We start from the raw sequence: 72089 nt of genomic DNA on the forward strand, positions 1-72089 counted from the left end.
AGGTGAAACTTTTTATAATCTGCCTTCAAACTATCCAACTCCTCATCAACCTTGTTTTTCCTTTTTCTTAATTTCTCAGTTTCAAGCTTTTGAACATATATGTCTAATCTTAAGTTCACCTTCTCTTCCTCCATTTGTTCTATCTTCTTTTCTAACTCCACATTTCTTCTTTCAAAATCTTGTCTTATGATTTCCAACTCAGAAGGGACGACCCGCAAATATTCCTCTATTGATTGATTGTTTTCCTGACTTATCTTGGGTATATTGTCGTTGATTCTCCTAACCCACCATTCATTATACTCAGGAGTTGTCATCAGACCCACAGCTAACCTCTTCATTCGGCGAGTCTGCTTCCATGCATTAGACATCTCTTGAATCTTCTTTCTATAACCATCATCTCTGTACGAAAATTCACAATCAGCTATCCCTTGGGTCGCAGGTATAAATTGCCTTGACCTATACTACCTTAGCACTAACAATGGGGCATATCCAACAGCTCCCCAAATTCCAAGCAGTGGAACCCAATCAAAATTACCACACCTGTACAGGATCTCATCTAGAAGCAACCAAGGGGCTCCCCACTCGATGTCCTCTTCTTGAAGATTCTGAAGAATTGCCATCCACTTCTCCTCCGAAATGTTGTCTCTCCTCAATGTGGCTACAATCTCTTTTAGATGCGAATAATTTTCAGAGAAAACCCGATACGAAACCCTATCAACCTTCCAAAAATGACTGTGAAACCATGCGAGTAGGAGCTGTACACATCCAATGAATCTACCCTCTCTCGTTTTTCGGCATGCACTCAATGTCCTGAAGGTTACTGCCAAAATTGCCGAAATTTGTGTAACCCTCTTATCAAGCTGGTCAAATAAATCGGTGACTGCTTTATCAACATGCCCCAAAGCTTTGGGGAAGACAACTAAGCCATTTATACTCAAAGAAAAGACGTCTAACCTCTTCCACACATCTGGGTGTGTTATAATTAAATCTTTCAAACTCTTCCAAGGAATGTACTTGCTATCCCCCTTTTACTTAATCCGTGCAGCAACCCACTGCTCACTCATCCCCGTTACATTCATCAGCTTCTTTGAAAAGGTTGGCACATTTACAGCTCTCATGTAGACTTTATCTGCTTGAAACTTTGAACATCGAAGTAAAGCCACATATTCTTCTATCGTAGGCACCAAATCGACCTTCCCAAATGCAAAGCAGCTGTAAGCAGGATTGCAAAACTGGGCGAGGGCTCGAAACAAGTGCTTGTCTACCTTCACATCAAGCAAATAAGGCAAATCACCATAATTATTATAAAATAGTTGTCTGACCTCGTCATTCCACTAATCCCAGATTTCCTTCAATTCTTGCAAATTGTTTTGAGTTACACTGATGCGCGTAAAGTCCCATAATTCTGATACATATCCATCAGCCAAACTATCGCCTTTCTCTTACTGCGTTGTTTCAGACCAAGTTCGGACAGCTGCATTATCCTCCACTTTATCAAGAAACCCTTTTTTCATGATAAGCTTTCTATCTAGCAACTGAATATGAACCGACGCCTTTTATAATGAAATGAAATGCCATGCAATCAAAATAAAACACGAAAAGTCAGTATCATATATACACATTGAAAGTAATCAAGCAATAGTAAAAACACCTATTCAGGTATCTACTAGGGTTTAGTGTAGCTCTACCTATGGTTGATTCCTAAGGTTCATTATATGAGGTTCGGCTTCTAGGGCAAAGGTACCCGAACTAGTAGATTCCTCAATCTTCACCTATTATAGGCTCATATAGATCAAGTTCGGTTCAGGGGAATACATTTTCCCTATGACTATACGGAGATGGAAATCTCACGAAGGCATAGGTACATATGTATCCTGAAAGAGATCCGCTATCCTATACGGAGGTGAAAACCTCACGAAGGAATAATTTCTCACTCTCACTTAGAAGGGTAAAATTATTCAACTCATGTAATGTATAATCCAAAGATCAATTAAGTACGAAAATAATGAATGCAAAAGGATCTTATGAATTTAAAATTTATTTTCTCGACGTTAAGACAGAAATTAATCAACTTTGTGGCTTGACTCTGTTATTTTTTTAAAAAAAAAGGTCCCCAGCGGAGTCGCCAAGCTATCGAAACCGTTTTTATTTTTGAAAAAAAACAAAAATTTAGTTGTCCATTTAAAAAAATGAAAAATTGGGAGTCGCCACCAATCTTTTATTGAGGTGTGATTGGATCACCTAAAAATGGCTTTAGTCTACGAGTTTTAGAAAAACGGATCCGGGAGTCGGTTACGTACGAGGAAGGATTAGCACCCTCGTTGCACCCAAAAATTCGTACCTAGTTGATTTATTAGTGTCTTAATGTCGAGAGTTAAAAAAAATATGATCCTTAGTAGAAACTTTAAAAATGCAGTTACTTATTTAGACTTTTCTCATTTCGAAAAAAGAAAATGTCACACCCAATGTGTTAGGGCACGACATTCTACTTCTCCAAAAATGAGTTTGTCCAAAATACTCGTGTAATAAAATTTAAAAGAATATTCATTTGTTTAAGATTTATAAAGAAATCGCGGCCCAATACATTAGGGCACAATTTCTCAAAATTCTAAGCATTGACTAATTCCTTTATTATTTTTTAGAAAAATCTTTATCTCGAGAAATCAACGCGTCACATCCAATATGTTAGGACACAATATGTTGAATTCCCGATGATAAGCTTTATTTTGTTTGATTAAAGAGCAATTCTCGATTGTTAGATTTTACGAAGAAATTTGGAACCCAATACGTTAGGGCTCAATTTTCTTGAAAATCCTAAATACGAGTATTATCTCTATTTAAAAAATTTTCTATTTCTAAATTTGAGTAAAAGATGATGTAATGTTATATTGTATGTATAAATGTCGCAATAACAAATACAAGAATAATAAATACAACAATGGCATAGGAATAATATAAACAAATAAATAAACGAAACTAATATACATAAGAAAAAAAATAATCAATGACATGCAAAGTATCAAATAAATGACCAAGATAAAAAATAATAATATAAATGAAAACACAAATTAATAAAAAAATGAAAGAAATAAACAAAAAATATTTTAAAGAAAAAAATACAAAATATATATATTGAAATTATGAAGAATAAAAGACGTAAACATAACTTACACATAAAATTTTGGGTTATAAAACTTATATATATAAAATACATAATGCCTTTATGAAAACAAAGAAAAAATATAAATATATACATATATACATAAATTATAAAATATGTGTTAAAAATATAAGTAGGTAGTTAAACATTTTCGAAAAAAAAATATAGATATATATGTATACATATATAAATATAATAGAATATTCATTAGAAAAAAAATAAATAAATATGTATACATGTACATATAAAATATATTAAAAATGATTAAATAATATCTACATTATCAAAATTAATTAATTTTTTTAAAAATAAATATGTATATATATACGTGTATGTTTTTTTAAGGAAACATAATACAAATGTATAAGTATAAATATTATTAAAATGTATGCGCATAGGTATATATGCATAATTATAAAAAATATATGTATTAAAAATATAGGTAGGTATGTATATATTTTAGCGTTATAAAAAATATATGTAAGAATATTAAAATATACATAAATGAATATATAATAACAATAATACTTAATAAAAATAAAATAAAATTTAATAAAAATAAATAATAAAATAATAAATAAAAAAAGACTAAATCGAGCTTTGACATAAATTCTGGGCCTAAATCCGCAAATAAATGAAGTCGAAAGGACCCTATTGAACACGCCAATAATGTAGAGGGGCTGGAAAGAAAATTATCCCTTCTCCTCTAAAACGACGTCGTTCAAATAGGACTAAATTGAAAACGAAAATAAATTAAAGGGATAAATTTAAAAATAAAGAAAAACCCAATTGAATGAACATTAAGAGGCGGAGGGGCTAAAAACGCAATTTACCCCATCGCATAAAAACACGCGAATCCTAGGCCGGGTTGGGTCGGTTTCGGGCCGATCTATGCTTAAACGACGCCGTTTTTAATATTTCAGACCGCTCCCAAAACGGTATAATTTAGTACTGCTATTTAAATAAATTTTTTCCCAAAAAAATCATTTGCAGCAAAAAAAAAACTTGATATTCCTCTGCTAGGATTTCAGCCCTAGCTTCTATGCCGCCGTGCCTCTGCCACGATCCCACCGTGAAAGGTGGTCAGATCCGTACCGCAAAGAGGCTTTTTGGCTCATTTCGATCAGATTTAAAGGCGTCTCCAGGTATTTTCCTGTTCTTTCTTTTTACTTTCCGTATAACAAATAAATAAATCGAATCGAAGGAAAAGAAAACAAAGAAAACAAATCACTACCTTTAATCTCTATTTTGTTTTCTATGCTTGATATTGTGAAAATACTCGTTTTTTTATTGATTTCCAAAAGAAAAATCCTCTTTACAGTATATTATGGCCTTTTTATAGCCATATTAATAATAAAAAAATAAAGAAACAAATCATGTTTGATATCTTCTTGATCTTTGACTTTGTTTCCTTCTTTGTGTTTATTTCTTGCAAGTGAGGGCGTGCGGCTCATGCGGGGGCTTGGATGCGGTGCAAAAGTTTACCCCAGAAACCCTAGGGGTTTCTAACAATGTTTTGGGCCACTGGGTTGGTATTTTGGGACTCTGTATTCCGAGTTTGAGCCATATAGGCCTGTTGTAGTTTGGGCCTTTTAGACCTGGGCCAAAATCAGGTATTACACTTTGTATAATTGTCCTCAATGGTTTTTGCATATAAGGTAAAATGTATAAGTAAATCTTGACTCGTTAATTACTTAATGTTTAACTAGCTCATCCGATTTTCTAGTTACTTTGCACATTTTCTTTATGAAATTCACTAGCACACCTTGATTGTAAGTTAGTTGATCTTTATCAGGTTACCTTTTATGCCTTCCACAAGGAACACATTTGGGAGTAGTGGCACTCTTTCTATGTTGAGGACCCTCTTCCAAGTATTATTCCTTTTTTATCATCACTAAAGGTCACCCTATTTCCATGGTTTTCTTGAAACTCCTTGAGGCAACTTCTATTCCTAGTCATGTGTAACCTCCCCAACTCGACCTAAATGTTAAGCTCGAATTCGGAAGATTACATTTGTCACATCCCAAAAAATTGAGTTAGTGAATCGAGAATGGTCATACCTTGATTTTCAAGGTTAACTTTGCGCATTTGTCAATAAATGAGTTACTAGTCTAATGGTTAAGTGATAGTGAATTTGTCCGTGAAACCCAAGTTTGCATCCTTTTTCTCACATCATTTTTATTTTGTGCAAATTTTACTTCAAACCCTAATAAGCGTTACGCCCTGTTTTAAAAATAAATGTTGTAAGAGTTTAAACAATAATGTGTTCTGGCCTAGTGGTTAAAAAGTAGTCTAGCTTCCTTTGAGACCAAAGTTTAATTCCTCTCTCATGCATAATTTTTTTATTGTATTTTTTCCCAAAAACCCTAGTGTGTCATCCCTACCTAGTAAACCTAGCTATAAATGTTATTTTTTCACCTTTTTGTCAATTTTTTCTCATTACGTTGCCTCTCTGCCATCCCCTTCTTTTTCCTCTCTGTTTCTTTCAATTTTCTCTCTTTTCTTCTTCTCTATGCTGCCTTTAAAACACAAAATTCTGCTATAGTGCCACCCCATTATTCATTTTCTCCTCTTTTTTTCTATTTTTTACTCATCTTTTGTCCTATCTCTTTGGCCGAATTTTCGTTGCTGATTTTTCTGTCATTGCCACACCTTATTGCCCACTTTTCTTCCATTTTTGTTGTTGAATCAATCTGCTGTCTTGGCCGACTGAATTGTTCATCCATTTTCTATTGAATCATTATTTTAAATCTAGAGATCGGGAAGTGTAAGTTGCCTAGATCTGACCCAATTTTGTTATTATTTTCTTTTTCACTATGGTGGCCGAATATTTTAGCGACCATGGTTTAATCTCACAAGTTCTTTTATTTTTGTGTTTGATTGATTCAAGATCCATATCCAAGCCTTACGGATCAGCCATAACATTGGGAAATCTGTTGGCAACTCCGTCGTAAGCCTAATAGAGTAAGTGTTAATTTTCAACTTTGGATCTAAAATTTTTGGTTAACATCACTGCTTTGGCCAAACTCTATATGGCTTTTAAAGGGCTATTTTTTAACATTCAATCTTTGTTGAGTACAGATCTGAGTTAGATCTGATCTAAAGTGTAGGAGTTGCAGAAAAATGATAGTGTTCGGATTAGCGTAATCAGGTGTGGGTCCTAACTATTGTTTGTTTGTTGTGGTGTTTACTGTAAATTGTTTGTTTGTTGTGGTGTTTACTGTAAATTGTTTGATTGTTTGCTAGGAATAGTCAAATGTTATAGGGCTTTAAAATGAGGTAACCGATTGTGTAAGTATTTTACATATGGGTTGATTGTGTTTTTGATCAATCAGATGGCTATAGGCATGCCATTTTATGACTAGTACCGTTAAGTAAGCTATTCGTCATTGTTACCGGTTACATGTAAGTATGTCTACTGTAATGTATGTTGATTGCATGTACGCAAGCCATTGAATGTTACTGTTTTCACTAAATGCATGAAAAGCATGCCATAGATACTGTTTACTGGATGTATGCAAAGCATACGATTGGCATTAATTCATGGAATGCATGTATTGCATGCCATAGTAATGAAATTGTTACCAATAAAGCATGATGTGCTACATGGTTACATGACATATTGCATGCATGGGTTTTTGGATTTGATGGTGCTGAAGGAGTTTCGTGGAGTTTCGTCGATTTATTTGCAATTTACTGGCAGCTTGTCTACAATTTAATGGTGACTTATCGCAATTTACTGGCAGCTTGTCTGCAATCCATTGGTAGTTTTACTGCATATTATTATTGGTGGTTTATCCACAATGAGCTTCGACTCTTACTATTTTTGTGGTCGAATGACGGGTTCTGGGGAAACTCATGGTGTGTAGTGGATGGATGGGTAGGACCTTTGCACTGTTTTGCATTTGAACATGCCCATGCATATGCACTGGTTACTAAACTACCGCGATCTAATATGGAATTGATATTGTTGCTATTTGCCCTACTGTGATTGTTTAATTGATTGCAAATCTACAGTTTGATCTTTTAAGACTCACACTGAGCTTTTCAAGCTCACTCTCTTTAGTTTACTTTGTTACAGATAACCAGTGAGGTTAAGATTCAGATTCAGCAATTGGAGGTCCATCTCGGATATTTTCAATAAAAAGTATTTTAACTTAATTTATGGTTCTTGATTTGGGACTGTAATAATTTATACAGATTGTGGCATGGGTTCGATATTTTGGGTTATTTTGGTATTTGTATGCATTATCGTTAAAACTGGTTAAGTTAAATAATTGGATGAATCTACACTTTGGTGTTTATAAGCATGTAAAAATGTTTTTATTTAACAAACTATAACTAAGGTCATTGTATTTTTCACTGAATAAAACTAAGATAAGCCCACTACAGTTTTTTTCAAAAAATAAGCGAATGTTATAAAAATGAAGTTTCTGAGAATCTGATCATTTTTTTACTGGGTCATTCCGGTGCCTAATGTAACCTTCAGGATTCGACCACAACATCTGGGCCAGATTTAGGACGTTACAACATTGGCCATCGAAATGGCCTAGTAGAACTAATGAAGTTTATAAAACAATCATTTAAAGCATTTGCTTTATTTTTGAAGAAAAACTTAGCGTGTTATCTTCTTTTCACTAAAAGATATAATTTTTCAAAAATCGATATATTTTAAATTTTACTTAGAAAAAGTTGATTTCTAATTTATTTACTTTTCAAAATCTTATTTACGTGAAATCGCAGCAGAAAAGTGATACTCAAATGAGTTTTAGTTGAGAAAAACTGGAAGTTTATGCATGATAATTCAAAATCCATATTTCAATATTCTAATATCAAATTAAATGTTATGCATGCCAAATAAACCCAAAACTTAAGTCCCATGCCACAATTGAAATAAATCAATACAGTTCCAAATAAAGAAAATTATAATTTAAAGTCTAAAATACTTTTAATAAAAAAAACTATCGGGGCCGAGCTCTCTGGACTTCGTAGGACGGTAATAGTATTACCACTCATAGTTTATTAGTATCATAGTAATAGTACGCATGTACCATTCACATCTCATGCAACATAACAATAGCAATTTAGTCTTCAAATAACATATTCTCGAATAAACACAATATTAGGGACTCAATTAGGTGAATAAAAAACTCTAAAAATAATTCAGAGGATATACAAGGACTAAATTGAACATATCATAAATTTCTAGGTAAAAATGTAAAGTAGGGGTCACACAGCTCTGTGGCTAGGTCTGTGAGGGTCTCATGGCTGTGTTGAAAGGTTACATGGTCGTGTGTCCAGGCCGTGTAATAGTTTGATGCCATGTGGAAAACCATAAATTACCTACAAGAGAGACACGGTTGTGTGGCTGGCCGTGTAACAGACTGAGGTCGTGTGGTTCATGAAGTTCCTAAAATATATAGGTGCACATGGTCATGTACTACATGGTGTGTGTGGGAGATCGTGTGGCCCTAATCTTACACACTATCACCACCGAATCACCTGGAAAAGACACACACCTTTCTCTACGGGTCCGGTTGACGTTCCTTACATTCGAGTTTGGTATGATTCACCTAAATCTAGTCCTTCAAACGACATTTAGAACGAATTAACAATTGGTGTCTAGTTTTCGACAAGATTATCAAAGATTTGGCAAGAACCGTAAAAGATTGATTAATCAAATTGTAATGTCCCAAAAGTATATGGACCTCTGTTTGTTAACTTTGCCACAATTAAGGGTCCATTTCAGTGGTTAACTGTTTGAGTTGTGCGTTTGAGGTCTTGGGTTTGGGTTTTGGGTTTGAGTCCTTGCGTGAGTAATTTAAAGTATTTTTGTTGGGCTTTCGTCAGCTATTCAAATTGGTGGTCCTGGGTTGGGAATTAAATATTGGGTGGTTATTAGGTTGTGGGATTAGATTTGTTAAGGGAGTTTATTTTATTTATTTTGTTTTGAGAAAATCCTCCCCAAATTACTCTTTTTCAACTGCCCATTATTTCATTTTTTTTCAAAAATATTTTTTCTTTTTCACATTTTGTTGTTTTAATTTGGGGGTTCTGTTCTTTTTGTTTTTTTTCTCTTTATTCTTTCTTTTGTTTTCAAGTCTTTCTTCAATTCTTCTTCTGTTCATTTTGTAAGTGATCTTGTTTTGAGTTCCTTTCTTGCTACGTGAAGTGGTTGGGTAGGTGTTTATGATTTTTGGATTATTATTAGTAGTTTTGGAAGTGGGGGTGTTTTGAATTAATTGTTTAGTGTTCTGATAGGAGAGATTGTTGCGGGGAACAACTTCTTACCAGCAAATTAGGCTTTTTTAGGGCTGCTAACATCGTTTGGGTAAGTGATCGAACGCCCGAAGGGTTAATTTTCAGCACTTTTTTAGTGTGTTTATGGGCGACTGGGAACTATTGTGTTATCTATATTTTAGTAAATCATTAATGAAATTAATCATTTTGATGGTTTTTGTAGCAAGAATTAATGGTTGTGAATTTGTTTATTTAGGTGAGAATATCGAGTTTAACGTTCCTTCGACGAATTAATCCTTGTAGGAAAGTGTTGTTCGTTCAAGGGTAAGTGATTCTGTCAATTTGGTATAGTTGTGGTTGTTGAATTTTTGACTCATTAGGAAGCCGACGAACTTTAGTTTCATAATTGGAGTGTTCGTAAGGATTAATTCATTAAGTTTGTGATGTTTTTAGGTATTGGTTATCTTGTGGGTGCGTTCGTATCGAAACTAGACCAGGTGTGTAACAAGAAACCTGAAAATCAACGAATGGTGAAAGCCAAAAAAACTATTGACGCCACACGATCGTGTGTAGGACTGTGTGTGACATACGATCTGGGCTATTTGGGCCGTGTGGGCCACATGGGCGTGTGGGCCACACGAGCGTGTGTGAGGCCGTGTGGGCCACACAGGCTGGCTATTTGGGCTGTGTGGGCCCAAAATTTAAAATTTTTTCCCTAGGGCCTTACACGTTGTCCTGATCGACCATGGGCCTTCCATAGGGTCGGTATGTGATTAAATATACTATAAAACCTGAAATTTGGTCATCTATCAGTATAATTTCTGATATCTGCAAGTGTATTTGAGATGTCATATGATAAATGAAACTGAGAGTAATGTTATATATATGAATTGTATCAGATATGTTATGTATGATTTATGCTCTAATTATATCTGATTCTAGGATGGGATATATATTATATGGAGGAAGTGTTTCTGTGAGAGCGACATCTTTCCCACTATACTGGCAGCACAACTGCAAATATTCTGTAAATGTCTTAATGACACTAAATGGTGTGTAGGGTTGGATGGGTGTTTCAAACCCCATATGGTGTGTTGGGATGGTCGGAGATAGTGTGTAGCAAATGGGGGTAGGAAATATATATTTGAATCTGAACTGTACTGTAAAGATTCTGTACTGTTAAATTTGTCTGTAAATAATTGTTTGTTTGAGTTTTTGTTGCACACTGAGTTTGAAAAACTCATATTCTGTTTGACTGTTATTTTCAGGTAATACTCGGACTTAGACGGATCTGTGCAAGGAGGAGCTCGGTTAATATCGTATTTTCTTAAATTTGACTTATTCAAAATTTTGGTTTGTGAGTTTTGTAAATTTTGGACTCTCTGGACATTTGGGACTATTTTGGGTTTTGGACTTTATTTTCCGTTTCCGTATAATATGGTTCAAACGTTTTATCGACAATGATTATTTTCTACAAAAACAATGGGTTTTCAATTAAAAAACTGTGTTTTCAAAAATGCATCTTTCTAAGGGTATCGCTGCAAAGTAACTGAATTTTAGAAAATGCAATTGAACATGGTTTCAACTAAAAAGCTAATTAAGAATAATTTCTACTAAATCGGAGTTTTCTTTAGTAATAGAAATTATGCTATTTTTCAATGTTCTAGAAAGCTAAATTTTCAACCATTTTACGTAATCACTCCAGATTCGGTCATAACGTCTAGACCGGGTTTGGGGTGTTACACAAACGAAAGATTAGCGTAGGATAGTAATATTATGGAAATACATGATCTAATCATCGGAAAGAGGTGTACTTACAGTTTCTTGGCAAGGTTACGGATTTTATTGATGGAAATTACAAAACCGATAGAAAAATGAGTGAACGGGGGATGATTTGATTCGAAAAAGCAAAATAATCACCAACACAAAGATGAAAAATATGTTGCAAAGAACAGGAAAAGAAAAAAAAAGAAAAAAAAAGATGAAGGGAAATTTTACTAGATTTTGAAAAGAGGCAAACCTAATCCAAATAGCAGAAGAATGATTAAAGAGCTAACGTTTGAAGACCCTAGGGGCGGCACAACCTAATCCAAATAGTGGAAGGAGTGACTCGAACCTAAAACCTCTAAAAAGGATAATTAACTCTTAACTATTTGGCATATTACCCATTTCTTATTTAATTTTATTTTTTTATTGTATATATTTTGGGTGTGTCTTTACCCTAGGTTGTTGAAAATAAAATGGGAGAAAGGGAGCTCAAACTTGGGTCTCTGGGAGGACTCTCTAACACTTAGCCATTAAGCCATCAATTTTTGCTTAACCATTTTAATTAACCCCTTATATTTTGGGGTGTGACATCATGTATTTGGAACACCCAGTATCGAAATATCATATATGTTCAGTATAAACCTTCAAGGATAAGTGAGAAACAATGACAAACCTTTTATCTTTCTTTCTCTAGACAAACTTTTTCTTTTACCTTCTATTAGTTGTAATTTGAGTTGCTATTGGAGATGCAACTGACTACCTTATCCTAAGATCTTTTAGAAACTTGTAACACTTATTCTTGATATGACCTAGTATACCATAATAAGGGCACACAATTTTGTTTTTGTACTTGTAGTGACTTTTACTATGATTAATCTCAGACTTCTTGGAGCATTCAACTTGATCTACAACACACTTGCTTTTGACAAAATTGTTGGATTCATAGCCTTGTCACATTTTTAAACATATCCTAGTCCACCTTTGCCTATCTCTCTTCTTCATATGGCAATTTTTTCACTTCTTGATCCTAGCCTCTTCAAGATAGACTAAGTAACTTCTAATTCCTTCAAGGTTGCATCAAGTTTGACACTTTTTTTTTCTTTTGTAGTTTTCCAATATATTCACTAGAGCAATTCAGTGACTAATCCTCCAGTTTTCTTGCTTCAATCTGAAATTTTCATCAATTAATCTCTTATTGATTTTGCAAACAAGATCCCACTTATTTAGCATTGTTTTGTAGTTATCCACGAAATCTTCCATGGATTCAACATGACTATAACTGTAATTGTCTAAGTCAATTGTAACTGCATTCACAACTTTGGACGTGAAAATCAGATAATTACTCGGGTGTTCCTCATCATGTTTTGGCTCACAAGAAGAACCATCATCACTCCATGCTATACAAAGAGATTCCTTATTCTTATTGAGTATACTGGCACACTCAACTTGGTTGTGTCCATATCCCACGCACTCGTGACATCGAATGTCTTTCTTTTTCTTTGGAACTTTTTTCACTGGTTACAACAACCTCCCCCTTTCGTTTCGCTGAAACTCTGATCCCTTCAAATTTTTTTCTTTTAACTGTCTTTTGAATACCTATTGAATTTTTTTGTTGGAAAGGTTGGTTGCTCTTGCAAATCCTGTATGATAGTTTCATCTCCAATTGCAATTAATGACAATCTGCAAAACAATGTTTTTTTTTTCTGACTTTTCCTCACCACTTTTGAACTCTTTAACACTCATCTAATAAGATAGTAGCAATTAATTTTATATTATCTTAAAATGATTAAAAAATGGTTGTTTATTTATTCTTAAAAATATGTTTTTTTTAAATACTGAATATTGAAGAATTACATTGGACTTGTTAGTTGATTTGGCAAAATTTCCAATGAAAAAAATTTCGCTTATTAACAGATATATACTTTTTCTATTTGTTTTATGAAAAGGATCCTTACATTTATTATTTACCCTACTATGAATCCAGATATATCACATGGCAAAGTTGATTAATTAAATCAACTTTAACTGATTAAGAAACAATTGTTTTTAATTTTCTAGAAAAAAAGAGGAAGATATAAAGGCTAGACAGACACCTCTGGCAACAATGTAAGGTTTACAAAAGCCAACCATTATTTTATTACCAAATCAATATTTTTGGACACAATCATGTATCTCTTCTGTATTTCTATTTGTTTATGATTTAGTATAGATTTAATTAATTACAAGTTCCATACAACTTTTCTCTTACCTCCTACTCCCATTATTTTTTAATTTTCATAAATACTTTTTCTTCATATAGCCCCACTCAGCCCCCCCCCCCGTATATATAAACTAATGAATTGTTCTTGGAAATATATGTTTGATGATATCTTGTGAGTTTAATTTTGCTTATGTTTAGCCTTTTTATGTTTTCCTCTTATGGTTTTCTACTTTTTGTCCAATACATTAATGTACGATTAAAAAAATAATTAATTAAATAAATGAAATTTGGTGCAATTTGATGAAGAGGCAACTTGCTTCTTATTAAATATTTATGAAAATATTCGTTGATAATGGATTTTTTATTAAAAAAATATAGAGTTCAATTTTTAATATGTTCATAGATCAATATTGTATTTAAATTATTTTTATATTATATAATATTTTAATTGTCTTTATATTAGGTCCAAAACTATATTAAAATTAATTTTTAAGAATTTTATAGCACCTTAAGAAAATAAGCTTAAACCCTAGAGAATAAGAGGCCCAACGGGTCCAAACTCAAGACACGTTAGACTGTAAATTATTGAAGCTAACCCAACCTATGCAACCACCTAAGGGCTAAGCCTTACAAGCCAAGCACAAGGGAAAAAAGAAGAGGTCTCTCATCTCCATCTTCTCGTATTATATATTCATTATCTTCAACCTTATCCATTACTTTCTCTATTACAAAGCATTAAGTCTGACTTGAGCTGTTAAGCATCGAAGAAGACCTTGGAGCACAAGCTCCAGTGCTCATTAGCTTACCATTGCCTTGCACGAAGTCGGAAACGTTCAAGTCCATCTCCAAAATAACCCATTACAAAAATTTGTAAACATTTGGCATCATCTATGTAAAACGATCACAACATCTATAGCTCAACCCCTAAAAGCACTTTTATGTTGCTTTTTTGGGTTCCATCTCCCTCATTTTTATGTTGGAGTTTCTTCCTATGCAGTTGTTTTAGCTCCATATCTCATTTATTTTTGAATATTGGTCCATCTTATGTTGGCGTCTTTTATAAAAATGTTTCTAAAATTTTGAATAATTATAAAAATGATTCTTTTTTTTTATCATGCAAGTAAATGACCTGACATGAATAGTGAAAGTTTGTGAAACCAAAAAGATTGGCACACCAACATGTCACTTCAGTTATTAGAATTAAAAGAAAATCAATTGTTTTTTTGAGGAGCCATAGAGAATAACGCCACGTGTATAAATATCTGAGAAATATTGATAATTCTCAATAACTGGGGGGGCTAAAATATAAATAATGGTGGTGGAGTAATAGAGAATGGCGCTACCACTTTAATGTGCAGTGCTTTTTTAGATTTTTTTAAATTTAAAAATAAAAATGATATTTTATTTTGTGGAGCTATAGAGAATGGCGCCACTAGTGCCATGTGTTAGCTTTTTTATTTAATTTAAAATTAAAATTGATATTTTATTTGACGAATTCATTCTCTTTGGCGTGATCAAATGACTATATATAACCCCAATGGCAGTTCACTCTAAGTTGAATAATTTTTTTTAAAATTATATTATGTTAGAGGATGAATGAGAGAGAGATGAGGAGTGCTTTTCTTTATGTTTTTGTGTTTCTGTTTATTTAGTAAATTTTATAATTTGAAGGTATGTTTTGTTCAACGATAATTCGGTGGAGCTTTGACATCGACAAATTAAATGGTTAGTTTCGATGACAATTTCAAGTAAAATGAAGGGTCTCAATTGCCAGTGATTTATTCGGTAACAAGTTCAAATTGGTTATGTCAGTCTTTCCGTTGGTTGTGGTAGGATGATAATGGGTTCAAATTGGTTATGCAGCCAACTGGTGGATTAATTGGGGGTTCTCTGGATCGACGAGATGTTTGAAGGTTTTAAGGAATCCCAATCAAACAGCATGGGTGAGATCATGAATATCAACAGCATTCGAGCTGCAAGATAATAACACAGAGAAACTTGCTTGAACAACTTGCTCATGTTGTAGTTAAACATTGTATTTTTCAATTTGTAAGACGCAATGTTATTGGTCTTGAACAAAATCGTTTAATTATGTTTTATTTGTAAGAAAGAATGTTGTTGGTCTTGAACAAAATCGTTTAATTATGTATTATTTGTAAGACACAATTTTGTTGGTCTTGAACAAAATCGTTTACTTTTTTTTAGTATTGAGAAAGTTGCTCGTGTTGTAAAATTATATATTGTAAGTTAAGTGAAATCATTTTGGAATGCTCCAAATGTAAAATTATATTTTGTAAAATATAATTTGTGAATTATGTAAATTGAAAGTTATTTGAAATGTTGACAATGTAAAATAATTTTCATTTAAATTATTTATGTAATGTGAATTAATCATTTGATAAGGGACATTTTTAAAAGAAACTAAGAATTAGAGGACCAAAAAAATAAAGAAAGTTTGGGAAAAAATGAGAAAGGAAGAAAAGAAAGTGGGAGAAGGAGTTGGCTTCAAAACATAATGAGAAAGGGTTGATTTGTAAAAAATATATACTGGGGCATTTTTAAAAGAAATAAAAAATAAAAGAACCAAAAAATAAATATGAAAATGCTTATTGATCGGTCACATCGCGTTAGCTGTGTCAGTAATGTTACTAGTCAGGGGGATCTGCTTCTTTCTTTCCAACGTAAGAAAAAACCTTTATGTTGTTGAGGTCAGCTGCCTCTTGTAAAAGGGAGGGTGGGGCTCTATTTTGGTTCCCCCTTAGAGTTTTGAAATAAAAGAGAAGAGAAAAACAAAAGGAGTTTAACCAACCTATTATATTATATTGTGCAGTTCCTATGGATGCTGTATTTTGCACCGAACGTTGTGGCCCTTATGTAACACCCCAAACCCTACAGTCGAATCTGGTAATGTTACGATGAAGGATTTTGAAAATTGAGTCGTTTCAATAAACCGTTCAAGTTCAAAACCTCATATTCATTGTATCTATTTTTGAAAACATTATTTAGTTAATTTATTTTCCCAAACGTAACTTACAGTGGAAGTCTTAGTTAATCGTTATATTTTGAAAAGTCCAGTTCATGTTTTCAGAAAATCTTTATTTTAGTAAAAACTATGGTTTTAGTCAACCATCGCAAAAAAAGAACCAAAATAAAAATCCAAAATCATAATAAAAACCAAACAGTCCGAAGAGTCCATTAATGATAAAACTCCCAAAAATAATCCTTAATTAAATAAAAACTTTATTTAAAGCCAGTTCATAGACTAGTGGTCACTACGAGACTCCGCTACACCGATCCGCCTACGTCTGTGGATTACCTGAACAGAACAGACAACAGAAGTGAGTTTTCGTAAACTCAGTGTGTAATCAAACAGAAATAGACATGCTATACAAAAAAACCCCACATATACGGTCAGATTCAGATTCAGACTTATGTCCATTTCAGATATAGATAACACAATCAGATAAGCAGTGTAGATATGCAAAATCCTACCCCATCCTCTACACACCATCTCCGACCATCCCATCACACCATGTGGGGTTAAAAACACCCACCTGTCCCTCCACACCATATAGTGTCAAAACGACACGTTACAGATATTATGCAGTCAAGCTTCTAGGGTATAGGCGAAGTGTTGCCGTACAAATCACTTCCTCAACATATACAAACCCACCTCAGTCACAGATACAGAAATAACAGATACGGTATTATCATGCATAACATGCTCACAAACAGATGTTATATATATACTTAATTAGAACATATATACTTATCAATATCCAACACAAGGCAATCTATCAGAATATCAAATCACATAATTTAGGGATAAGTTAGCCCTTACCGACCCTATAGTAGACCCACAGTCGAGCGAAACGAGCCATGTGACCTTAAGGAAAATTTTAGAATTATGGGCCCACATGCCCGTGTGGACTCACATGCCCAGATTGGCCTGGCCCAAATCTCACACGCCCTAATTGGCCTTGGCCGTGTGGCCCACACAGCTACACACACACATTGTCAGACGTTGTGTCTAGCGCACGGCTGCACTTTCGTCAGACACACGGCCATGTCTCACACACAGCCAACCACATGGCCAGGCACACACCCATGTGGCATCGACAGAAAGCTTTTTCAGCTTTCGACGAATCTTATTTTTCTGTATTTTGAGTATACACCTAGTACAATTTTCATGCGAAACCACTCCCGAGCCTTCCAAAACTTAAAAAAAAGTACCCAACACCTTTTAGCAACCAATTTACAAGTCTAACATGATTACCCAATGACAAAAAAATCGACTTATCGCTTTCCAAAAATGACCACAACCTCAAATCAAGCTGTTGAAGTGAAAATTGATGCTTCACCGCCTTCACCTAAGCAACAAAATTCATCGATTACTCACCAACTATCGGCTATCATTAACATTGCCCACAACTCAAAACCCAACGTTAACAATAAACAAAACTTCACTTACTAAGCCGATTAAAGAAACCAAAAATGTAGTAGCAACAATTTGAATAAGGAAAACGTCAATTGTTTGAAGAAAAAATGGAATTTGAAAGTGGGAAAATAAGGGTGGAGAGAGAAACGTCAGAAAAGAAAAAAAGATATTTTTGGGAAAAAGAAACAAAAATTAAAAATTTAGAGGTCTGATATTCCCCCTAATTTTTCTCCTACTAACCCACTAACTCACAACCACATCAGAATTCTAGCTCTACCGAAAGTCTATTAGTCAATCGAGGCAAAAATTAACATCTATGCTTGCGTAAGGATTCGAACACAGAACCTCTAACACACTAACTCCCTTACAATTCGAACCAATAGGCTTATTCTGATATAGATTAACAGACAATTTTATAGAAGCCCACTCAACAACGGTACAGCTAGGATTAGAAAATAACAAAATTTGGCAAAAGAGAGATTTGAGCCCAAGACCTCATACACACACCCAGAACATTTAACCACTGAAGCAGATGCACAATTGTGTTAGATATTTACAGAAACATAAATAAATTATTCAGGGTGTTACAACTCTACCCCTAAAAGAAATTTCGACCTTGAAGTTTACCTGGTCAAAACAGATGAGGGTACTGCTGACGCATCGAGTCTTCAGGTTCGCACATGGCTTCCTCAGTTGCATGATTCCACCACAAAACCTTTACTAACGGAATGAACTTCCTCCTCAAAACCTTAACATCTCGATCAAAAATCTGAATCGGCTCCTCTTCAAAAGTTAAATCCAGTCTAACCTCGATCTCCTCAACAGAGACAATGTGAGATGGATTAGACCGATACCGCCTCAACATCGAGATGTGAAACACATTGTGGATACGGTCTAACTCTGGAGGTAGCTCAAACTGATAAGCGACCGGTCCCATACGCTTCGGAATCCGATACGGCCCAATGAACCTAGGGCTCAACTTGCCCTTATGACCGAATCTTAGAACTTTCTTCCATAGAGAAACCTTAAGAAAAACGAAATCACCTACAGAGTACTCAATATCTCTCATTTTCAAATTTGCATAAGACTTCTGTCTATCAAAAGCTGCCTTCAGACGGTCCCAAATTAGTCTAACCTTATCTTTGGTCTCAAAAACCAACTCAAGGCCCAAAATCTATCGCTCACCCAACATAGCGAAGTACGACACTTACGACCATACAAAGCCTCGTAAGGTGCCATCTGAATGCTAGACTAGAAACTGATATTGTAGACGAACTCAACCAATGGTAGAAAATCCTTCTAACTACCTCGAAATCTATCACACAACTCCGAAACGTATTCTCCAGTATCTGAATCACCCTCTCAGATTGACCATCAGTCTGAGGATGGAACGCAGTACTGAAGTCCAATCTCGAACCCAGAGCCTTATGTAGTTTCTTTCAAAATCGAGAAGTGAAACAAGAATCTCTATCAGAAATTATCGAAATAGGAACCCCATGCAGTCTTACAATATCTGAGATATAGAGTTTTGCTGACTTCTGCAGAGAGTAGTCCGTCTAAACCGGAAAAAAATGAGCGGACTTGGTCAATCGATCCACGATGACCCAAACAGAATCCTTTTTAGTGGGTGTCAAGGGCAACCCACTAATAAAGTCCACCGTCACTTGTTCGCATTTTTATAAGGGAATCTTAACAGGTTGTAACAGACCCAAAGGAACCTGGTGTTCAACTTTAACTTGTTAGCACGTTAGATAAAGAACAACAAAATTCATAACCTCACATTTCCAACCGGCCACCAGTACAACTCACAAAGATCGCGGTACATTTTATTACCACCGGGATGCATACATAAGGGCTACTATACGCCTCTCTCAGAATCGACTGCCTCAGATCAAAATCATTCGGTACGCAAACCCGTCTTCAAAAACATAAAACCCCATCTTTATTCAACCCAAAATCAAAAGTACTGCCATTCCCAACCTGACGGACTCGCAAAACCAAAGACTCATCCTTTAACAACTTTTCTTGACTCTGATCAATTCAAGTCGGCTTAACTTGCAACTCGGCCAATAAACTCCCATCATCAAATAGACTAAGACGACCAAACATCACTCTCAAATCAGTCATCACTCTACGACTGAGAGCATCAACCACCACATTGGATTTACCAGGATGATACTCTATCGTGCAATCATAATCTTTGAGCAGCTCAATCCACCGACATTCCTAAGATTCAACTCCTTCTGAGTAAGGAGGTACTTGAGGCTCTTGTGATCAGTGTAAATAATACACCTCTCACCATACAGATAATGCCTCCAAATCTTTAATGCAAATACCACAGCAGCCAACTCAAGATCATACATCACATAATTCCCCTCGTGTATCTTAAGTTGACGGGACACATAAGCCACAACCTTACCATCTTGTATCAGTACACATCCCAAACTGACGTGCAATGTATCACTGTACACCACAAACTCTTTACCAGATTCAGGCTGTATCAAAACAAGAGCCTAAGTTAGAACAAACTTGAGCTTCTCGAAGCTCGATTGTTATGCATCAGTCCAATCAAAAGAAACTCACTTATGCAGAAGCTTAGTCAATGAAGCTACAATCAGAGAGAACCCCTTGATAAACTGCCGATAGTATCCCGTAAGACCCATAAAACTACGAATCTTAAATACATTCTTAGGCTGTTTCCAATCAAGCACAACCTCAATTTTCCTAGGATCAACTCAGATCCCCTCAGCAAAAACCACGTGCCCTAAAAAATTTACCTCACGCAACCAGAACTCACAGTTGCTCAACTTAGCGTAGAGTTGTTTCTCTCGAAGTATTTGAAGCACTACTCTAAGATGCTCATCATGCTTATCCCCGGTCTTAGAGTAAACCAAAATATCATTGATGAAGACTACGAAGAACTGATCTAGATACGGCTGGAAGACTCGATTCATCAAATCCATGAATGCAGTCGGAGCATTCGTCAAACCAAAATGCATAACTAGGAACTCGTAGTGCCCATAACGAGTCCTAAATGCAGTCTTATGAACATCAACTTCCTTAACTCTAAGCTGATGATACTTAGAATGGAAATCTATTTTCGAGAACACTGAAGCCTCTCAAAGCTGATCAAACAAATCGTCGATCCTCTAAAATGGATACTTATTCTTCACAGTTAGCTTATTCAACTGCCGGTAGTCGATGCACATCCTCATGGTACCATCTTTTTTCTTTATGAGCAGAATCGGTGCCCCTCACGGAGACACACTAGGACGGATGAAACCACGATTCAGAAGCTCTTAAAGTTGAGTCTTAAGCTCTACAAGCTCCTTTGGTGCCATACGATATGGAATAATGGACACCGGAACTGTACCTAATAGAAACTCAATGCTGAACTCAACTTATTGGTTCGGAGGTCAACCCAGTAACTTCTCAGGAAAGATATCTAGAAATTCCCTCACTGTTTTGATATCCCCGACAAAAGAGTCCCTAGAAACTGAAACATTGATGAAATCCATAAACGCCTCACACCCTTTCCGAACCAATTTCTCAGCCACAAGAGTAGAGATCACATTAGATAGATAATATTGATGCTCACCGATCACAACCACTTCTTTATCTTCTAAAGTCCTTAGAATGATCCTCTTAGTCGTGCAATCCAAACTAGCTTGGTGCTTAACTAACCAATCCATACCCAGAATTAAGTCGAACTCCCAAAACGGTAGCTCTATCAAATTTTCCAGAAATACAGCCCATTGTACTTCTAATGAAACATTCTTATAAAGTCTATTAACCTGAATAGACTGCCCCAATGGACTCAGTATAGTGATCTCACTAGAAATACTTTCAACAAAAATCCCCAGATTTTTAGAAATAGTACTAGCTACATAGGAGTGTGTAGAACCTATGTCTATCAGAGTAGTATAAGGTACATAAAAAATAAACAACGTATCGGTGATAACATCAAGAGTATCTCTATCCTCTCGACGTCATGCAACATAAACTAGTGTTGGCTGCCTCACCTCAGTCTGATTAGCATCTCTGCTTGGTGCTCTCTGTCCTCGAACCATACCATTACCACCCCTAGTCGGTCCACAACCCTTAGGTAGTTGTTGAACTGCTCTTTGAGGCTGTACAGAACCCGGTCCTGAAGCTTGCATCTGATCAGCCCACTGTGGACACTCTCTTATAAGGTGCTCCAAAGATCCACACCTCAGACAAGCCCCTAACCTCTTCCAACACTCGCCCGGATGGTGCCTACCACAATTCTCACATGGCTGAATACTAGTAGGAGCAATAGAAACCCCCACTCTAACCGGCCCATTAGGTCTGTCCCACTTATTAAGCCTTTGAACAGAACTAGAGAGCTTAAAATCCTTCTTATTCTTGCCTCTCTCACGATCCCTATTTTGGCACTCTACGCGCTTAACCTCCTCGGCGATCTTCGCCTTATTTACCAGAACTGCAAACTCTCGCTCCCTCTATGGAGCAATCAATACCCTCAGATTATTCCTCAAGCCATCCTCAAAGCAGACGCATTTCTCATACTAAGACGGCATTATGCCTCGAACGTAGCAGCTCAACCTCAAAAATTCAGCCTCATATTTGGCCACAGATCTATCACCTTGCGTGAGATTCATGAACTCACGCCTACGAGCATCCACATAGCTCGCTGCCGCATACTTCCCCTAGAAAGAAGTGTTAAAGAAATCCCAGTTCAGACGATCCGGCTGAGTACCCTCCTTAACCGATAACCACCATTGATATGCCTCATCGCGAAGCAAAGAGATTGCACCCTTAAGTTTTTGCTCAGGAGTACAGTCAATGTCATTTATGATCCTTTCGGTGGCCTCCAGCTAATACTCGGTGATAGTAGGGGTGACTTTAGTGACACCCCTAAATAGCTCAACTCCATTGCGCTAGAGTTGTTTAGTTACTGATCCACGGCTTCCAGATCCAGTCTTGGGATAGTGTATCATCCCTAATTGAACAACTTTGAGACCCAGTCTCAGTAGCAAGTGAAACCAGTGTCTCACTCGCCTCAAAATTTGGCATATTACCCAAAAAGAAAGACTTAGCTCGAGCCTCTCTGCAGCCTCTATCGCGCCCACGAATACCATGACCGTAAGTTCCACGAGCACTCATCGTAAATTTCAAATTTTATCTACATTATAAAATTTTATGTATCAGTTCAAGTATTTATTAGCAGATATGTTATGTGTAAATTGTCAAAAGTTTCAGAAGTTTTTCAAAGATTTTAGTCTCTAACTAGCTCAGTATAGTTTTCAGAAAGTACTAACTATAGTGTTTCTAGAGTATTCTATCTAAATTCAGAAATACTTACAGGATCGGTGCCAGAGACTTGGTATATCACATACTTTCTCAAATTATCCAGATTATTTGAAAATTAATTCTTTTTTAAAATAATTTTGGAACCCAAAATTCATAGCCTGAGTTTTGTAGTCTGGCTCTGATACCACTAAATGTAACACCCCAAACCTGGCTTAGACATTACGGTCAAATCTAGTAATGTTACGATGAAGGGTTTTGAAAACTGAGTAGTTTCGATAAACCTTTCAAGTTCAAAATCTCATATGTCTATTTTTGAAAATGTTATTTAGTTAATTTATTTGCCCAAACATAACTTACAGCAGAAGTGTTAGTCAATCGTGTATATTTTGAAAACTTCAGTTCGTGTTGTCAAAAAATCTTTATTTTAGTAAAAAACTATATTTTTAGTCAACCATCATAGAAAAAAAACCAAAAAGAAAATCCAAAATCATAATAAAAACCAAAAATAATCCTTAATTAAATAAAACCTTTATTTAAACTAGTGGTCAACGCGAGACTCTGCTCAACCGATCCGCCTACGTTTGTGGATTACCTGAACAGAACAGACAATAGATTCAGGCTTATGTCCATTTCAGATACAGATAACAGAATCAGATAAGCAGTACAGATATGCAAAATCCTACCCCCATCCTCTACACACCATCTCCGGCCAACCCATCACACCAGGTGGGGTTAAAAACACCCACTCATCCTTATACACCATATAGTGTGAAAACGACACGTTACAGATATTATGCAGTCAAGCTGTCAGAGTATAGGCTAAGTGTTGTTGTACAAATCACTTCCTGCACATATACAAACCCACCCTAGTCATAGATACATAAATAACAGATACGATATTAACATGTATAACATGCTCATAAACAGATGTTATATATATACTTATTCAAAAACAAATATACTTATCAATATCCAACACAAAGCAGTCTATAAGAATATCAAATCACATAGTTTAGGGTTTGGTTAGCATTTACCGACCCTACAGTAGGCCCATAGTCGAGCTAAATGAACCGTTCGACCCTAGAGAAAATTTTAAAATTATGGGCCCACACGCCCAGATTGGCATTGCTCGTGTGGCCCACACGGCCTGGCCCAAAACTAACACGCTCATATGGCATGACCGTGTGGGCCCACATACCTGTGTGGCCCACACGACCACACACACAATGTCGCACGGCCGCACCTTCATCAAACACGGTCGTGCCTCGCACATGGCCACGCACACGGTCAATCACGTGGCCAGGCATATGCCCGTGTGGCATCGATAAAAGGCTTTTTTAACTTTCACTGAAGCTCATTTTTCTATGTTTTGAGTACACACTTGGTACGATTTTGATGCGAAACCATTCTCGAGACTTTCGAAACCTAAAAATAGAGTACCCGACACCTTTTAGAAACCAATTTACAATTCTAACACGATTACCCAATTATGCAAAAATCGACTTACCGCTTTTCAAAAATGATCACAACCTCGAATCAAGTCGTTGAAGTGAAAATCTATGCTTCACCGTCTTTACCTAAGCAACAAAATTCATCAATTACTCACCAACTTGTTGGATCGCCGACACCCCTACGGCGCAGCAGAAAAATTTAAAAATCGGTGACCCTAACCACATATCCATGTGTGAGGAACGAATCAAGGTGAAAAAGGTTACAAAATTACCTAATGTTTATTCTGAGTAGACAACAACTTCTCTACAACGTGTAGTCTGATATACAGTCGAACCAAGCCGCAATCTATCGAGACTCTGACCTCTACGTAATCCACCCAGTTGACTACGAACGGAAGAAATCCCCAAAATAGTTTTTAAAGTGATTTTTCTTTGATGGTTGTTAGACCCAAAAACAAAGAAAAACGGGATTCCTATATATCCTTTTATTTTAGGGTTTTTAGGAATTAAATAAATATAATAATATTTTAAACTGAAAATTATAATTACATTAATTATAATATAATTTCGGTAAACCATATATTTATTTGAATTCATATGCTAACCAAATTCATGTCCTCATTATGCGTACAACAACCTTGTACATAATGTGTTGGAAATTTGATTACCGACACCCAAAAACAATAGCAACTATGGTTTATTCCGTTCATTTCAACTATAGGGTGTGACCCTGTAGGTTCCTATAACGTTAACAGTAATACTAGAACGATTCCAATGTTACAAACAATGAGTGGAGTCTAGCAATGCATCATTGCTACCCAAGTCACAAGAGATCGTGATTCGATATAACCTTTTTATGATTAACCTTTTATGCAATAATCCTTAAGTTCTTTATCTCTGGATTGGACACAAGTCATGGAATAGTCACACTTGTATAATGCAATCCATGTTCCTTGATATCTTAAGCAGACTATGATATACAAATAAGTATGACATCTCATATCAACTTATTTGAGCATGGCCATGCATTTCTAGTCTCACTTAATCAAGTGGCCTAAGATATTACTCCCATTATGTAGGAGAGACTTATTCTATATCAACCAACTATATCCCTCTGCATCGATTGTGGTATATCCAACATCAGCCTTTATAGAACAACCAGTTACGGTGTACGTTTGACTGTATCAAAATATACTACTCACGATGTTTGGGATTATGATGATCTCAAGTCTGAGGATCATATACATATTAATCACTATGAGTAATGTCATGACAATTACATAATAATCCAAGAAACATACTCATAATGGGTCAGTCCAATATGTTGTTCTCTAACACACATATTCATGCATCGATTCTGACATTCCATATCAATGACAACTCTTTATCATCAATCAACTACATGTTAGTCTTAATGCATTATCGTTGTCCTATCCAACAATAATACTTGACTAAGGATCTTTTAAGAATAATCATATTATTCTTAGGACATTATTATAAAGCAGTTTATTTATACACACAGAAAAGAAACTGAAATAATAATGGTAACGCCTTATATTAATAAACATGATAAATCAAGTATGTTATTACAACCATCTTATGATTGATCTTTGGGCATACTCTAACACAACTATCGGCTATCATTAACATTGCCAACAACTGAAAACCCACCATTAACAATAAACAAAACTTCACATACCAAGCCGATTAAAGAAACAAAAAATGCAGTAGCAACAATTTGAACGAGGAAAACGACAACAATTCAAAGAAAAAAATAGAATTTAAAAGTGAGAAAAATAAGGGAGGAGAGAAAAAAGTCAGAAAAGAAAAAAAAAGCTTTTGGGAAAAAGAAAAAAAATTAAAAATTTAGAAATATAATATTCCCCATAATTTTCTCCTCCTAACCCACTAACTCACAACCACCTCATAATTCTAGCTCTACCAAAACTCTATTAGTCAATCGAGGCAGAAATTAACATCCATGCTGCGTAGGGATTCGAACACAAGACCTCCAACACACTAACTCCCTTACCACTCAAACCAATAAGCTCATTCTGGTATTGATTAACAGACAATTTTATATAAGCCCACTCAACAAGGGTAAGGCTAGGATTAGAAAAATAACAAAATTTGGCAAAAGGGAGACTTGAACCCAATACCTCATACACACACTAAGAACACTTAACCACTGAAGCAGATACATAGTTGTGTCAAATATTTACAGAAAAAGAAATAAATTATTTAGGGATTTACACCTTATTTCATAGTGGGTTCACATAAAAACAAATGTGAGGTGCATTAACGCGCTGGTGTTGAACTTTTCAACTGTTGAGTGGTACAACACTAATCGGGTTATGTGACAGTTTGGATGCAAAAAAAATTGTGTCAAATGTTCCACACCGATATGATTATGTCCACGGAAAGATTAAGAGGGGAAAAGATGGAACGGATTGGGCCGTGGAACATCAGTGTTATATAGCACTATGGAATACCTAGTATGAGAGGCGGCTTGAGATGCACTCCTGTATATTTGACTTCACTGCTTCGAAGGAATACATACAATGGTACTTGGCTTGAGGGCGTCTTTTTTATATGGTGAGCAACTCATGGTAGTATAAAATCATGGCTGCAGATAAGAAAGTCAACTTGTAGTGGAGCCCGATTTGGAGGACCAACCTTTGAACACACACACACTTCACCAGACTAATAGGTTGACACTTTTGGGGAGGGGTCCTAGAGCAAAGCATATTACTGGAGATGGATGGTTGTAGTTCAACTTACCAGTAACCGCAATCCCCAATAATGTTGGATATGTTTGGATCGATACCTATCGATGATAACATGACACCCGATCCTCCTGATGTGTACAATACACCCCAACACATCGTCAACGAAGGCCCGTAAACTACTACACCCTGAATGACGATACCACTCCCGATTCATTCCAATTTTAATACTAGTAAATTTAAAGTGTTGTATCATATTTGTTTAATTGATTTATAACTCCACAAATTATGTATTTTTTGTATAACTTATAATATAATTTTAAAGTATTAAAATTTTTATATGTGTTTATAATTAATTAAAAATATAAGTTAATTTTAAATAAAAACATAACACTAAAGAATTTAGCTAAATTAAGCACTAATGGTTTTGAATTAAACTTAAAAGAACATTTCATTTTCAAAGTATCAAGCATGATTACAAATTTCATTTCTATAAAACCATAAAAAAACACCGATAGTTGAAACCTCAAAAATACTTTCTTCTTATAAAACTACGGTTGCCTTCATTAATTTTGGAAAATGTTCATTTAATTAATGCAACCATTATTAAGACGAGATAGCGAATTAGGTGTTATTTTTCGAAAAACTCAATGCACATCATTGCCTTTAAAAAATATTTTGTTTATCTTGGTTACAGAGGAAAATATACCATACTATCCCAATTATTAACTTATCCAAATAACATGCATAGTTTAATTTCTATATATATAAATCTGAAAATCCATCCTAAGAATGAAAATCATGCATGCATGAAAATCCCCAAAACGAAAACAGTTCCAAACCATAATTTCAAATAATTTTATAGTCCAAAAATCGAATAATACTAGAAAAGAAAGCTAAATAAATAAAATCATAATGGTGTTTTGAGTCCCGAGTCTGAAGCCCGTCGTATGTCTGCATGCCAATTTCGATCCTAAGTTTGTTCATTACCTGAGAAGGTGAAGTAATGGGATGAGCATAACAAGCTCAGTGTGAGTCTAAGCAATCAAACATATTGCATACATTCAAGTATTTTCTCATAGAACCACAATCAACATCAATAATAACATTCCTATGCAACATGATCATGACATAATGCACATATGAGTCCTACCCATACCATCCGTTACACACCATGGTTTCCCCAGAACCTGTCTGCCAAACTCTAATGCATGTGAGGAAAGCTCGATGTGGTAGAAACCACCGTATAACATAAATGCAGAAAATCTACCGAATAACATATAATGCAATAAAATCATCAATCTCCTCGATACTCCAGGTGTAGTGCACTGACTACGTATAAATGTGGACTTAATATGCCACTAGTACTCCTCGGAACTCCTTCGTCAACAATAAAGAACCCACCCCAATGCAGATGCAATATGTCACACAATCTTATACATAGCCATAAATCATACTTTAACATTTTATTGAAAATTTTAATATATGCCCTCAATTATCAAATACTATTAGCGAATGGAAATAATATTCCAACTTTTAATTTACCAATAAAATGGTATCATTCAACAAATCACAATTTCATTTTCATTTATAACTTTTCTTTGTGTGCATTTATAGTAGTCTTTCGAACATATCATAACAAATCACTTGTACAAATATATCATGCATAAGATTTATTTCATTCATAATCATGCCATACATACAACCCAAACATATATCAAACTAACCAAACATTCATCACAATGTCAATCAATCAATCATTCAGTCAAACTAGAAAGAATGCTACCATGCCAAATAGTTAGGGCCCGTAACGTACCTGGTTCGACCACTTACAAATTTAATTACATAGCTATTAAGCCAAGCCCAATCAGCAAACTAAATAATCTATTCAATCATTATAAATATAATTACCAATTAAGTTTTTATAGTTTAGGTCCCACACCTTATTGACGCTCTTTTGTAGCACACTAGTGAATCTTGTGGTTTCTTTAATAAAATTTAAAATGGACCTAAGTTAAATTAAAAAAAATCAGTTAATCAATCCAATTGTGACAATTACCATTATTTTTTGAATCCAAACTAGTTAGATTTCTTACACTATTTTGATGCGAGTCGTACGCATGAACATTTTTCGGCTTTACTATTGATTTGGTGCATTCGGGTCAGCAAATAGCACATTTAAATACTAGAAAATAATTAGCTAATCTTGATTAAAATCCTTGAGTTAATCAATCCATAACCTTTTCCAAAAATCTATGTCGAAACAACTAACTAGTTTATGATTACCCACACTTACGCTTCCCAATATGTCAGATCCGATTTGCCTATTGGTGAAGAATGATTTTTCATAATTAAAAAATGTTTCAAAGATGATTAGGAGGGGTTCAAGAACCCAAAATAATTCTAAAAAAATATTTGAAAGAATTAAAGAAAAACAACGCCCTTTCTTGCCTATAGGCACACACACCACCACTCGTAGTAGCCAATTTTGGGGTTGATCTAAAACAACTTTAGGAATTGATAAAAAAGATGGAAAAATACCCATTAAATCTTTAAAAATTCCTAAAATTTCATATCTAGAAATTTATATTTTTATTTATTAAGATTTAACAAGAAAACGAGAGAAATATATTTTACACAAGCTAGATGCTAGGGGCGGCAATGACACTTCTTGGCAACGTTAGGAATCGATCATGGAGACTCAAGATTTCAGATTTGGAGTGGATTTAATTAGAGAAAAATGACAACAATATGATGGAGGAGATGATGCAAAATCTTGTGGCAAAAAAAAAGATAATAAAACTAGGTGTTATGGCGACGACAACAATGGATGAAGAAAGAAAAATTGAAGATCAAGGAAGAGAGGGGAGGGGATGGATGGCTAGGGTGAGAGAAAAAGAAATAAATACAGACTATTTTGTGTAAAATTAACATTTATATGAAATGTTACAAGGCTATGAATTGCACACACATTAAAAACAAGAGATTTTTGCAAAATGTAATTATTTTGTAGGGGAAAGGATTTGAATTTGGGACCTCAAATTAAATTATATGCTTTCACATTTAACAATAACCACTTAGCTAACTCCTTATTTTTGATATAATTCTACATTATCATTAAGCTAAATTTTAGGATGTTATAACAACCCTATTCCATTCATATGAAATGACTATTCCATTACAACTCTATTCCATTCTAGTGAACCAAAAGCTATATGAAAAAATATATTTTTTAATTGATTTAGGACCTAATTGGGAATGGGAAGAATTATGACTAACCAAAAGGACAAATTGCCCAATTTTTTGTAAATTGGTTTTCTATGTGCAACCAGTCACGTCATCCCTTCTTTCAAAACCCTAAATCATTTAAAAATTTCCCAGAAACTAAAATTAAAGGGTTCTTTCAAAATCAATTTATCCCTTCAAATTTATTAACTTCCCAAACACCAAAACAATCCCCAATTTCAAACAAAATTACGTTTTCTTCCCTAAATTCATCATTATTTTTCTTGAGTTCAAATCCCAAATTAGAGTTGTAGATTATCATTTTCATTAAATTAAGGTAATATTTTGACTTTTTTTGGTTAAATAAAGAGTGATGTTAATTCAAATCGAGTTTTAAATGAGAATATTTAGATTTGATGTCTTTAAAGCATATTTGGATTCGAAAATGATAGATACCGAAATATTGAGTAAACTTGTGTTTTCAAAGTTATTTTTGATTTATTTTAACATAATTAGAAAGTATTTCACTTCAATTTTATAGTTCATAATCAAATTTTTAAGAATAAAACTTTTCCCCTTTTTTCGTGTTATTGAACGCTTCAATTTTCTGAAAAATTTAGGACCATGAATTTGGGTTAAAGTAATGGTTTAGATATGAAATTATATGTTATTTAGGATTTTTGGAATCAAAGTGGAGGATTATAAACAAGATTACGATGTCGAAACTTCAATTTCAACAAAATTAGCTAGTTTTCGGTAGTGATAAAGGAGAGGCTTGAATTGTTTTTTTTTTGCTGTTTGGTTGTGTTCAAGACTGTTTTTGATGAGTTTTGAATTTTTTTGTTATGTGTGTTAAGTGTCGGATCAATCAGGAGCCACTACGAGAAAGTTTAAAGGTAAGAAAAAGTATGTTTGAGCTTTCGGCTAGTAAGTGGAAGTGTGATTGGTGTGTGTTCGGAGTTGCTGCTGGTTTGCACAATTCATAATGTCAATAAGGAGTTTAGGAATAGCCAAAACCCCTATCCTATGTTCTGAGTGTAAGCCTTTCTTATATTTTTTGTCTTGATATAGAATTATGCCTAATATATGTCGACTAGTGGAATGTGATGTTATTATGACAAGTAATGTGTGTGGAAACTTGTAAATGATATGTGATAAACTGAGTTTTAATGCACTCATATGTGATCGGATATGTAATGGCTCAATGAGCATAGTTGTGGAACTTAAAGTGCAATTAAATGTGAATCCGATAAGCATGCATTGTGTACAAGTTTATAATGTGAATTGATGATTATCAATAGAAATTATATGCATTAATAAAATAATTAAATGTGTGTAATTGTTGATATTTTGGCCTTGTGGTCTATTGAAATTGTTGGATGTAGTTAGAATGCCATAGGATTGTGAGTAATCACCTTTGTGTTTTGTGATTTGGGTATTGAGGGCCCCGGGATATATGAGAGAGATACAGGAATGTCGAGCTAAGATCCATTCATCGGGACTTATTAGTGTGTTGGAGAGTGTTTAGCTTTATTCTAAACTTATGGGATCTGTTAGACTCTTTGAACCATTAGTGTGATGGAGATCCGTTTATCCAATGTGTGGTGATAGAGTCCACTTTTATGTTTCATGTTCTCAAGTTGCAAAATTATTATTAATTGATTAATATATGTAATATGTTGTGTGTGAATGCGTGTGAGTATATAAGCTAGATTTGTGAGATAATGAAGCATGAATACATTACTTTGTCTTGACAGAAATATGGTTGTGAATGAGCTTTAGTATACTATTGCTTAACTAGTGATGTTGTGTGTATGCTTGCAGTAGTTCCAAACATTAACTGAGCTTATTTAAGCTCACACACTCCACATTAACATCTTACAGATAAGTAGCTCTTTCAGTGTGAGTGGAGCGGCCAAGGAAGTGATCTTAGCAAGGCAATAAAATTTCGAATAGGTGGTTTTATAGTGTTTGGATATATTGAATAAAGGAAATGTGAGTTAGAGTTTTAGTTTTGATTATTAACATTATTTTATTAATTCTATCTTGGTATTGGATTGAAGGAATGTAGATGTTGTTTTGAGCATGAAAAACATTTTAACTTGTTAAATTTTAGCATTCTGGATAAAAGTAACTATACTCGAGACCAAAATATCGATACATGCTTGTTTAGTATTGATACTTTTGCTGTTTTTCAAAAAATTAAAAATAGTCCTTATTACGGATAAATATATTTCTATTGTCGATTAAATGTTTAATTAGTCATGAACTCATCATTAAATGTTAATTGTAGTAGTTTGCATGTGTATAAGTCCCGATAGTTCTTGTAGCATCTTGTTACTCAGGTCTGACGACCGAACCAGGTGAGGGGTGTTAGAAGGTAAGCTTGATTAGCTTTATTTTATTATTTTTATTTAATTTGGAATTTTTAAATTAAGTGGAGTAAAATGAAATTATCACCGACACATCAAACTAGAAAAATTATCTTTTCATCCTTAATACGTTTATAAAGAGATGATTCAAACATTTTCACTCATATCATAATAAAATCTTTGATTGCTTAATATGAACTTAAGTACTTTGCAAACTTTATGTTGGTTTACCTTATCTATATATCTGGTAGGTAGCAACATGTAGATGCTTTATTGAAGATAGCCACTAGACCAAAACAGGTTTTTAGCGGTGTGTTTTTTTGACCTTTAGCGGCGCTTTTTAGAGCCGCTAATAGTGAAAGCGCCACAAAAAAATGCCGCTGCTGACAACGTCGCTAACATTTGCGGTGTTTTTAGAAATAAACACCGCTAAAGGTCATGACTTTTAGCAGCGCTTTAATAAAAATGCCGCTAAAAGTCAAGACCTTTAGCGGCACTTTTCCCACAAACGCCGCTAAAGGCCAGGACCTTTAGCGGCGCTTTTACCACAAATGCTGCTAAAGATCATGACCTTTTACGGCGCTTCTACCACAAACGCCACTATGAAGAATGACCTTTAGCGACATTTTTTCACAAATGCCGCTAAAAACATGACTTTTAAAAAAAATTAATTAAATAATATTTATTTCTATCATAAATATTATATTATGTTTTATTTTTGAAATTTAAACTTTAAACTATATACTTTTAAGGATAATAAATATTAAATTAAAATTTCTATTAAAATTTTAACTTAAAGCTAAATATAAAAATTAATGAATTTAAATTAAGAAAGTTAAAACAAGATACATTCTATATTAGAATTACATAAGAAAATTGTTTACATTCTATATTAGAATTACATAAGTTTTGTGACCGCATTTAGTATAGTTCCTTAATCTTAAAGATATTTCAAAAGACAACAATTTTGCAAAAAAGGGTACAAGATTTAATATAAGTGCAACAACAAGCACATTATTTATCATAACCTTCTCCAGGCTCTATACATCCTCCAAGCTGGAAATCCATCTCAATTCTGAAATCTTAAACGTCAAAACTAGTCCTCAGCATGCAAACAACGTGGCTGTATAACTTTAGCAATAAGTTATGCTGTCATCAAACTATGCCTCAAATCAAAGATATAGGTTACCCATCCACATAGAGAGATGCATGTATCTCATTCTGCCAAATACATTAGACAATTTGTGGTGAGGGGAAACCAAAAAATATCATAAATTGTAAGAACAGATTATGCCTGGACTATATGCTTCTATGCCACCTTAACTAGAAACTATTTCACAGGATTAATTGCCAAATACTCAAGCATACACTTAGACATCAAGTTTTGAACCAAAAAAATTAGAGCCAAGAGAATAGGAACAATAAATCTTCTCATAATCAGCATATGGTGATTTCGTTATGTTTCTGCTTACTATTTTCCATACACACTTCTTCTCTTTGCTTCAAATTCCAAATTCCAAACACACTATAAGGATTTAGAAGATGTTTTCACCAAACCCTTATTTCTTAATTTTTTTTAAACTGAATTCTTTTTTTTTTCCACCCATTTGTTTCAAGTATGAAATGATATAATTTCTTTAGTATCTATCACAATAACCTTTACTAAGAATTGAAACTAAATTTCTAAATTTTGAACAAAACTGAAAGTTCAATTAAATGATACCTTGGTGGATCGCTAAATCTTTCAATTCATTGCCCTTATATCTAGTTCCCTTAAGTTGATGACTAAATCTTCCCCTTGTATGTGCATACTAAAAAAAACCAAGAAAAATTAGCAATCATAAGTATTGTCTAAAATTTAGTAACTGACATTGTCTAAAATTCAGCAGATGCAGAAAATTTTAGACAAGATAATTGAGTACTAGTCTCATATGATGATTCATAGTTCAGCTCCACATTGTCCCATTGCTATATCATCATGCTTTATTTTCTATTACAGAACTCCTTTAAATATGGTCAAGGAAAGGTTGAATCTTCCGTTACCTCCATGAATGTTGACGAAATCATCGTCCGAATCAGATTCAAGAATACTAACTGAATTAAACCAAAGATCCTCTTGGCAAGCTACAGCAAAAAAGAAACTTCTTTTGGTCAACTTTGATTTCCATTACTGGTATATACTAAAATCTAGTGCGCAAGAACCAAAAGACACAATCCTCTTAGTAGGAATCTTTTTTTGGAAAAAGGAAAGGAAATTTAGAACCAAAAACACCATGGAATCATGACAAAAACCTAGTTTTTAAGACAGTTCATTGCACAGAATGAAAAGTTCACTAGAAAGTATAAGGAGACCAACAATGTTACTTCAACTATTCTTTTTTCTTCAAATACACATGGTTGAAAAATATTTGGACATGTGTAAGTAGGCATGATCCTCCACATATATGGAAAAAATTTTAATTTTTGAGCGTACCTGTATTGTACATATACTTGTAGAAATAACATAGAGTACCAAAATGCTTATTGTATACTATCATTTACGTTAGTTCCTTTTTAACAAAGTATTTATCACAGAACATGATCGGAAGTTATAGCAATTCTGAAGATATAAGTCCCTTCGATTTTGGAAAATAATTTATACCCTTTCTTCATAAGTTTTTGGTAACCTACTATATTCTTCAGCAAAGATTATTGACATTGATGAAAAGAAATGATATACCATTTGTATCAATTTGACTAAGATACCATTGAAATTGAGTGAAATTGAATGTTGAGCTCGAAACCTCCGATCTTCTACGAGTAGTGGTTGCATCATTCTCCATATGCAAATATTCACTAACACCTATATCTATTACACGAGCATCACTATTCCTGTTCTTGGTTCCATCTGTGATGAAACGGGAAACCTTCCTGCGGTGTTTTCGGAACCGACGACGGGGCCTTCTCAAATTCTTGATTCTTTCAGCAGGTGCTGATACACAACTCCCTATTAAGACTGCTTAACTGCGGAACCCTGGTTTGACCCTAAATTTTTGTTAAGAAAGAGAGTAATTTTGTGATATATGTGTCTTTTGCATAATGTGATATAAGTGTGTGCACAAGTCCAAGTAAAAAAGAAACCTGAGTCAAGAGCTGAAAAAATTTATTTGGTGTCATTGAAAAATCTTAGGAGGATGGTGATATATGAAGCAATATTTCTCCCTCTAACTCACAAAAATTTCAGAAGCATAAGAGCAAATAGAAAAGCCAATAATACATGCCTACGTTTGAGTGTGAGGAGAGGAATGGCAACTTCAAATGAGTTAAAAGTGAACAAATATCAATTGGATGTAGAAACTAGTAGTTAATGGAATAAGCAGATTACCATGTCAACATTGAATCGTTCAATCCCAGCCAGAATCTGTGGTGCTAGAAACAGATCTGCCTGCAAACAAAGTCAACAGGCCATATTTATGTATTATTCAGAACATTTAAAAATAAATAGTTTCAGATATTTCTTATTCTACAGTACATTAGGAGTGAACTTCTAAAAGGGTTTCATAACAAGCAACAGAAGATGATATTAGCTAAGTCAAACAGAACTTAGATCTATGGCTAACTCATTTCATCTGAAATCCAAAGGCATATATAGTTCAGGGGCAGAATGGCATCTAGATGATGTCTGATTTACATTTTCTTAATCACATATTGCTGCAGGAAGCACCCCCCTAAAAAAATAAAAATAAAACTAAAAATAAAATAAAATAAAATCAATCCACATTAATTCAAAGGCATGTATAAACAGGAGAGAATGAAACTAACCATGGAAACTTCATCCCCAGTGACATATTTTCCAGCATGATCTTTTAACTGCTTATCAAGCGCTGAAACAAAGAAGCATTAATCAAATCGATATGCTAGATCTATTAGAGGAAACAATAATCCTGATGGCATTTAATCTTAGTAAAAGTGTAAAAGTAGAAAACTATGAGACCCAAGAATAACTTGAAAATTGTAGAACAAAACAAAAAGAAAACAAAAAAGAAAAATGAGGAAAACAAAAAAGAAAAATGAGGAAAATAACATTCTTTCAGGCGACCTCTTCTTCGTTGCTCCCTCTTGAATTAGGCGACCTCTTCTTGTTCTCCACGATGAACGGAGAGTTTCCTGTGAACAAATTCCCATTCCCACTTCTTTTACTCTCACCAAAATTCAATATCTCTCCGCATTCAGCTTTCAACAAATAAGAAGATGAATTCCCATTCCTCACACTGCCACTCTCATCAAAGAAGATGAATCGTCTTTGGTGCCTCCTTTTAGGGGGAAATTTGGGATTTTTTCGTTTTTGGGTTTTAGGGGAGAAATTTGGGGAAAAATCAGCGCCAATTTTTTTAAGTAAAATGAAATTTGTGGCGTTTTTATAAAAAAACGCCACTATTGCTTACCTTTTGCGGTATTTTTATGAAAAGTGTCGCAAAAAATTATTTCATTTGGAATAAAACGACACTGTTTCGCTATGCTAAAATTTTTTTATTTTGTCTGCTAAAAATTATTAGTTCAGTATTTTTATAAAACATTTATTATTACTATTTTTTATAAATTGATTTTTTATAAAATAAAAAAACTAAGTACTCTCAAAATAAATATTTTATATTTTAATAAGAAAACAAATGATAAAATGACTGTAATTAATTATTAAGTTAGAATTATCCAATATAAGCAATCAATCTCTCACATATCAAATTTCTATTAAAGATTGAGACGTTAATCATGATTTTAAATTATTCTTTTTCGATCTAATCTCCATTTTATTAGAGATATTTTTTTCTAACTAAAATATAATTACTATTATCTTGCTTTTATTTATTTATTTATCAATAAATAGTTACCTATCCATATCAATCTGTTGCTTTTATTTATTTATCAAAATTTTTAAATCTAATATTTAAATATATAAATTAAAAAACACCAATTAATCTAACCACTAACCCCTATATCCTAAACCCTAAATCATAAAACATAAACCCTAAACCCCTAACCCTTAACCCTTAACCTCTAACCCCTAACCCCTCTTTTACAATTATATAAGAACTTAATTTATATATAAATTAAAAAATACTAATTAATCTAAACCTTAAACCTTAACCCGATCTTGAATCTCTAAACCCTAAATCAGTAACTCTTAACCTCTAACCTCTAACCTCTAAACATTATTTAATATAAATTAAAATACACTAATTAATCTAAACCCTAAACCCTAACCTGACATTAAATCCATAAACCCTAAATTAATCCCTAACTCTTAATCTCTAACCCCTACCCCCTACTCCCTAAATCACAACCCTTAAACCAGAATCCCTAATCCATAATCCCTAATTCCATAATCTATAAACCTTAAAATTGTAACTCCTAAATCGGCCTTAAATTCTAAGTTAACCATATACCCTAAACCATATATATTAAACCCTAAACTATAATGATAATTAATTAAATATTTTGAAATTAATACTATTGTATCTTTTACAATTATATATGAAATTATTTAATATATAAATTAAAAATCAATCAGTCATGTACCCAAAAAAATTAAAATTATTTTAAATAATAGTATTTTAAAATTTCCATTTTTAACAAATATTTTTCTATGTTTTTTATAAATAAACAATTTATTTCTACGTGTCATTATTTCAAATTTATCGATTTTTAACAAATATTCAATTAAAAATAAATTGAATTTTAATTAAAATAAATAAACAAATTAAATAGTAAATAGACAGATAAAATGTTTTTGCGGCGCTTTTTCAAAAACGCCGCTAAATCCCGAGCATTAGCGGCGCTTTTTCAAAAAATGCCGCTAAAGCTCTGAGCATTAGCGGCGCTTTTCCAAAAACGCCGCTAAAGCCACGAAAGGTCAAAAAACGATGTTGTTGGGCTTAGGTTTTTTGCGGCGCTTTTTAAGAAAGCCGCTAATGCTCATTTTTAACGGCGTTTTTTGAAAAGCGCTGCTAATGCTCGATCTTTAGCGGCGTTTTTTATCCAAACGCCGCTAAAAATGCTGCTAAAAGCCTATTTTGGTGTAGTGAGCCGTTTAAAAAAATTGTGTTGATATCTATTTGTCAGATCTCATACGAGAGTTGTTGTAATGGATAACAAAATGCGAATTCACTTGAGCATAACTACTGAAGAAAATATTCCTTCGTAATCAATAGATTCTTTCTGTGGAATTTAGTCAAGTTAAAGTTTTTTAAAAAAATGTTCAATTAAGATATTGTTAACAATCTAGAGTTATATTTAAAAACTCTTTCAAAGTAAAATAAGAGAAAAATAAAATATTCCATACAATTTATTTGGTAATTTACTTGTTTAGGCTCTTAAAGTTTAACGTTTTTATATATTTTTAGAATTTTTAAATTGTTTAGAAATGTTTCAAATTTTTTTAAAAAAATTAAAATTTTTATAAATTTTTGGAATTTTCAAAAATATTTTGAATTTTAAAAAAATTATTTTGAATTTTTAAATAATTTTTGTCGAGAGGAATTAATTTGCTCATTTTCGAGACATAAGAGACCTTACCTCGAGACACATCATCTAGTATCTCAAGATATATTGACATCAAAGCAAAAATGCCTAAAATAAAATGAGGCTTGTCTCGAGACAAGAAGTCCTCTGTCTCGAGACACCATATAGAAATTTGATAGTTGAATTTGGATTCGAGTTTTGACTCTAAATGTAACTATGTGTAACCCTGTAATATGATGAATTGAATCTTAAACACTATGAATGCAAATGTGTGGGTATGATTGATGATTAAATTGATTTGAATATTAATTATGATTTAAATGTCATAATTATGTAAAAAAGATAGGTTGAGTTGCTTCAGTAACATAATGTGACATCACGCATTTGTATCTGACGATTGAGTTGGATGTGGGGTGTTATAAGATAACTAGATGAGCTAATTTCATTAGTTTGAGCATTTTAATTTTTTTTAGTTTTTGTGTCCTATATATGCATTCCATCAAAACTTCATTCTAAAATATCCCAGAAGGCTACTAATAAAGCATTTCTTTTTAACATTCTTGTTAGTTTCTTTTGTCCTAAGATAAGCTCGGGAAAGAAAAGTAGGGAAGATAGAAGATTGATACGAAAATCATTGAAAATGAGTATGATAGGTTGTCGGTTGGTCACGTTCTCGAAGTGTCGATCGATAATCTACAAGCAAATAAGTGAACTAAGCACTCTATGTAGTGCTGAGATTGGTTTTATTTGCTTCTCGTCAGCTGGTAAGCCATTTTCATTTAGAGACCCCTCTATTGAATATATTTCTAATCGCTTTCTCAATCAAAATCAACCTCTTAATGACAACACTCACTCTCTTGTCCTATCGAAAGATAAGAATCAATCAGCTAGCCCATATTATAATAAGGTCCTTATTCAACTGGATGGATCGAAAGAGAAAGAAAACGAGCTTGCTCGACAAACGAGTTGGAGAACAACTCATGGTTGGTAGGAAGCTCCCCCTGTTGAACTTAACCTGAGGGAGCTTGAAGAACAATACTCAAGGTTCGTAGAGATTCTCAACAATCTCTATATTAATACGAGTGAGAAGAGTGTCGCTGTCACTCCCTCAATGCTTGCTCCAAAAGATCTTCTCAGTTCACCAGTCCATTTACTACCAATGCGAATGAGGATGTACCTCATGCATTTCGTTCAGGCTACGGCGGTGGTCGCCAGTACTTTTGAACAACTTATACTTTCTTTAATAATAGTAAAGTCAACATTATCAGTTGTTATTTATCGTGTATTTTTTTGTTAGGCTTGTGATTCTTTAGATCCTCCGAGACATGTAGCCAAGCCAAGTTTATGATATGTTACAACATCCGAGAGTATTAACTGCATGTCAGTTTCAGTTCTGTATACCAGTATCTAATTATCTTCTTTCAATAAATTGGCGAGTCTTGAATCCATTCTATCATTTTTACTACTGCATTTATAAACATTTCAACTCAAGCTTGAGCACTTTCTTACATTATACCGATATGGAATTAATGGCACTTTCTCAACAGACAGAACCTATATTTAAGAAACTAAATATACTGTTACTGAATTAATGGAAGGGGATAATATTACTTTTATAAATCTTCACACTTCATATGAATCATTAATAAGATTGCATAAAAATAGATTACATTTTTACAAATTTATAGATATCTTAATATCACATTCTCTTGTGAATTGATTTGAATAAATTGGTTGTAAGGATATAACTTAGCTTCATTTCAAATACTTCTATCACCTTTTTCCTTTCTATTTTTCGTTTCATTCAATTTCCAGTTAACTAATCATTGTGGTCTTATCAAAATCTCCACCGAAGAAATGGAGTCTTTTCTCTTCCTGATATTTGATTCCATTTCTTAATATTTTACGACAGTAATAGCTAGCCAACGATCTGCTTACACAAGCTCACCACGTGGACAATGCAGGGCGGGACGTTACATAGTAAACCTAAACCGGAAATGTATAATCAAATTTTGTTAAAATAAAATTATACCCATACAATTTATTATTATTGTCTTTTTATTTTTCTTGAAGTATCATCCAAAAAGATATGAAAATATAACTTTTTTAAATACATAAAATAACTTAGAAGGATGTGGTGAAGGCATATCATTAATATGGTATTGTAGGGGACAAAAAACTTGCCACAAAAAAGAACTCTAGAAAATATATTCTATTTAGACAATAAATCATTGTCAAGCAATCTTTTCAAGAAATTTCCATTAATTTTAAATCATTTGGCTGCAAAACTTGATGTGGAATATTGTAAGAAGAGACAGAGCATCTTCCATTGCGATATATTCTTCTCTTTATATTGCATGAAAACTTTTTGTAACAGTATCATGAAAGTGAAGAATGTATCAATAATATAAGCAAATTCACAGGGTTGAGCTGAAATGTTAGCAAAACAGGATGCAACAATTTTATTAATCATCAGTTTATTGAAAGAAGATTGTTGATACAATATGATAATTGGAACTAAAACAGTCCTAGACCTTAAATAGTCAATGCTCGGGAATGCTACAATAGAGACCATAGACCATATGTTGGTTGGCTACATGAACTTGTTCCTGTATACCTTGAGGACTCCTGAGATTGACAAGCCTAACAAACATAAAAAATAAAACAATAAAAATAACATTTAACATCGTGGACTTTGAGGTACTAAACTATTGTTTAATAGGGCCATACCTAGGAGGAAAGGAAAAAGGGACATCCTCATCCATTGGAGCATGCATTGAGGAAATATTTGCAATGTTCTTGTCCCTCATGACAGAGAGCAAGTTGATAAACTCTGTTAAACGTTCTTCTTGTTCGTAGAGCTCCTTTAGGTTAAGCTAGTTAATGGGAGTTTTCCACCAATGACGAGTTTCTCTTCCATGTGACTGCTGGGCCAAAGCAATTGTCCTTTGTTTTCCTTTTGATGTATCTAGTTGGTTGTGGACCTAATTGAAATCTTGGACAAGCAAGTTGATTTTTACGTTACGACAAGCCTCAATAGGAGCATGAGTGGTTTCATTAAGAGGTTGGTTTGGGTTCACAAATCATTTAGCGATAGATTCAACAGAAGGATGACTAAACGAATAAGGTTTACTAGTTGGTGAGAAAATAATTAAAAGAATCTCACCACCACATAAAATAGAGAGCTCAAAGATTTTCTTATAAATTCCTATACGTTGTTTTGAAAATGAGATGAGCCTATCATCCTTATTTGCAATGAACTTAATCTCAATTTTTGTTTCCCCTAGTTTTCTTGCTTAAGCTTGTCATTACAAAAAAGGATCAAAAGACAAAAGAAACAAGCAAAAAAGTTAAAAAAGAATTATTTATTAGCCTTTCAGATGGTTTGGAATGAAGTTCTTCTTGGATGGAATTCATATATATAGCCAAAAAAAAACTCAAGAAATTAAATGCCAAAACTAATTAAATTAGGTGATCAAATTTGAGTTCAACAATTGATTGTCGTGTTAGTAAATGAATCTAATCTTGAATTAGGTAGGTAAATATGTTTCTTGAATGTAGTATACATCTTGTGTTATAGATCGTATATATATTATATCAAATATGCCTTAAAATGAAAAAAAATCATGATATTATGGTGCATTTTAAGTCATTTATATGTTGAAAAGTACCGAAAATCGATATCATTATTCTGTAAAATTAAAAGCTCACCCTAGAATAATTGATAGAATGTTCAAGAAAGGAAAGACTTCTAAATAAATCAAGAAAAAATTCTCCAAAAACCTATAAGGAAATAATGGATATCAAAATTTTTTTTCATTCAGAATTATGGTAAATTTTAGTATATATTAGGTTGTACTACCATTGAAAGTATGATGATGCTGTCAATAGCATTTGAAACGACTCGGATTTTGCTTCTCTATTGGTTTTATTTTATGATACATGAAATATCACAATTTCTGCATCAGAGTTATCTAGGGAAGAATAGGTGAAGAAAATCAAATTCTTCTAAGGGTCTGTTTGATAGGGGGAAAATATTTTCCGGAATTGATTTTCCCCATTTTCCAGTGTTTGATTGGAGGAAAATATTTTCCTTTTGGAAAATCAACTACAAAACACGGGAAAATGCCTTACAATTTTTGGGAAATTGTCTTACCGATTCAATCTCCGTAAGACATTTTCCTAAAGCTCTCAGGCATTCTTCTCCCTTCATCCAGTAAGCTCCCTTCATCCATTCTTCTCCCTTCCTTCATTCCTTCAAATTTCTGTTATTGAAAGCTTCATTTTGGTTCAGAACTGGAAACCGCTGCTGGTACGTTGCAATTCCATTTCCATTTTTCGACGGTTACTTCATTTATTTTTCATTTCTTTTTGGCTTTTATGCTCCGTTTATTTTTCATTTCTTTTTGGCTGCTACTGCCGTTGCCATTTCTGCTTTCAAATGATGGGTAAGCTTCCTTCTTCTTTTATTCTTCATTCGGTTATTAATGCTGGAAGCCATCTTTCTAATTTCCACTCTTTCTTCTTCTTCTAACACTATTGCTACCCACATCGACTGCCTAAGTAAGAAACCAATGTCCATGCCTGTTAGAGGAAAGGGAAAAACAGACCACCGCTTCGATAATGTTGATCATGCTTTGAGTTTGTTCACTTCTTTTTGTTGTCAATGGTTTTCTGATATTTTGTTTAGTTTTTGTGTTTTTTTTAATGTGATGGGAAATTGGGTTGGAATTGAAGTTGAGGGTCCTTTTGCAACTTTCAATTCTAAAGAAGGGGAAAAAATTGCTTGCAAGTTTTAGATATGGACTGACGGTATCTTTTAGAAGTCGTTCATGTAGGAAGTTCTTATTTGATGATTCAACTGCAGTTCCCAATTGATCTTCTATAGGATTATCCTTGGATCATGCTAAAGGATATATCAATCTGTGATTTATTTTGATTCTATTGGAAATTTGTGTCTGATATGATTGATACTATTTAAGGTTATTATTAGATTTGTTCTTCCTTGTTCATTTAGCAGCAATAGGAATTCTCAATATGAAATGTCATGGTTTGCTTTGTCTATAGTAGGGGTGTAAAGGTGCTTGCAAACTACTTGAAGAAAGACTCGAACTCGGTCGAGCTATCAATTGAGTCAAATTTGAGCTTTGTTAAATAATGGCATGTCTGGAAATCATGGACTGGGTAATGAAGTTAGTTGCTTTGTTAATTTATGGATTAATGGTTTTATAGGAACTTAAGTTAGTTTCTTTGTTAATTTGGGTAATGAACTTTGTCTGGAAATCAAGGACTGGTTAATGAAGTTAGTTGATTTGTAGTTTTATTTTTGTTTTTGTATGGTCTAATGCAAATCTTTTTTTTATTATGCCATGTCGTGGTTGATAATCGCGAGTTGTGTAATTTTATGTTGTTCTTTCTCCTCCTTCTTCAGATTGGAAAAATTGGGAGCCTTAAAATGGGACAAGGTAGTGCATGGAAATCAAGCGTGGAGGCTTATCACTTGCATCTGGCTGCACGCTGGTGTTATTCATCTACTTGCAAACATGTTGAGCTTGATCTTCATTGGAATTCGCCTTGAACAACAATTTGGATCAGTACGTTATCCGTTCCCTTTTGTAGTGGTAGCGTACTATCGTCTCTTTTCATTCAACGTAGCATTTCTGTTGCTGCCTCTGGTGCTTTATTTGGCCTTCTTGGATTAATGTTGTCGGAGCTGCTGACTAATTGGACTATCTATACAAATAAGGTAATATTAGTTGCCTCGGGTTCCTATCTACTTAGAAATGCAATGAAGGGAAACCAGAGTTATAGGTGATTTCTTTTTTCATGTGGCTTGAAAAGTAATAGAGGATATTGATTTTTTACCTTAATTTGTAGGCTACAGCTCTGATCACACTCACGGTCATCATTGTCATTAACTTAGCAGTGGGGATTCTTCCTCACATCGACAACTTTGCGCATATTGGAGGTTTCTTAACCGATTTTCTCCTTGGGTTCGTTTTGCTGCTTCGTCCCCAATTCGGGTGGGTGGGACGTAAACATCTTCCTGCCGGTGCTCGTGTAACATCTAAGCATAAAGCATACCAATACCTATTTTTGGTGATAGCTATGGTTTTACTCATTACTGGGTAAGTTCTCTCAACCCTACATTACTAGTTTAGCAGCTCGTGTTTATAATTTTGGTCCCGTTTGTTTAATCTCCTCTGTTTTCCTTTTTCGAATGATGACAGTTTCACAGTGGGGTTGGTAATGCTGTTCAGAGGAGAGAATGGACATGACCATTGCAGCTGGTGCCATTACCTGAGCTGTGTTCCTACATCAAAATGGCACTGTGGGAACTAAGCAGACCTTTATTACATATCGTTCACTGATTCTTTTCTGGTTTCCTTTACATTTTTTACATTTGTTAATTTCTTGGTGTTGTTACGTGCCTATGTGTATATATATACATACATACATACGTACATGGTTAGTTTTTAGACTTCGAGTTATTTTATTCACTGTTGTTATGTGATTTGACATTTTATACACAACTTGGTCTAAATATATATAATAAGCGATTTTACTTGAAGAAAATACGAGAATATCTTTCAGTTTTTCCCTATAGTTTTAGCTAAAGGTTTTGGCTTTGCAATATTTACTTTCCCTGAGGTCGTATCTATAATCTAACTTTGTCTCTTTGGACATTAAAGGATGAAAGTTTAATTATTAGAGAATTAAGCTTTGCCTTTGCAAGTAATCAATATTAAACATATAAATACCTTGTTTATGATATATTAAAATGGAATTAAGTAGACATTAAGCATTAAGATTCTCAAAACTATTTATTATATGTTACTCATCAACTCACTAATAAATTTCACTTACCATTTCATTTTAGCCCAAATATAGATTTATAGGACATAAGGATATGTAGATAGAACACTGAATCACTAGAACAAATGTAAAAACAACTTTTCCGGAAAATATTTTCAAGAAATCTATCAAAAAGCAGAAAATATTTTACACAGATTCAATCAAACACCAGAAAATATTTTCCAGTAAATCATTTTATAGAAAAGTAAAACATTTTCCAGAAATCATTTTACGGAAAACATTTTACTGGCAATCAAACGGACCCTAAGTTTTAAGAATTTAACTCTTAGTGTTACTGTGAATTGCAGTAATAAAAAGTTGTTGAATGAAAATTGGGCACCTAAAATTAAACAACTTCACATTGAATAGGGTTATCTAGTTCAGGACTTTCCATGTGCGAAAACCATAATCCACAAGGAAAGATAAAATGTACTGATTTTTTCTAGTAAGCAATTTATTGCTTGTTTTTCATGGTGTAATTTGTTAGAGCTATAAGAATGATGTTCATTGGTTTTAATTATCTTATTGCAACAATTTTTACAATTACTAAATAATTTAGTTCTTTTTACAATAGGCCAATGACAAAAACAAAACAATAGAACTCAACATGATCCTAATTTAATAAAATATATGGTTAAAGTATAATTAAAAAATTACTTACACGTAAAATAAATCTAAGCATAACGTTTAGATTATTTTTGGGACACAAATCATTATCATCTCTCCTTTTTATTACTTCAAAAAAAACCTTTTAAAGTATTTTTAAATTTTAGTTTCTTATTTAATGAGAATTCTAAGTTCTTGCACATATTTAGTAAACCTAAAACATAAATGTATAATAAAATTTTGTTCAAAAAAATTTATACCCAATGCATGCAATTTTTTATTATTTTTTTATTTTTCTTGAAATATCATCGAAAAAGGATATGCAAATATGACATTTTAAATACAGAAAACAACTTAAAACGATGTGGTGAAGACATATAATTAATATGGAATTTTAGGGGACAAAAAACTTGCTACAAGAACTTCTAGAAATATATTCTATTTAATCTCCATCTGCCTAGAAGGTCTATCAATAATCCTAAAGTGAAAACTATTTTGACAATAAATTATTACTGTGCAATCTTTTCAAGAAATTTCCATTAATTTGAAACCATTTGGTTGCAAAACTTGATGTGGAATCTTGTAAGAAGAGAGAGAGCATATTCCACAACAATATATTCTTCTATTTATGTGTCACATCCCGAAAAAAACTGGGTTAGAAAAAATTGGGTTATTAAAGTCAAGAGTGGTCACTGATAACTCTTGAAAAGTGTTATATTTCATGCCTTTAGACCTAGCTAATTGCTTGTACTTAGGTACATTTAGTTGCATTTTCAGATATTTCATTCGTGTTTTCATCATTTCATTTGGAGCTTGGACTGCATTTAAATATTAGATACTTTTAATTCATGTGGAAGGGTTGTGTTTGGTGGTTTGGTTGGTGCAGGTTGAGGAACGAGAAATAAATGAGTGAAGGTTTGCTAGAGCAAAAGGTTGGACGTTTTGTTAGCACAAATGTCGTGGTAATTCCAGGAAGACCGAGTTTGTAACACCTGAAAACCAAACACCTGAAATCCAACCTAAACATTTAAGCCGAACTTGGATGAGTTACACCAACGCATTGAAAACTGATTTCTTTTCGAGATTTTAATGTCAAAACTAAAAATTCATCTTTGTCGGTTTAGGTGATTTTATAGTTTCATGTTAGAAATTGACTGATACGGATGAGATTATCAAAAGGAAAGAAAGGTAAATCCAAAGACAATTTACAAACCCAAAATATTAAATCATATTTATTACATTGCAAGATAATTCGAGCTCTCGTACGTCGTCCGATCCTAAATCCGATGTTTTCCTAAACAGATAAAGGTAAGACAAAGGGTGAGTTACTAGTCACTGCGTATATATAGACTCAATACAAATAAGAAGAGCTTACTTTATAAATCGTAGTAACGCAAAAAACTTAAGAGCAATTGTATAACCTGTACGGACAAATCTAGAGCATCACGGAGATTTAATCAAAGGTGATTCAACAGTACAAAGCAAAAACATAGTAGAGCAGAACAAAATAAATCATACAATACAAAATGGAAGAAAGCTGAACAGAATTGAATGGTACAGAGTAGAGCATAATTGAATAGAATGGTACAAAACGGAGTAGAACGGAATAGAGTAGATAAAACATGTATGTTTATGTAGATGCAGTATGTTCAAATAGATCAAAATGCAGATTTATCAAAAACATTCTACCCAAACTCTGCTACACACCAAGATAGAGTTCTTCCCCGAACACATCCATCCAAAACACACCAACAAAGTCATTCCGGGTTGACCGGCTACGATGACCTGCCACCCCAGGTTGCTCGGCAACGATGGCTTATCAATACATAGTTAAACTGCCAATCAAATATATGTGGTCAAGCCACTATATTATAGTCAAACTGTCGAAACAACAGTGTGGATAAACCACCAAATAATGTAGATCATTAAACTGCCAGAAACTTCCTCCTTTTACATAAACCCAAGTCCCATACAATGTGTCATGGTATGCTTATGCAGAATCAAAGTAATGAGCATGTAAGTCATGCTATCTCTCAATAACAGACTTAATTCGAGCAATGAGCATATTTTCCATCAAATTGCTATGAAGTCACATGCACGGTTATAAATCAGAATCAGTAACAATCAATCTAACATATTTATATATCACATATTTTCCATCAACAGAATAATGCAGGGGCATTCCAACAAATTTAACAAACTACAGATCGTACCTGGATAATTTGCACTCACCAGACAGTAGCACATTACGTTTTGATAGATCTTATTCACTATGATTCATACACATACCCAGAACACATAACCACTAAACTAGATCAATTTACTTGTCAAGAATTTACAAATTCTAAACTCAAATCGACGGATGACCTCTATTTGTTCCAAAATGAAATTTCTTTTAGACCGATTTTTGGGATGTTACAGAGTCAACACTCAACACATACCATTTTTAGCCCAAATAAACTTGTAGTAGAAAAATCTGCCTAAAGAAAGGAGAAGATAATTCTATGTTGTTAGTTTTTATCCTAAAAAAAAGGAAGATGGTAATGTTGGGTTGTTGAAAAATGAATTTAAAAAGAGGAGAAGATAAACAAGGGTTGTTGGATTTACACTAAGGAAAAGCCTATAAAAAGCCAAAGGAGGAAACCCAGAAAGGGGCGAACAACAAGGAGAGATCCTTAGGCAAAAATAGAGGATAGCGGCTGAGTAGCGACGGGAACAGGAAGATGAAGGAAGTCCCTCTTAGCCATCACAGGGCACTGTGCTTCTAGAGTGTGAACTAGTCACGCAGAAGTTATCTTCCCGAAGCCTTCCATATTTCTTATTTTCTTCTTTTGTGAATTGAATGATGAAAATGGTGTTGGATGTTATTTTGGTTTTGAATTTTATGTGCCAACCTATGAGCTAAATCTCATTGTGTTGAGATTACATGATGAAACTTTTATTTTCTTTAATCGTTGAAGGATAGATCCAAATCAATTTACTATTTCATTCAACTATTTTATTTTTAATTGTATGCGTGCAATCCTTAGACATAGATGACTGTTCAGCATGCCATAGACTAAATCTAATTCTGAAAAAGGTTAGATTGTTAGACCGAAATTCAATGATATGTGCAAGTACTTGACCGATACTTGCAGTCGACTCTAGACATAGAGCAGCGTTCATACAGATGGAAAACAAAGCAGGGTACCACATTAATGCCTATAGACATGGGCAAGTTAACTTGAGGTTTTTGCTTTCAAAAGAAGCATACCATTTTAGAACTCTTTTGAGCAGTAAACTGAGTATGATTTTGCCAAGGCATTATTGACAGTAAGGGTAGATTCTTAGGAATCCTGACCTCCCAAATCAAATCATATCCTTTATTCTTTTTCGCTGTATCTTTACGATACCTTTCTTAGTTATTTACTTGATCGTTTACATAATATTCCCATAGTAATTCTCATAATTGCTATTACATTTCTACTTTCATTTTGCCATAGCATTTACAAGTATTCATTAATTCCACATATTGCATACATCATTACTCCTTTAATTGCTACTGCATACTTACCATAGCTTTACCATAGCATTAATTGCATTTTATTATAATAACTTAACCACCTTTGTGCCTTAATCTGATCCTTGTGGGAATAATACTCACTCACCACTTTATTACTTAATTCGACGAGCGTACTTGCACAATTCGCATAACATATTTGCACGCAACAAGTTTTTGGCATCGTTGTCGGGGATCAACAATGTTGTAAAATTTTCTTTTTTATTTTACTTAATTCTATTAGTTTTATATAACTTAGTGTATTTACTTTTTACAGGTTTGCCATCAGTGCATGAGAAGAGACATTCCTGTAACATATAATACCTTTTTGATCCGGAAATTGATAGAACCTTGCGGAGAAAGAGAAAAGAATTGAGAAGATGGAAATATGAATGATTTTAATGGCAATCCAAATGGTCGTAATAAAAATCCTCTCATTGGACGTGTGATAGATGATTGAGACAAACCAATTCAAGAGCATATTGTTCCAATGTTGGATGATTTGAATCCAGGGATAGTCAAACCAACCATACAGGCTCAATCGATAATTTTTCAGATGTTACAAACTGTAAGACAATTCGATGGACTCCCCATTGAAGATCCACGACTGCATTTAAGACTTTTTCTAGAAGTTTGTGACTCATTTAGACAACAAGGTGTTCTTGAAGATGCTTTGAGGCTTAAGCTATTCCCATAGTCTTTAAGAGATTATGTGAGAGCATGGCTGGATGCTTTACCATCGAGAACAGTGACATCATGGAATGACCTTTGCTAGGGTTTTTTGCTACGGTATAATCCACCAAACATGAGTGTCAAGCTTAGAAATGATATCACATATTTTCGACAGATGGAGGATGAGAAGCTATATAAAGCATGAAAATGATTCAAAGACTTAATTTGGAAGTGCCTGATGCATGGATTTTAACACTGGACTCAAATAGAAATATTTTACAATGGGTTGAATGCACATATGAGGATGGTATTTGATGCGTTCGCCAATGGTACTTTGTTGGACAAAACTTGTAATGAAGCATACGAGATCTTGGAAAAGATTGCCAACAACGATTATTTGTATTCGACCACGAGAGTTGGGATAGGTAAGAGCGATGCTGGTACCATAGAGCTTGATACAATTACTTCATTGATAGCCTAGGTATCTTCTTTAGCTAATATGATTAAAACAATGAAAAATCCAACAACAGTTTATGAAATGAAATTAATAGAGTTGTCATGCGTTTATTGTGGTGAGGACCATGTGTTTGATGAATGCCCATGAAACCCAGCATCAGTATACTACATGGGTAATTTTAACCGGAATAATAACCCCTAGTCCAACACTTACAATTCAGGGTGGAACTAGCATCCAAATTTTAATTGGAATAATCTAGGTATGGGGAGTTCATACAATGTTGCAAGACAAAAGATCCACAATGCACCGCCCGATTATAATCATCCTATGCCCAGGCAAAATGCTAAATAATGTCAGGTATCATGTTCTAATTCTATTGAATTTTTGTTGAATGAGTATATGGAAAAATTTGATTTTGTGATTTAGAGTTAGGCTGTGTCCTTTAGAGCTCTTGAAAATCAAATGGGGCAAATAGTGAATGTTTTATGCTTGAGACCATAAGGAGCATTGCCAAGTGATATTGAAATTTTGAGAACCCAACGAAAGGAGCAGAGTAAAGCCATCACTCTTAGAAGTGAGGCTCAGATGGATGAAGTTGTTCAAGATGACACGGTAGAGGAAGACAAATCTAGCCACAATTAGGGAAAGATCTCAAAACCTACTGAACGATAGACAACACCTAAAAAGGTTAAGTAGAAGAATGTTGTGGTAGAACCAGATCAAGCTTCCAACAAAAATGCCATAGCAAAACAATATCAGCAACCTGAAGGACGACCACCTCTACCTTTTCCTTAAAGGTTCCATAATTCTAAACAAGCCGTTTAGTTCAAAAGGTTTTTAGATGTTTTGAAGCAACTGCATATCAACATACTGTTAGTGGAAGCTTTGGAGAAAATGCCCAATTACGTGAAATTTATGAAAGACATACTGTTAAAGAAGTGCAGATTAGGAGAGTTTGAGATTGTTGTTCTCACTAAAGGCTACGTAGGAATGTTGATGAATAAACTACCTCTGAAGCTGAAGGATCCAGATAGTTACACTATCCCCTGTTTAATTGGAAATCATTATGTTGGTAAGTTGTTATGTGATTTAGGAGCAAGTATAAATCTAATGCCTATGTCTATTTTCATGAAGCTGGGGATTGGGAAAGCAAAACCTAGCCCGGTTATGTTGCAACTAGTTGATCGATCTTATGGCTATCCGAAAGGTAAAATTGAAGATGTCCTGGTAAGAGTAGATAAATTTACTTTTCCTGTGGATTTCCTTATTTTAGAATTTGAAGTTGACCAAAATGTGCCAACTATTCTTGGAAGACCTTTTCTTGTTACAAGTAGAACTTTAATTGACGTACAGAAAGGTGAACTAACTATGAGGGTAAATGATTAACAGGTTACTTTTAATGTTTTTGATGCTTTGAAATGTGCAGATGAGAATGAAGAATGATGTCGTGTCACTGGCTTGATAGAAACAGCAGTGGAGAAAGAGTTCATGATAATTTTCCACAGTAATTCTGATAGTGATGAAGATTCAGTTGAGCGGAGACCCTTGTGCACTTTTCTGGAGCAAAATAGACCTTTCAATTTTGATGAAAAATGCTTGGTAGCTCACGTATATCCGCATGAAGCTGCTGATGTCAAGGACATGAAAATGAGGGACTCATTTAAAGTTAATGAACAACGTTTAAAACACTACTAAGGTGCTCATGTGGAGCATGACAAGCAAAGCATCAACCTTTAAAATGCTTGAATTCACAGATATTGATAAAGTCAATGCTTGTAAATCCACACATTAGACAAAATGAAGTAACTACACTCCAGTCCAAGCAAGGTATGTAACAGCCAGATTTTGGGCCTAGTCGAAACAGTGGTTTCGGGACCACAAATTCGACGAGGAAAATTTTTATTTTTATTATATTTTTATGGTCTACAATTTCACAAAATAATTTTGTGAAAATTTTGTTCAAAAATTTCGGCGTTTGGGCACTCAATTTAGTCAAAAGGACTAAATTGTAAAAAGTGCAAAAGTTGAGTTCTATATGTTAGTAATTGTTATGAAATTTTAAATTGGAGGTCCTTAAATGGTAATTAGACCATTGGTTACATTATGGACAAAAATGGACATGAAATAGGTGAAATAAGATATTTTTAAGTTAAGGGTATTTTGGTAATTAAAACATATTAAAAAGACAAAATAAGCCAAATTCCATCATCTTCTCCATGGGGGGCTGCCGAATGTGTCATGGGGCCATAGCTAGGGTTTGTTCAAGCTTCCAAGCTTTATGGTAAGTCCGTTCTAGCCCGTTTTTCTTATTTTTTATATTTTTAGAATCCCGGTAACTAGCTTAAGCTACTTTTACCATTAGTTCGAGCTAGAATTTATGTTTGGAAAATTACCCATAGATGAAAAGTGTGAATTTGGATGTTTTATGATGAAATATGAAGCTTAGAATTGTGTTATACAATTTTGGCTAAGCAATTTTCAGTGAAACCGAGTAAATTGACATAATCGATAATAATACTAAATGTTCATAAGTGCACTATAGAACCAGAATTTGATGTATTCATTGGAGGGAAAAATGTTTAGCATGTCATAAAACATAAGAAAAAGGAATAAAGTTTAATTTCCGAGCCTAGGGGCAAAATCGTAATTTTGTGAAACTTTAGGGGCAAAAATGTAATTTTTCTAAAATGTGATTTTTGGACTGGATTGAATAATGTGAATGTTAAATAAGTTAAATGTGTTATTATAAGTCAAGAAAGACATGGAATTGACTTTGATTAGTGAAAAAAAAGAATGTGATAAAGTGAGAAATTTTCTGATTGAATATTCGGAATAAAAAAAGGGATATGAATGAAGTGACAGAAATGCTTTCACATGTGGCACGAAATGTGTGTAGGCCACTATATGAAAGTGAAAGTGTTGGTCACGTGTGTAGTACTATGTGAAGGCTATTACATGAATCGATAAATAATGGTCACATATGCAGTACTAAGTGAAGGCTACAATATGTATCGAGAAGCTTTGGTCACGTGTGTAGTATTGTGTGAAGGCTACTACGTGAATCGATAAATAATGGTCACATGTGTAGTACTAAGTGAAGGCTACAATATGTACCGAGAAGCTTTGGTTACGTGTGTAGTACTGTGTGAAGGCTACTACGTGAATTGATAAATGATGGTCACATGTGTAGTACTAAGTGAAGGCTACTATGTGTACCGAAAAGCTTTAGTCACGTATGTAGTACTATGTGAAGGCTACTACGTGAACCGTAAAACTTGATCACGTGTGTAGTACTATGTGAAGGCTATTACGTGAACCGTAAAAATTGATCACGTGTGTAGTACTATGTGAAGGCTACTACGTGTATCGAATGATAATAGTAACATGGGTGGTACTATGTGAAAACCCCCAAATATTTGTTGTTATACCGACATGTTTAACGAGATATGAGTATGTGATTGAAATGTAATAAGTTACGAAAGGGTGACTGAAGTGATGAAGTCTTGCATTGTGTTATAAAATAAATGGTTATAGTGCTATGTGAATGAGAGATGTTGGAATAGAATAGATTTGGACAGTGACGGTGATATTAGTTTGAAAACTCACCAAAAATTTTAGAAATTGATTTAGTGGTTTAATGAGATATGGAATTAAATCTTATTGAGTCTACTTTCATATAAAAGAAACAAAGCAAGCAAAAGAGTTGTATATTTTGAGATATTTGGATTTTAGTGAGACAGGGTCGGAATGATTTCGGAATCCCCTTTCTGATTTTAGAAAATCACTAAAAATTGTAAAAGAATAATTATGAGTTATAATTTATATGCTTAGAATCCTTGATGAGTCTATTTTCAAATGAAATAAACAAAATTATGATAAAAATTCTGTAAAGTGAGATAATTCATTTTTAGTGAAGAGAGGTCAGAAATGTCAAGCAGTGAAATAGGGGAACATTTAGAGAATAAACTGTACTAATTGGCTAGACCAAAAATTCTTAAAATTTTATAGTAAGAAGATATTTGAGTCTAGTTTCGGGGAAAATTAACAGAACTCAATTTCGAGCTCCGTAGCTCTAGATAAATATAATTTAGTGACTGTAACTCGACTAGACAGTTTTGAATTTAAATATAAGTGAATAATGAAATTATGTATAATTCCAATTAAGTATGTTATATGTATCAAGGATGTGGAATGGAGAGGAGGAGGAGGAAATTAAATTATATGAATGAATTGTGTATAATTGGTTGTAAATATGAATGCCTGATGAAATGGAATGGAATGGAATGGTATGGAATGAAATATATATATGAATGACTTGTGTGTGAATGGGTCATATGCTCGATCATAATTGATAAACGTTGAGTTAAATGGTAAATGCGTATTAGTATTGAACTAAATGATATTGGATTATATGTGAATTAAATAGAAACTTCCATTTCTAGTGATATGATTTGAATTAAAACAACTATTGTGGTACTAAGAAGTATAATGGATTGAGAAATTGATTTGAATTGTGAACAGATAAATTGCGAATTGAATGAAATGGAAATGAAGCATTGAATTACATGAGTAAGTATCGAGTCTCGTAGGCTCTATTTATTATCAATATAATATTTCAAGGATATGTTGTAAAGAATTAGAAAAGCACGTTAGTAATTTAAAAAGTTTTAATTCGGATAAAATCTTGTAACTCAGTTTAAATACGTATACAAGTGTATGTGTTCTAGTAATGCCTCGTACCCTATTCCGGCATCGAATACGGGTTTGGGGTGTTACAAGGAAAGTATTATTTTTCTTTCATACATATTACATTGCATATATTTTGCCATGACATTGTCTGTATATAGATATATTTTGCATTTCATATATATACATGCATTAAGGACAATGCATTCTTTAAGTTTGAGGGTATGTTGTGCACTTAGGATACATTTTATATTTAGTATGTATGATCAGTCTAGTATAATCATTTTAGTATAGTTTAATCTATTTTGCCACTGCAACATAACTACTAAGTATTGTTTTGCCTATGTGGAGTAAAATATTTTCTTATGATGTTCGATGATGAGTTTATATTTTTCTATATACCTAGAACATGTGATAGTGGATTGGGTGAATTTAACTTAGGTTAATATGCTTGAAAATTAATTCCTAAAAATAGGATGTCTTATACTCAGTGTTTTTTTTGGGGGGATATAGTAAGTATCTTCTAATAAACTTAGGGATTTTTAAAGCCAAGTATTAGTTATATTGCAACAACATTATTTAAATAAAGGGCAAGTGGCACTCAAATGTTTAGAATTGCCAAGTAGGTCAGCATCTGTAACACCCCAAACCTGGCCTAGACATAATGGTCGAATCTGACGTGCCACATCAAAGTGTCTTTGAAAACTAGGTCTCATTGGTAAAAATTTCTTTTTAAGTTCATAATAAACTTCTTGCTATTAATTAACATTTCATTCAGTCAAAATGTTTGTCTTGTCGTTTGATATTATTTTAATAGGTTGATCTAAAAATGGCGGAAGCTCTTTAAATTCTATTGTTAAAACCCGTGTTTTTTTGAAAGAAGAAATTAATTTATAATTTTGTCTTCTCCTAAACTAGCAGTGTAAAATAAATAAGCAAACCCCAATTAAAAATTTAAAACCAACTTAAAGGCCTTATTAAAAAATCAAAACCTAAAAAATTAATAAAATTAAAAGAAAGGCAAATGTAAACATCAACAGTAGTTGTGTGGCCACCTCCAAGTCCCTCGCAGCCCCGAATCGTCTATGGCTGAGGATTACCTACACAGTTAAAAGGAGAGAGTGAGTTTTTGAAACTCAATGTGTAATCCCCTTCTAGGCAAACACTATGCAACATGCAGAATCAGTCTGGGCTTGAGCCCTATACAGTATCGGTACAGTGTAGGCCTTAGCCCATTACTGTAACAGTGTGGGCCTTAGCTCAGTACAATGACGATGTGGGCCTCAGCCCAATACAATAAACAGAATAATGTAGTGATGTCATCCATCCCAATCCAACCAACACACCACTTCGTACCACCAACACACTATGTGGGGATAAAATCGACCTACCCACCAACACACCAATATCGCAGCAAAGCTGCCAGAATAATAACAGTATATGTGGCAAAGCCACCAGTACAGTATACTTCCCCTATATCAGAATCCCAACCCCATGCAATATGTCATGTCATAAATCATACGTGTATGCAGTATGCCATACTCAGTAACAGTCATGCATATATATTATAGAGCAAATTGGTTATACACAAATTTCAACTCTTAGGGGTATAACAGTTATTTTACTCTTCGGGGGTATTTCGGTTATTTTACCCATCTGGGGTATTTCGATCATTTTACCCATTAGAGGTATTTCGGTCATTTTACCCATTTGGGGTATTTCGATCATTTTACCTTTCGGAGGTATTTTGATCATTTTACCCTTCGAGGGTATTTTCGTCATTTTACCATTTGAAGGTATTTCAGTCATTTTACCCTTCGAGGGTATTTCAATCATTCTACTCTTCGAGGGTATTTCGATTATTTTACCCTTCGAAGGTATTTCGGTTATTTTACCCTTCGGGGGTATTTCGATCATTTCCCCATGAATCGCAAGTTAGGCTTACCATTCGATCATTCACACGCCTATGCGGTCACAAACGTCGTGTTTACGACTTTTCAGCTTTTCACCGGTCTACGATTGCAGTGGGATGATTACACACCTAATTTCGACAGAAAAGCGCAAATCTCCATGTACACCAACCTAGATTCAACCAAACATCATTTCATTAACTACAAAATTCGCTAATCAAACAAAGCCAAAAGATGCTAAGGAAAAATCAATACTCGAAGCCCCTTACCGAAAACAACAAAACTGTACCCTCAGCTCCTTGGAGAACCACCAACCAACTCTTGAACTCCACCTAGCACAAAAGCCACAAAACCCTTTACTTCCAACCATTAGGTCGCATTTCGCTTAACCATGTAACCCAATAATGTACATATATTCATTCAAACCGCATCCCAAACAACAAATAACAAACACTTACTCACCTACCAAACGGTTGACAGGGTAGAGTGCAACTTGAAGTAAGAGCAAATCAAAAAGTGGATTCGAAAACTGAAAAGAGGCAAGGTAGGGAAAAGAAACAAAAGATCAATGGATAGAAAAGTACAAACCGAACCAGACAAAGGGTGTCGCAGAACTCACCTATCAACACTCGACCGAGGAGACAGAGAAGAACCAACGCCAATACTCCCTTTAAAAGTATCTACAGTGGAGATGGAGCAAGAATTTGGCAAGGTTTGGGAAAAAGCTAGGGGAGAGGGATAAACACTAAAGAGAAGAGGGGAAGAAAGAAGAGAAGATTCGGTAACCCAAAGAAGGGGGAGGAGAAAGAAGATTCAGCAGATGGGACTAACGAACTATTCAGTCAAAACAAAAACAAGAAGAGAAAACAAAAAGAATAAAAGGAAAAGTAGGAAAACAAATGAGCAAACCCGAAAGGTACCCACAGTCTTTAGCAATATTCAGCAGAAGCAAAAAGTGAAAGAAAAACTAACCAAATCAAAGTAGACAGAGAGAAAAACAACCCCAAAACCGATTCCCACAAAGCCTAAAGGCCAAATTTGACACAAGCCTACCCCCAACGGCACAACTCCCCCTCACTCTCAAACTCCTTGATTTCCTGCTAAAAACTCTCCCATTATCCCTCCTTGATTTACTCCTCCAATTCCTCCTCAACTTCCCCAACCACTCCATTCAAAATTCATTCAAACTCTCCACAACTGTGTTTTAGTCCAACACCACTACCTACACAGCTCAAACAGTAAAATAATTACTACCTTGCACAATCCAGGACTTGAACCTCAGACCTCAAGATACTTCATACACCACCTACCACTGGACCAATAAGCGATTTGTGTCATAAAACAAGTATTAATATATATAAGGCCTAAGTGCCAGTGTCCAGATTCATTTAAGAGAAAAACAAAAAATTGTGCCAAGGCCAAGACTTGAACCCAGGCTTCTCAAACACTCCCATACACACCCAAATCACTTAACCATTAAAGCAAACAAGCAATCAGTGACAAATCATGCAAAAAAAATTAAAGACTTGAAATTTGGGGCATTACAACTCTACCCCTTTAACGAAATTTCGGCCTCAAAATTTACCTGATTAGAAAAGATAAGGGTATCGTTGTCGCATCGCCTCTTTGGGTTCCCACGTGGCTTCTTCTGAATTGTGATTATGCCAAAGCACTTTGACTAGAGGAAAAGATTTCTTCCTCAGTACCTTAACCTCACGATCCAAAATCTGCACTAGTTCTTCCTCGAAGGTCAGATTTGGCCGAACCTCGATTTCCTCAACTGGAACAATGTGTGTGGGATCAGAGCGGTAATGCCTTAACATGGAGACGTGGAACACATCATGAATCCGGTCTAATTCTGGAGGCAACTCAAGTTGATATGCGACCGGTCCCACACGCTTCAGTATACGGTAAGGCCCAATGAACCTAGGGCTAAGGTTACCCTTCCGTCCAAACCTCAGTATCTTTTTCCATGGGGAAACCTTGAGAAATACATAGTCCCCCATAGAATACTCAATCTCTCGGTGTTTAAGATCCGCGTAGGACTTTTGCCTATCAGATGCTTCCTTCAATCGGTCTCAAATAAACATTACCTTCTCTTCGGTATAAGAAACTAACTCTGGCCCTAGAACTCACCGTTCGCCTAGCTCAGTCTAATAGGTAGGAGTACGACACCTAAGACCATATAATGCATCATACGGTGCCATTTGAATACTGGACTGGTAGCTATTATTATACGCAAACTCTGCTAGTGGCAAAAAATCTTCCCAGTTGCCTCGAAAATCCATTACACAACACCTTAACATATCCTCCAATATTTGAATCACCCTCTCTGACTGACCATCTGTCTAGGGATGAAACGCAGTACTAAAGTCTAGTCTAGAACCCAAAGCCTCGTGTAATTTCCTCCAAAACTGATACGTTTAGCGAGGATCTCTATCTGATATAATAGAAACTGGTACCCCATGCAGTCTTACAATCTCAGCCACGTACAGTTTAGCCAACTTCTAAAAGAGTAATCAGTACGGACTGGTATGAAATGAGCAGATTTAGTCAATCGATCTACAATAACCCATACCGAATCCTTCTTAGTAGGCGTTAAGGGCAGCCCACTCACAAAATCCATGGTTACTCTCTCCCATTTCCAAAGTAGAATCTTAACTGGCTGTAGTAAACCTGAAGGTAACTGATGCTCAACCTTCACTTGCTGACAAGTTAAACACTTACCCACAAAATCAGTTACTTCATGTTTTAGTCCTGGCAACCAGTACAACTCACGAAGATCTCGATACATTTTATTCCCGCCAGGATGCATAGCAAAAGGACTACTATGCGCCTCTCGCAGTATAAACTGCCTCAAATCTTTATCCTTCGGTACACAGACTCTCCCAAGGAAGCACAATACTCCTTCACTAGTTAACCCAAAACCCGAAGTTTCCTCATCCTCAACTTGACGGAAATGAGAAACCAGTGACTCATCCAACAACTATTTACCCTTAATCTGTTCAAACGTCGGTCTAACTTGCAACTCAACCAACAAAATACCATCATCAAACAAGCTAAGACGAGCAAACATTGCTCTCAAATTAGATATAGCCCTATGGCTCAGTGTGTCAGCTACCACGTTAGCCTTACCAGGGTGGTACTCAATCGAGCAGTCATAATCCTTAAGTAGCTCTACCCATCTTCGCTGCCTAAGATTCAACTCCTTCTGAGTGAGGAGATACTTAAGGCTGTTGTGATCTGTGTAGATAATACACTTCTCACCGTAGAGATAGTGCCTCCAAATTTTTAGTGCGAACACCACCGTAGCTAACTCCAAATCATGAGTAGGGTAATTTCCCTCATGAGGCTTAAGCTGACGAGGCGCATAAGAAATCACCTTACCCTCTTGCATCAGCACACAACCCAAACCAACGTGTGATGCATCACTGTAGAGAGTGAATTTCTTCCCAGACTCTGGCTGTATGAAGACAAGGGCCTCAGTCAGAACTTTCTTCAGTTTCTCAAAACTTTTTTGCTGCTTACCAGTGCAGTTAAACGGTACCCCTTTACGCAACAACCTAGTTAGAGGTGCAACAATTAAGGAAAACCCCTCAACAAAAACGTCTGTAATACCCTGCCAGACCCAAAAAGCTTCGAATTTTAGATACAGTCTTAGGTGGTTTCCAATCCAGTATGACTTCAATTTTTTGAGGATCAACCCTAATCCCTTCGACAGATACCACGTAACCCAGAAATGTCACTTCTCGCAACTAGAAATCACACATGTTGAACTTAGCATACAGTTGTTTATCCTTTAAAATCTGCAGAACAATTCAGAGATGTGCATCTTGATCATCTTCAGTTCTCGAATACACCAAAATATCGTCCATAAATACCACAACAAACTGATCCAAGTAGGGCGGGAATACTTGATTCATCAGGTCCATGAAGGCAGCTGGTGTATTCGTCCGCCCAAACAGCATCACTAAGAACTCGTAATGATCATAACGAGTCCTAAATGCAGTCTTATACACATCAGCCTTCTTAACTCTCAGTTGATGGTACCCAGAACGAAGATCTATTTTGGAGAAAATCGAAGCTCCTTACAACTGATTAAATAAATCATCTATCATCGGCAAAGGATACTTATTCTTGATAGTTAGTTTATTCAATTGCTGATAGTCGATACACATGCGGATAGTGTCATCCTTCTTCGTTACGAACAACACTGGTGCTCCCCACAAAGACACGCTAGGTCGAATGAATCCTCGATCTAATAGTTCTTGGATTTGAGCTTTTAATTCCACCAACTCCTTCGGTGCAATCCTATAAAGGGCGATGGACAGTGGAGCCGTTCCTGGCAGGAGCTCAATTCAAAATTCAACCTCGCAACTCAGAGGCAACCCAGGGAGCTCGTCAGGAGACCCTCAGAATTAGATATGCCAACATAGGCTAGAAACACCTCACAACCCTTGTGAACCAATGTTCAGCCCTTAAAGCAGAGATCACATTAGACAGAAAATCTCTTCGCTCCCCTATCACAACCACCTCCTCATCCTCAGTAGTCCTTAATACCATACGCTTAGCAGCACAATCCAAACTTGCACAGTGTTTTACCAACCAATCCATCCCCAAGATCAGGTCGAATTCACCAAATAGTAGCTCCATCAAATCCGCTAGAAATATACCTCCTTGAATCTCTAGGGGCACACCTCTGAATAACTTGTCTACCCTTACCAACACCTTCGTGTTGTTAACAGTACTCTCACAAATGATACCCAAGGTGCCATACATAGTGCATGCAATGTATGAATGCATAGACCTTATATAAATTAAAACATTGTAAGCTACATTATGAATTAGGAATGTATCAGTTATAACATCTGGAGAGTCACCATCCTCACCGCGACGAGCAGTATAGAACAGTGTTGACTGTCTTGTCTCACTGTTACCAACACCTCTACCAAATGTTTCACGACCTCGACCCACACCATTTCCACTTCTAACCTGCCCACGACCTCTTGGTGGTTGCTAACCACCTCTCACTGGCTGAACAAAACCCTGTCCTGCAACTTGCATCTGAGTAGGCCTTTGAGGAAAATCTTTAAATTGACGCTCTTTAGACCCACATTTGAAACATGCCCCAATCTTCTTCCAACACTCACCCAGATGATGTCTCCCACAGCTAGCACAAGGCTGTAGTCTAGAAATAGTAACCCCAGCTCGGGCTGGCCCATCAAACCTAGCCTTTTTTTAGGCCTACTAGAAGTACTTGAGGACTCTAAATCCCTTCTAAACCTGCCCATATCTTTCTCATGATTCTGGCGCTCAGAGCGCTTCACATCCTCGTTAATTTTCAAATTTTCAACAAGGGCAACAAAATCTTGCTCCCTCTGTGGAGCTATCAAGACTCACAACTCATCCCAGAGACCATCCTCAAAATGCACATAGCGCTCATACTTAGTTGCCACTATCCCACGTGCATAGCGACTCAGTCACTGGAACTTTGACTCATATTCTGCCACAGTCTTATTCCCCTGGGCTAAACTCAAAAATTAATTTCTTCGGGCGTCCACATAACTTGTATCCACATACATTCCTTGAAATTTTGACTTAAAGAAGTCCCACATTAACCGTTCGGCTTGAGTACCCTCTCTAACGGTAAGCTACCACAGGTAGGCCTCGTCTTGCAGTAAAGACACCGTACCTTTTAGTTTTTGCTCAAAAGTGCAGTCGAGATCATTGATTATTCTTTCCGTGGCTTCCAACCAGTATTCAGCCACATTAGGGGCTACTCTAGAAACACCCCTAAAAATTTCAACTCCATTCAATCAGAATCATTCAGAAATTGACCCACTGCCCACAACACCAGTGTTGGTTCCTGCAACCCTTTCCAGAATATAGAGCATAGCTTGGGATAGTGCGTCATAACCAGCCGCTAGATCGTATGATCCCGACTGAGTCAACGGTGAACTTGGTGCCTCCCTAGCCTCAACATTTGGCATGTGGCCTCACGTCGAAGACCCAGCCCTAGCACTTCCTCGGCCTCTACCATGGCCTAGTGTACCTCTTTCGCCAGTACCTCTAGCGCTCATATCGAATAACGTATAATCTATTTACAAAGTTTCCAACTATCTGAAGACCCGCTTAGCTCAATCCGCACCACTACGCTCCCACTTCGCACTCTAGTTCCAAATTAAATATAGTATATTATGGTTAAAGTACGTACTAGTATCCATATCTGCAGCGTCTCCATCATTTTGGCGACTTGTTGTATAAACCAAAGCTGGTTGCCTCGCGTCTGCATGACCGACACCCCTACCTGGAGCTCCACGACCCAAATCGTTTCCATCCTTGACCTGTCTACGGCCTCTAGGCGGCTGCTGACCATCCTTAGGTGGCTATATATTACCCCTACCAAAACCTTGCATCAGATCTGGTCTTCTAGGACACTCTTTGAAATGATGCTCCATGGAACCACAACTCAGACAAGTTCTCGTCCTCCTCCAGCACTCGCCCACATGGCCTTTCCCACAAATAGCATAAGGTGGTAACCCAGTAGCAGCAACAGGGGGACTAGCTCTGATTGGCCCATTAACTCTAGCCCTTCTCTTAGGTCCCTGATTAGAATTGAAGGGCTCATAATCCCTCTTATTTCTGCCTATTTCTCTTTCTCAGTTTAGGCGCTCAGAGCGCTTCACATCTTCAGCGATCTTTGCTTTCTCCACCAATGCTGCAAAATCTCGCTCTCTTTTGGGAGCAACCAGTACTAGAAGACTATCTCTGAGATCATCTTCAAACTGAACAAAATGTTTATAATATGTTGCCACTATTCCTTTAGCATACCGACTAAGTCGTATGAACTCCGCCTCGTATTCTGCCATAGATCTGTCTCTCTGAGTCAAATTCAAGAATTCCCTCCTCTGGGCATCCACGTAGTTTGCGTCGACGTACTTTCCTTGGAATGTAGACTTGAAGAACTCCCAATTGACTCGATCAGGCTGAGTGCCCACTTTCACGGTAAGCTACCACTCGTAGGCTACCTCTTTCAGCAATGATGTTGCACCTTTTAGTTTTTGTTCTGAAGTGCAATCCATGTCATCCATTATCCATTTGGTGGCCTCCAACCAGTATTTAGCCACATTAGGGGCTACTCCAGAAACACCTCTGAATATTTTTGCTCTATTCGACCAGAGTAGTTTAGAAATTGACCCACGAACCACAACATCAGTGTTGGTTCCTGCAACCCTTTCCAGAATACAGAGTATAGCTTGGGATAATGCGTCATCCCCAGCCGCTCGATCGTATGATCCCGACTCAGTCACCAGTGAAGCTGGTGCCTCCCTAGCCTCAACATTTGGCATGTGGCCTGACGCCGAAGACCTAGCCCTAGCACTTCTTCGGCCTCTACCATGGCCTCGTGTACCCTTTCTACGAGTACCTCTAGCACTCGTATCGAATAGCGTATAACCTATTTATGAATTTTCCAACTTTCTGAACACCCACTTAGCTCAATCCGCATCACTACGCTCCCGCTGCGCACTCTAGTTCCAAATTAAATGTAGTACACTATGGTTAAAGTACGTACCAGTATCCACATCTGGAGTGTCTCCATCATCTCGGTAACGTGCTGCATAAACCAAAGCTGGTTGCCTCGCCTCCGTATGACCGACACCCCTACCTGGAGCTCCACGACCCAAACCATTTCCATCTTTTACCTGTCCATGGCCTCTAGGCGGTTGCTGACCACCCCTAGATGGCTGTATATTACCGCTACCAAAAACTTGCAACTGATCCGGTCTTCTGGGACACTCTTTGAGATGATGCTTCATAGAACCACAACTCAAACAAGCTCTTGTCCTCCTCTAGCACTCGCCCACATCGCCTTTCCCACAAATAACACAAGGTGGTAACCCAGTAGTAGCAACAGGAGGCCCAGCTCTGACTGGCCCATCCACTCTGGCCCTCCTCTTAGGTCTCTGATCAAAATTGGAGGGCTCGAAATCCCTCTTATTTCTGCCCCATTCTCTTTCTCAGTTTAGGTGCTCAGTGCGCATCACATCTTCAGCGATCCTTCCTTTCTCCAGTAATGTTAGAAAATCCTGCTCTCTTTTGGGAGCAATCAATACAATAAGACTGTCTCTAAGGCCATCTTTGAACTAAACAAAAAGTTTATAATCTGTTACGGTTATTCCTTTAGCATACCGACTGAGTTTCCTCTCGCAGCAACAATACCGCACCTTTCAGTTTTTGTTCCGAAGTGCAATCCAAGTCATCCATTATCCTATCGGTGGCCTCCAACCAGTATTCAGCCACATTAGTGGCTACACCAGAAAAACCCCTGAAAATTTTCCTCCATTCGACCGTAGTCGTTCAGAAATTGACCCACGGCCCAGAACACCAGTGTTGGTTCCTGCAACCCTTTCCAGAATACGGAGCATAGCTTGGGATAGTGCGTCATACCCAGCCACTCGATCGTATGATCCCGACTCAGTCACCGGTAAAGCTGGTGCCTCCCTAGCCTCAACATTTGGCATGTGGCCTGACGTCAAAGACCCAGCCCTAGCACTTCCTCGGTCTCTACCACGGTATCATGTACCCCTTTCGCAAGTACCTCTAGCTCTCATATCGAATAACGTATAATCTATTTACGAAGTTTCCAACTATCTGAACACCCGCTTAGCTCAATATACACCACTACGCTCCCGCTGGGCACTCTAGTTCCAAATTAAATGTAGAACACTATTATTAAAGTACGTACCAGTATCCGCATCTGGAGTGTCTCCATTATCTCAGCGACGTGCTACACAAACCAAAGCTGGTTACCTCGCCTCTTCATGACCGGGATCGCTACTTGGAGCTTCACGACCCAAACCGTTTCTATCCCTGACCTGTCCACAGCCTCTAGGAGGTTGCTGACCATCCCTAGGTGGTTGTACACTACCCCTACCAAAACTTGCATCTAATCTGTTCTTCTGGGACACTTTCTGAAATGATGCTCCATGGAACCACAACTTATATACGCTCTCGTCCTCCTCCAGCACTCGCCCACGTGGCCTTTCCCACAAATAGCATAAGGTGGAAACCCAGTAGCAGCAACTGGGGGCCCAACTCTGACTAACCCATCGACTCTTGCTCTTCTCTTAGGTCTCTGATCAGAATTGGAGGGCTCAGAATCCCTATTATTTCTACCCCTTTTTCTTTCTCGATTTAGGCGCTCAGTGCACTTCACATCTTTAGCGATCTTTGCTTTCTCTACCAATGCTGCGAAATTTCCCTCCCTTTGTGGAGCAATTAGGACTCGAAGACTGTCTTTGAGGCCATCTTGGAACTGAACACAACGTTCATAATCTGTTGCCACTATTCCTTTAGCATACCGACTGAGTCGTAGGAACTCTGCCTCACATTCTGCCAAAGATCTGTCTCTCTCAGTCAAATACAAGAATGCCCTCCTCCGGTCATCCATATAGTGTGCACCGACGTACTTCCCTTGGAATGTGAACTTGAAGAACTCGCAAGTGACCTGGTCAAGCTGAGTGCCCCCTTTCACGGTAAGCCACCACTGATAGGCTTCCTCTCGTAGCAACGATACTACACCTTTCAATTTTTGTTCCAAAGTGAAATCCAAGTCATCCATTATCCTTTTGGTGGCCTCCAAACAGTATTCAACCACATTAGGGGCTACTCCAGAAACACCCTTGAAAATTTCCGCTCCATTCGACTGGAGTCGTTCAAAAATTGTCTCACGGCCCACAACACCAGTGTTGGTTCTTGCAACCCTTTCCAAAATACGGAGCATAGCTTGGGATAGTGCGTTATCCCCAACGGCTCAATCGTATGATCCCAACTCAGTCAACGGTGAAGCTGGTGCCTCCCTAGCCTCAACATTTGGTATGTGGCCTGACGCTAAAGACCCAGCCCTAGCACTTCTTCGGCCCTTACCACGGCCTCGTGTACCCCTTCCGCGAGTACCTCTAGCACTCATATCGAATAACATATAATCTATTTACGAAGTTTCCAACTATCTGAACAACCGCTTAGCTCAATCTACACCACTACGCTCCCACTTCGCACTCTAGTTCCAAATTAAATGTAGTACATTATGGTTAAAGTACGTACTAGTATCCATATCTGCAGCGTCTTCATCATTTTGGCGACTTGTTGTATAAACCAAAGCTGGTTGCCTCGCGTCTGCATGACCGACACCCCTACCTGGAGCTCCACGACCCAAATCGTTTCCATCCTTGACCTGTCTACGGCCTCTAGGCGGCTGCTGACCATCCTTAGGTGGCTATATATTACCCCTACCAAAACCTTGCATCAGATCTGGTCTTCTAGGACACTCTTTGAAATGATGCTCCATGGAACCACAACTCAGACAAGTTCTCGTCCTCCTCCAGCACTCGCCCACATGGCCTTTCCCACAAATAGCATAAGGTGGTAACCCAGTAGCAGCAACAGGGGGACTAGCTCTGATTGGCCCATTAACTCTAGCCCTTCTCTTAGGTCCCTGATTAGAATTGAAGGGCTCATAATCCCTCTTATTTCTGCCTATTTCTCTTTCTCAGTTTAGGCGCTCAGAGCGCTTCACATCTTCAGCGATCTTTGCTTTCTCCACCAATGCTGCAAAATCTCGATCTCTTTTGGGAGCAACCAGTACTAGAAGACTATCTCTGAGATCATCTTCAAACTGATCAAAATGTTTATAATATGTTGCCACTATTCCTTTAGCATACCGACTAAGTCGTATGAACTCCGCCTCGTATTCTGCCATAGATCTGTCTCTCTGAGTCAAATTCAAGAATTCCCTCCTCTGGGCATCCACGTAGTTTGCGTCGACGTACTTTCCTTGGAATGTAGACTTGAAGAACTCCCAATTGACTCGATCAGGCTGAGTGCCCACTTTCACGGTAAGCTACCACTCGTAGGCTACCTCTTTCAGCAATGATGTTGCACCTTTTAGTTTTTGTTCTGAAGTGCAATCCATGTCATCCATTATCCATTTGGTGGCCTCCAACCAGTATTCAGCCACATTAGGGGCTACTCCAGAAACACCTCTGAATATTTTGCTCTATTCGACCAGAGTAGTTTAGAAATTGACCCACGAACCACAACATCAGTGTTGGTTCCTGCAACCCTTTCCAGAATACAGAGTATAGCTTGGGATAATGCGTCATCCCCAGCCGCTCGATCGTATGATCCCGACTCAGTCACCAGTGAAGCTGGTGCCTCCCTAGCCTCAACATTTGGCATGTGGCCTGACGCCGAAGACCTAGCCCTAGCACTTCTTCGGCCTCTACCATGGCCTCGGGTACCCTTTCTACGAGTACCTCTAGCACTCGTATCGAATAGCGTATAACCTATTTATGAATTTTCCAACTTTCTGAACACCCACTTAGCTCAATCCGCATCACTACGCTCCCGCTGCGCACTCTAGTTCCAAATTAAATGTAGTACACTATGGTTAAAGTACGTACCAGTATCCACATCTGGAGTGTCTCCATCATCTCGGTAACGTGCTGCATAAACCAAAGCTGGTTGCCTCGCCTCCGTATGACCGACACCCCTACCTGGAGCTCCACGACCCAAACCATTTCCATCTTTTACCTGTCCATGGCCTCTAGGCGGTTGCTGACCACCCCTAGATGGCTGTATATTACCGCTACCAAAAACTTGCAACTGATCCGGTCTTCTGGGACACTCTTTGAGATGATGCTTCATAGAACCACAACTCAAACAAGCTCTTGTCCTCCTCTAGCACTCGCCCACATCGCCTTGCCCACAAATAGCACAAGGTGGTAACCCAGTAGTAGCAACAGGAGGCCCAGCTCTGACTGGCCCATCCACTCTGGCCCTCCTCTTAGGTCTTTGATCAAAATTGGAGGGCTCGAAATCCCTCTTATTTCTGCCCCATTCTCTTTCTCAGTTTAGGTGCTCAGTGCGCATCACATCTTCAGCGATCCTTCCTTTCTCCAGTAATGTTAGAAAATCCTGCTCTCTTTTGGGAGCAATCAATACAATAAGACTGTCTCTAAGGCCATCTTTGAACTAAACAAAAAGTTTATAATCTGTTACGGTTATTCCTTTAGCATACCGACTGAGTTTCCTCTCGCAGCAACAATACCGCACCTTTCAGTTTTTGTTCCGAAGTGCAATCCAAGTCATCCATTATCCTATCGGTGGCCTCCAACCAGTATTCAGCCACATTAGTGGCTACACCAGAAAAACCCCTGAAAATTTTTCCTCCATTCGACCGTAGTCGTTCAGAAATTGACCCACGGCCCAGAACACCAGTGTTGGTTCCTGCAACCCTTTCCAGAATACGGAGCATAGCTTGGGATAGTGCGTCATACCCAGCCACTCGATCGTATGATCCCGACTCAGTCACCGGTAAAGCTGGTGCCTCCCTAGCCTCAACATTTGGCATGTGGCCTGACGTCAAAGACCCAGCCCTAGCACTTCCTCGGTCTCTACCACGGTATCATGTACCCCTTTCGCAAGTACCTCTAGCTCTCATATCGAATAACGTATAATCTATTTACGAAGTTTCCAACTATCTGAACACCCGCTTAGCTCAATATACACCACTACGCTCCCGCTGGGCACTCTAGTTCCAAATTAAATGTAGAACACTATTATTAAAGTACGTACCAGTATCCGCATCTGGAGTGTCTCCATTATCTCAGCGACGTGCTACACAAACCAAAGCTGGTTACCTCGCCTCTTCATGACCGGGATCGCTACTTGGAGCTTCACGACCCAAACCGTTTCTATCCCTGACCTGTCCACAGCCTCTAGGAGGTTGCTGACCATCCCTAGGTGGTTGTACACTACCCCTACCAAAAACTTGCATCTAATCTGTTCTTCTGGGACACTTTCTGAAATGATGCTCCATGGAACCACAACTTATATACGCTCTCGTCCTCCTCCAGCACTCGCCCACGTGGCCTTTCCCACAAATAGCATAAGGTGGAAACCCAGTAGCAGCAACTGGGGGCCCAACTCTGACTAACCCATCGACTCTTGCTCTTCTCTTAGGTCTCTGATCAGAATTGGAGGGCTCAGAATCCCTATTATTTCTACCCCTTTTTCTTTCTCGATTTAGGCGCTCAGTGCACTTCACATCTTTAGCGATCTTTGCTTTCTCTACCAATGCTGCGAAATTTCCCTCCCTTTGTGGAGCAATTAGGACTCGAAGACTGTCTTTGAGGCCATCTTGGAACTGAACACAACGTTCATAATCTGTTGCCACTATTCCTTTAGCATACCGACTGAGTCGTAGGAACTCTGCCTCACATTCTGCCAAAGATCTGTCTCTCTCAGTCAAATACAAGAATGCCCTCCTCCGGTCATCCATATAGTGTGCGCCGACGTACTTCCCTTGGAATGTGAACTTGAAGAACTCGCAAGTGACCTGGTCAAGCTGAGTGCCCCCTTTCACGGTAAGCCACCACTGATAGGCTTCCTCTCGTAGCAACGATACTACACCTTTCAATTTTTGTTCCAAAGTGAAATCCAAGTCATCCATTATCCTTTTGGTGGCCTCCAAACAGTATTCAACCACATTAGGGGCTACTCCAGAAACACCCTTGAAAATTTCCGCTCCATTCGACTGGAGTCGTTCAAAAATTGTCTCACGGCCCAAAACACCAGTGTTGGTTCTTGCAACCCTTTCCAAAATACGGAGCATAGCTTGGGATAGTGCGTTATCCCCAACGGCTCAATCGTATGATCCCAACTCAGTCAACGGTGAAGCTGGTGCCTCCCTAGCCTCAACATTTGGCATGTGGCCTGACGCTAAAGACCCAGCCCTAGCACTTCTTCGGCCCTTACCACGGCCTCGTGTACCCCTTCCGCGAGTACCTCTAGCACTCATATCGAATAACGTATAATCTATTTACGAAGTTTCCAACTATCTGAACAACCGCTTAGCTCAATCTACACCACTACAATCCCGCTGCGCACTCTAGTTCCCAATTAAATGTAGTACATTATGGTTAAAGTACGTACC

General features: G+C 36.1%; 1 protein-coding gene, 3 long non-coding RNA genes, 1 other non-coding gene and 1 pseudogene across 10 annotated transcripts; 3 read left to right on the forward strand and 3 right to left on the reverse strand.

Annotated features, from left to right (window-relative positions):
* Window positions 1-5625: 5625 nt before the first annotated feature.
* On the forward strand, window positions 5626-7454 carry LOC107916167 (uncharacterized). The gene is made up of 3 exons (XR_001689408.2): window positions 5626-6124; window positions 6242-6311; window positions 7242-7454. It is a non-coding gene; the product is annotated as an uncharacterized lncRNA (long non-coding RNA).
* A 7486-nt stretch (window positions 7455-14940) lies between these two features.
* On the forward strand, window positions 14941-15549 carry LOC121222204 (uncharacterized). Its single transcript, XR_005919305.1, has 2 exons — window positions 14941-15092; window positions 15231-15549. It is a non-coding gene; the product is annotated as an uncharacterized lncRNA (long non-coding RNA).
* Window positions 15550-33706: 18157 nt separating this feature from the next.
* LOC107914829 (uncharacterized) lies at window positions 33707-37234 on the reverse strand. Of its 6 annotated transcripts, none has more exons than XR_001689030.2 (7): window positions 36950-37224; window positions 36673-36734; window positions 36236-36295; window positions 35617-35895; window positions 34915-34995; window positions 34595-34682; window positions 33707-34092 (listed from the first exon to the last, which is right to left on the reverse strand). It is a non-coding gene; the product is annotated as an uncharacterized lncRNA (long non-coding RNA). The 6 variants fall into 6 exon arrangements; XR_001689027.2 differs by having other exon boundaries at window positions 35591-35895; XR_005919306.1 differs by having other exon boundaries at window positions 36935-37224.
* A 6120-nt stretch (window positions 37235-43354) lies between these two features.
* On the forward strand, window positions 43355-45937 carry LOC107915454 (RHOMBOID-like protein 3; annotated as a pseudogene).
* Window positions 45938-51182: 5245 nt separating this feature from the next.
* Window positions 51183-51289, reverse strand: LOC121222838 (small nucleolar RNA R71). Its single transcript, XR_005920208.1, has one exon. It is a non-coding gene; the product is annotated as a small nucleolar RNA R71 (small nucleolar RNA).
* A 19642-nt stretch (window positions 51290-70931) lies between these two features.
* On the reverse strand, window positions 70932-71768 carry LOC107915456 (uncharacterized). The gene has a single exon (XM_016844616.1). The coding sequence runs from the start codon at window positions 71766-71768 to the stop codon at window positions 70932-70934; it is 837 nt and encodes a 278-aa protein (XP_016700105.1).
* Between the last annotated feature and the right edge of the window lie 321 nt (window positions 71769-72089).

The sequence above is a fragment of the Gossypium hirsutum genome, chromosome D10 (genome assembly GCF_007990345.1).
Source record: "Gossypium hirsutum isolate 1008001.06 chromosome D10, Gossypium_hirsutum_v2.1, whole genome shotgun sequence".
NCBI classification, from domain to species: Eukaryota; Viridiplantae; Streptophyta; class Magnoliopsida; order Malvales; family Malvaceae; genus Gossypium; species Gossypium hirsutum.

Bases quoted from the DNA above. Each gene is read 5' to 3' on its own strand.
- LOC107915456 (XM_016844616.1), bottom strand. From the start codon at position 71,768: ATGCTCCGTATTTTGGAAAGGGTTGCAAGAACCAACACTGGTGTTTTG.